Source organism: Clytia hemisphaerica, unplaced genomic scaffold (genome assembly GCF_902728285.1).
Source record: "Clytia hemisphaerica strain Z4C2 unplaced genomic scaffold, Clytia hemisphaerica genome assembly, whole genome shotgun sequence".
Taxonomy (NCBI): Eukaryota; Metazoa; Cnidaria; class Hydrozoa; order Leptothecata; family Clytiidae; genus Clytia; species Clytia hemisphaerica.
This window is the reverse complement of record NW_027103770.1, coordinates 26,665-98,753: the sequence shown is the minus strand read 5'-3', so window position 1 is coordinate 98,753 and position 72,089 is coordinate 26,665. Positions and strand designations below refer to the sequence as shown.

The 72,089-nt window shown below is 34.7% G+C and overlaps 2 protein-coding genes and 3 long non-coding RNA genes across 5 annotated transcripts; 3 read left to right on the top strand and 2 right to left on the bottom strand.

Annotated features, from left to right (window-relative positions):
* The first annotated feature begins 20,825 nt into the window (after positions 1-20,825).
* LOC136805855 (uncharacterized) lies at positions 20,826-27,585 on the top strand. Its single transcript, XR_010846458.1, has 5 exons — positions 20,826-20,972; positions 24,486-24,550; positions 24,899-24,965; positions 25,149-25,217; positions 26,518-27,585. It is a non-coding gene; the product is annotated as an uncharacterized lncRNA (long non-coding RNA).
* Positions 27,586-29,605: 2,020 nt separating this feature from the next.
* Positions 29,606-30,337, bottom strand: LOC136805854 (uncharacterized). Its single transcript, XR_010846457.1, has 2 exons — positions 30,244-30,337; positions 29,606-30,040 (listed from the first exon to the last, which is right to left on the bottom strand). It is a non-coding gene; the product is annotated as an uncharacterized lncRNA (long non-coding RNA).
* A 3,943-nt stretch (positions 30,338-34,280) lies between these two features.
* LOC136805853 (uncharacterized) lies at positions 34,281-35,472 on the top strand. The gene is made up of 3 exons (XR_010846456.1): positions 34,281-34,349; positions 34,778-34,878; positions 35,212-35,472. It is a non-coding gene; the product is annotated as an uncharacterized lncRNA (long non-coding RNA).
* A 2,006-nt stretch (positions 35,473-37,478) lies between these two features.
* Positions 37,479-40,744, bottom strand: LOC136805979 (uncharacterized). Its single transcript, XM_067062564.1, has 6 exons — positions 40,564-40,744; positions 39,769-40,201; positions 38,642-38,810; positions 38,304-38,506; positions 37,955-38,036; positions 37,479-37,577 (listed from the first exon to the last, which is right to left on the bottom strand). The coding sequence occupies exons 2-6, from the start codon at positions 39,825-39,827 to the stop codon at positions 37,479-37,481; spliced, it is 612 nt and encodes a 203-aa protein (XP_066918665.1). The 5' UTR covers positions 39,828-40,201; positions 40,564-40,744.
* Positions 40,745-50,454: 9,710 nt separating this feature from the next.
* LOC136805852 (uncharacterized) lies at positions 50,455-51,950 on the top strand. Its single transcript, XM_067062414.1, has 2 exons — positions 50,455-50,821; positions 50,996-51,950. The coding sequence occupies exons 1-2, from the start codon at positions 50,581-50,583 to the stop codon at positions 51,805-51,807; spliced, it is 1,053 nt and encodes a 350-aa protein (XP_066918515.1). The 5' UTR covers positions 50,455-50,580; the 3' UTR covers positions 51,808-51,950.
* The last annotated feature ends 20,139 nt before the right edge of the window (positions 51,951-72,089 follow it).

The window sequence follows — 72,089 nt, the reverse complement described above, 5'->3', positions numbered from 1 at the left end:
TAATTTCTGCTGCAAGGGAGGACTGTTGAAACAACATTGTTTTTGGTGTTGAAATAAAATTCCGGAGGTATTAGGGCTATCTTGAGACGATCCATTCTTTTGTTATTTTATATAAGAACATCGAAGGCTGAAAGCGTTTGAAAAAATAAGAACATCCAGCCTCAACCAAAATTTACCTGTTCTAATAAAGAAAAACGTCACATAGCCCAAATAAACATCTGTAGTATTTCATCAAATATAAAATTTCGCCAACAATCCCGAATCTGAAATTAATTAGAACTAATTGATGCATGAAATAAAAAAACCCACAGGACGTAACTGTTATATTTTTGAATTTTTCATCGTAGCAGTTTTTCACATGAAGTTTAATGTCTCTGCTTTTAATTTTTCATATAACTGAATTATGAAATTGTCCGATCCACTCACTGTCACTGTAGCAGTGGAAAAAGTAAAACAAAAATCCCTTTCGAAAGCAAGTTTTTAAATCAATGATGAATATTAAATAAAATGTAGTCCCCGGTGAAAACAAATTGACCATGTTAATGATAAAATACCCAGCAGACACAATACTTTATTGTAACGTTTGTTCCGTGTCTTCTGGAAAAGATCACGTAATGGATATATCATAAAGAGTTTCATTTTCATTCAACGTTTTTCAACGACCAAATGACGTTCCGAAGTTGAAATAGCGTTATTTGGACGTCAAAACAACGTTCCGTGTCTGCTGGGTACAAACGAATAAAGTTCAGGTGGAAAACTTTTTAGTAACATTTTACTATTAAACAAAATTGAAATTGTCGTTATTTTTCGACAAGTGCTTAAAATTTAGGTATTCCGAAAAAGAAATAGAGGATTTTTGTATTTGGCCCAAGGATGCCTTTTATGATTCTGAGAAAACCTTCAAATTTTCGATTAGTTTACAAAAAAGGCGAGATTAATTTGGTTTTGAAGTTTCGAACTTTTTCGCTGAAAACAATAGAAATTCAATGTAAAGACTGACTCGTTTTTGATTTCATTAGTGTCGTCTGAAGGGGAAACTCAACAGAGCTGTATATATTAGGAATTCAAAAAACCTTCGTCCATATTTCAAAGAAGTGTGATAATTTCTATAGGCAACAGAGCCAGTTATTTCAAATTAGTTCTGAATATGTTGACCTTTTTTTAATAATTTCCTAGGCTGCCTGCATCCCCTCTGATTACTTTTGATATAGGGGATTCGAATCGGACTCGGATATCACTTCAAAGAATTTTGCAGAACACCCATATATTTTACAATTTTATATTAAAAACTATTTTAGGGGATGTGTGCAGCCTACTAATTTCCTCACTGACCAATAAAAATCCAAGCATGGTTAGATAACGCAGGATTTTAAAACATACTTTTTTGTTAACTGTTTTGTTCCCTCAAAAAAAGTGGTGGAACAAAAAAATAGAAAAAATAAGATATTCTGGACATATATACATTCCGGGTGATCCAGAAAAAAATATAGGGGTTTATTTGAGTTGTATAGTAATACTGATTTGCCAAAAAAAAAATCGATCATAAAGAGGATGCTCTATACCTTAAATTTTGAGCCACTGCTTTTATCTTTTTGATTCGTTAGTTGCAGTGGAAATATCAAGGTTTGCGGTTAAAACTAACATAAAAAAAAACTAAAAAAAGGGTATCGAATTTGATGATTTTTAATCAAGAAAACAAATATTGTATGACTTTTATTGTTCAATTAGTGCGTATTTTCATTAGCGTTTTTTATTCATAAAATAATAAAAAATAAAGATTCATAACCAAAAGAATACGCAAATTGAGAAATTTTTGAAAAGTTTTAGAAAAAGTTTTTAAAAAAATTCTTGATTTGATACACCATTTTTAGGTGTTTTCAGACTCTTTTTACACACCTGTCTCTGTGATTCGATGGGAATATTTTTGTCAGGGGGATAAATAAAGAGACATAAAATCCAACAGTTATCTCAAAAGGTTTTCACTGAGTATAGGAAATTCTATTGTTCTTTGTTCGAAATATTAGTGGGGATGAGACATTTAAGTAGTTCAAAGCTTATAGTGGCGATATAAAGATTTTCAGGTTTTTCAATAGGGACTGGCCTTTTTCCAGTGGGGACGAACTTCTATGATTTTTTACACCGGGGACGATTTATTAGGACTGTATTTCCAGAGGGTAGGGGGTCCAAATGGGCCTGTAAAACGGAGGTGTCTTTTTATTGTGCGTTTTGACTTCAAAATAGATTTTCTCAAGAAATACTGAACCAAATCTTTATGTTGCAAATTTAAGTTACACTTTACTACTAGTATGGAGAAAAAAATTAATCTAGAACCCATTACATCACAAGAAAAATCGTTCTGGGTCACCCGGTGTATATGAATTGAACCTGAAAGTAAAAATTTTGGAATACAGAGTATTTTAACTCAAGAGGGTTTAAAAATTATCATTTTTTGACATTCATATCTATTCTATGGTATTTTGAGTTTTTTGCCGTCAAACTGTACTTCTTTAAACCTTTTCAGTGGTATTAAATGATTGATCAATCTTCAATGATCAAAACTAGGTTTGGAAATGGAGATAATCAAATGTCTAGTTATAACAGTATGGTTCTAATCTCTCATTGAGTGGTCACTCTGGAGTCAAAAACGCAAAAAATTTAAATCCGAAATATAATTGCATTTTTACTATACTTAATTCAAAATGTCAAGCTATTTCGAATTATGAAAAAAAACTAAATGAATTGAGACGGAATCTTCCTATTATTTTGCCGAAAAGAGTAAGAAAGCAAAATATTATAAAGACACTTTAAAAGTTATTAAAACTATTTGTGAAGGCGGTTTTTACAATATATGATTTTACGCATTTTTACATAACTTTCTTCAAAAATTAAATAGATATCGAAAGTTCCAAGTGTTTCTCGAATTTCAAAAGTTTGAAAAAGTGAACTATTTTTATCGTCATAAATAATAAACAAAAAAGGTATTGGGATGCTTTGTGGATTCTTTTTCTAGACATTGTAAATTTATGTACAAGTAAAAGTCCTTTTAGGGTTAGATGAAATAAAATAAACTAACCGGAAAACATGATAAAGATAAAAAAATCAAACAGCTATATCATGGGTTAAAAATCCAAGGCTATTAAAGCATGCATTTTGATACGAAATGTTGATTTGTCCAAATAGACCTTGACACTTTGTAAATGCTACGTCTATAGAACGATAGTTCTTTAGTGATGTTTCAGGTAACAATATAAAGTTCCCCTTTACCACAGGTTTAATTAACACTTCGTAAGAAGCTGAGTTTGCATTTCTTTTGCAGTCTGTTGTAAACCTTAAACTTTTGAGCTTTGGATCGAATGTATCATAGCTCCAACCACGCACAACATAAACGTCATTTCGAACCTTTATTAAATCATCATCATTAATTTCTTGCTCTTTAGGAATGAATCCAAAATCGAAAAGGCTCTTTCACCGATATTTTCCCAATACCTTCTTCACTGTTGAGAATGTTGTATGGTAGTTTAAGACCAAAATTTTCCATTAATGAAAATGAATCAACCCAGTCTGGAACTTGATAGTTTTCATCAAGGCCACAACACGGAACAAAGCATCTCATCATTGATTCCTTCTGAGTTATGGGAATCACCAGCCTTCCCTGACATAACGGCAATGTTGCAGAAGCACCTTTTACTTGAACATCAATATTGATTTCCTCTGCAACTTGCATCCATGGACAAATCAGACAATCATTGCATTTCAATGGCTTTACAATAATTGAATTATCTTGAATAATTTCAGAGAATCGCTCTAAAGTTTTGACATTGAATCTCTTGTTTCTCTGTCCGATTTTTGGTTCGAATACAATTTCGTCGGACATGAACCTTCTTCCGTAAAGTGAGGCAAAAGTTTTTCGATGGACATCTGTGATTGATACCGTTTTATAATGTGGGTTGGCAAGATTTGACTACAGTACATTGCTGTCCTTGATTTTCTTCTTTAGCCGTAAATCGACATTCTTATTTATTTTGTTGAAAAAACTGTCACTCATCTTATCACTGGAATTTGTAATTATGAATTAAGTGAAAAAAATCGCACCTCTCTCTTAAATAAACATTCTGTCAAAAAAAAAAACGGTGATATTTTACAGAACGCTTTGGAAGTAATTAAGAAAGAGAAAAAAATTGTCAAAAAGAGTGTCTTGAACTTCCGAGATTAGATCGCCGTGAGGCAATTTTCAGCATGACCTCTGATGTGAATACTCGTAATGTTATTTGCTATTCTGAACATGGTCTAGGGCATCCCGATTACCACTATGTGGAATTTGAGCAAGGGGCGGATCAGGTGATGGTTTGGATGGGCTTAACAGGAAATGGATTAGTGTATACATATTTTGTTCAGGGGAGGTTGGATACAAGGGAATATATGAGAATCGTGCGTTATAATGTCATTCAACAAGACTTCGTGAGGCTTGGGATCAATAAGGCAGCGTCTTGGTGGATTCAAGATGGAGCGACTCCCACACAAGCAACACTTCACTTCGCTATCTTCGTGGTCAGTTTCCCAGAAAGGTGGTCAGCAATAGAGGAGATGTTGAGGACCCCCCAAGATCGCCTGATCTCACTGTATGTGATTTGTGGGGTTACATGAAACAGCAGATCTGGGAGCAACCTCAGACCCTTAATCGATTGAAAGCTTCAATTAGAAATGTTGCAGCTAACCTCGACCTCGATAAGTGCTTTGGGAAAAAATGGAAATACATTTCATGATGAATAAAAAACTGTTTAATCCCCTCTTTTTTCGTCTTTTTTCGTCTTTTTTTGACTTTTTTGAAAAGTGATGTTTTTAGCATTTAGGCCATAACTTTTGATCAAGTTGACCTAATTTAAAAAATGATCCCTCAAAATTTAAGTTTATCCTTCCTCTTTCCAATGCAAAAAGATTCATTCGCAAATTTTATGAAGAAATTTATCCCGAAGAAATAGGCAATGCAACCATACGCTTTTTTGAACTACTTCATTCATCATCAGATTCTTTGTCAACAATCAGAAAAAATAAGTACAAACAGATTGTATTATCAAACCGGGCAAATATTGACACATGGAGTTTACCACCTTCACCAAGAGCGGCCTACTATCATGGGTTACGAGTTTATCACCAATTAAAAGTGGGGGTGGCAGATTGTTGGTGAATCATCCTCACCGATCATGACTGATGGAGAAGCTGGGCCTGCAGATCTTTTGAAAGTCATCTGTTGTGGTTGCAAGGGTAGATGTGAAACGGACAGATGCACTTGTCGCAATGCTGGTTTGAAAAATAGCGAACCTACTTTCAGTGAACCTGAAAATGAAACTACCATGATCTATGATGAATTTGAAGATAGAAACTTTATGGATGTTTTTAGTTAAACCATTTTTTGATTACATTTAGAGAGAGATCAAACTCAGCTTATATTCATAATAATTGCTGTGGTGAAAATCCCCTTACAAAATTAATACCTCACCCCCAACGAAGCCACGAGGAAATCTCTAGAAATATAAAATATGCTTTAAAAACCTTTTATGTAAATGCTTTTCCAAGGTGGCTTTTATCTGTTCGAATTCGAGAATTTAAAAAGTATAATTTCTAAAGAATTTTCCCAAACAATGATTCTTTTAGATATTACAGTTCAGATTGCTTCTTTTCACCAATAGTCAGGTAGAATTGCATAACTACCCACACAAAAATGTAGTAGAGATTAAATTTTGCACAGAGGTCCAGGAACATGTCAGGAACCACCAAAAAAAATCCCCACCCCCACGAAGATGGGAACACCCTCAAATTCATAATGGCGGGAATGGTACTTTTTTCTATAATTAATCAAGGGGGGAACCTTTATAACTGATTTTTAATGGTTTCCAAATGTCAAAAATAACTATTCCGCTAAATAACTATTTTTTTAATTTATGTAACCCTTTTACTTTTAACCATAAAACATTAGTAATATTGCAAACTTTAATAATGCCAGATTTTATCCAAAAAAATTAAAAATGTCTTTTGGGTGAAAAATCATTTTTGGTCATTTTTTGTCAATTTTGATCACGTCATCATCAATTTCAACTCTTTAAGGTTTTCTATATAGAAACCCTACAATCTTGTTCGAAAACCGTAATGAAAAAAAAACATTTTTTGTTGAAAAATTGTCATTTTTGGTCATTTTGGTGACGTCATCGTCAATCTTGACATTTTTTGAATTTCTTTTTTGAAAGTCTTTAGCATCATATTTGGAAGCTTTCTACAAAATTTGAAGGCTGTACCTTGTTTTAATCCCGACTTATGGAAGATTTTTGAAAATCGTTAAAAACTCATTGTCGGTATTTTTGATTTTTACCACATGTCACTCTTTTGACCATAACTTTTTTCCTCAAAAAGTACTGTCGTATCTATAGAGGACCCTGGATTAGATTTCACATGCCTTGTTCTGTGAAAATCACATTGGTATCAATCAAATTGGTAATATGAAAGGTACTAAATATAAGAATTGTTTACATTTAGGTTTTCAAAGACAATACACCATCCGCAAACTAACTGTAAGGTACGCAGACAACGTAAAACCTGATCGCTGTGTAATGGCAGACGTAGTTTTGGAATTTTATGACCATTTGAAACAAAAAATTGGCGATGTACCAGCAGAAAACTAAGCTAAACTTAAATTTCGATGAAACGAATTTCCTGCACAAATTACTAAAACAACTTTGTTTCTGTGTCAACGTATTTCCTCTTTTGGTCTGTTTATCCCTTGCAATCAAACTATTTGTACCAGTCCTGGCGGGGGAGGCACTTTGACAAAATTGGGTATGGGGTAAGCCGCTGGTCAGGGTGCCGAATCTCATTATTTTCCAGATGTGTATCTGACAGAGTCAACGTCTGACTATTTTCAGGGTGGAAATTAGATTTTTTTTTCATTTTTCCGTCTACTTTTAGCAGTTTTTGCTATTTTCCAGGAAGAAAATGGTAAAATGTTTCAATATTTCATACTGAACAGGGTCCATATCTGGCAGGGTCCACTTTTCAAAATCAAGTGACACGTTCCCGTAGGCCGTCAAGGTCAGTGCCTCCTTCCCCTGGGTACCAGTACCTTCAATAACTTTTTGGCTTTATCATTGTAAATTCTATTATTTACAATTCAGGTTATAGCACCCAAAGGCTTGAGACAGGTGGAACGGATGCAACCAATATCAAAACGAAGCGTCAGTATAATGTTCTGCGGTAACGCTGCTGGAAAGTTTGGAATGCAAAAACCCCTGTCTCAGTGACCTGGGTAGATTTTTTGGTATTATTTCAGAACCTAATTACCAAAGCTCTCCAAGAGATACCCAAACCATCGGTTATATTTGCCGTGAAGAGGAGATCAAACTCATTCCTTTGGTCCCAAATGCCACCCATCTAGTACAACCATTGGACGTTACAGTATTTAAGCCGTTAAAGCAAACGTGGTACAAGGTATTACCAGTTAGTGTTGCTATTAATTATCCTTGAATAAAGGCTCTCTTTAAGGTAGTTTGCAGACTTGCACATTCGACATCTTTTTCTAATAAATTTTGGTGCGGGTCTCTTGTTTGGAGGATTATCTAATAAAACTCAACGAAGGGCTTCGATATCAATCAAATTAGAGATTGCCTTATATGTTTTAATATTGTGGTTTTCTTATTTTAAGCGGTAGTCTAATGGCGCAGGGAGTCGCAGCACAAAAAATATACCGAAAACCCAATATCTAAAGTTGTTCAATCGCATTATGGACGTGGTAAATAAGGATTATGGGAAAGCCCTTGTAAACGGTAATTATATCATTATATACCAGATCTTTGGTTTTTTAAGTTGCTCCACTATGGTAGGTATTATCGATAGCGTTTTTCATGTGTTTCAGGCTTTAGAACGTGTGGACTGTATCCATGAGGCTGAGGTCCTGTCGAAGCTACCCAAGGAAGAACGCAACAATCGCGATCCTGGTGGCCAAAACGTACAATCGTACTTAAATGAAGCGTGTTTGGCAAATTTGAATAAAGGGCACCCCAAACCACAAGAACAAGGTTAGTTATTATGAGATTTTAATGGTTTTATCAGGTACTTTTGATATATAACGAAAGGTGAAAATAAAGACAAGATTGACAAGCATAAGATTGATACATCTTCTCTTTTTTTACATTTAATTGGTAAAAGTAAAAGAGCCATGGGGAAAGTAGCTCGCTAAAGAGGCTGGTGTCGATGTAGTCCAATTAAATTCCGATTCAACCAGAACCTGCTTCGTGGTTATGGGGTACCACCAGCACGCCGACTTCTTCAACCAGTGCAGCCGATCTACTAATATCGGAAATGTATGGTCCTGGGGTAGGCTGTTCATCGCAGCCCCAAGCAGCCTTCTATTCAGATTCATCTAACGAAACAGATGCGTTTGATTCTGGGGATTCAGATATCAGCTCGGTGGAGGTGACGCCGAAGAAGAATACGCGGACGAGGAGGAGGAACGATGGAATTGCTATACACTACTAGGTCTAAAAACATTGATTAGGCCCATGTTCAATGTATTTCATCGACTGTCAGCAAGTTTTATTGACTGTCAATTGTAAATTATTGACAAAAAATTGTTTACATTGACCATCAATATTTCCTTTCTTACAGTCATTGATTTTTATTGACTGTCAATTATTTTGTTGCCAGCTGTCAATGTAAGTAATGAACGGTCAATACAAAAAATTGACTGTAAATAATGACAGTCAATATATTCTTTTAGTTTTTAAGAAAATTGATTGACAGTCAACGTTAAGTACTTTTTGTCAATAATTTGATTTTGACAGTCAATAAAACTTGCTGACAGTCAATGAAAAGCATCGAACATTGGCCTAATCAATGTTTTTTGACCTAGTAGTGATACCTGCAAGCAAGATCATGTTTATGATCACAATAGGTAAATACTGTTTACGTTGTAATCATGTGGAATTCCTCAACAAAAAAGGGCGGGCATTATATTTTCTTAGTGGGTAATATTACATATGAATAAGGAATAAATAATCTTGAACAGGGCGGATACATAAAAAAAGGACGGGACTAAGTTATAAACTAATGTGCATATGAAGCAATGGCACTTTACACTAAATCTACCTTAAGGGAACTAATTTTTGCGGGAACTAAATTTTGCAGATTTAGGCCCAAACCTTAAAATTAAGTTCCCGCAAAATTTTTCAAATTTTTCACAGTACGGCTCTAATTTTCTTTCAAGTGAGAAATCCGCTAAATTAAGTTCCAGCAAATATAAATTATTAAATCTTGAACTGCGAACCGCAAAAGTTAGTTCCTGCAAAAAATAGTTCCTTTAAGGTATCATGCATGATTCATACAATGACACCTCTTTCTCACAGCCCCGGTGAAACTTTCTCCCACACTGGGGATGGATATGAAGTGCAATTTTTGACATTGAATTTTGAATTGGGATGAGATCGTTCATTTCCTGGTAGGGCTAAATTTTTGTATTTTCCCACTGAGAACAAAATTTTGGCCAAATTTTCCAGTGGGGCTGGGGTCCCAGCGGGTCTGTGACACAAAAGAATAGTCCAAATATTTTGAGTGTGTCAATTCCGTCATGGTTTCGTAAAAAAAAACGAACACGTCACCAAACTTCGTCCACAAAGACAAAAGAACCAAGGCGCGAATATATTTTCCCGAAAAAAAAATTGCCGCTACAAAGTCTTCACCGATAAGGGAACCAACAACAAGTTACCGAGGGAGTGGAAACGAGTTTAAATTATAAAAAGCCCTGGATCTGAGTTTACACCTTTAAACAGTTTCCAGGATGTAGATTCGTTCTTATAACACACCCTTGTTCTTTGATGTTTCATCTCCAAACCTAAACCAGACCTAAACAAGTGATACTTTTATGGACCTACCTGGTTATGCATTTAACACATATATAATTGATATCTACATAAGCGTGACCATTAAACAATCATTCAAAACACAAATAGTAACGATCTATTAAAATTAGTCGTCTGTTTCTTATAAAAACACGTTTAGAAACCGAATTTCATGCTCTTGAAATATTCTTTCATATTCAGACTTCAGAGCCAAAAAACATCTCTCTCTTTAGCTGAAATTACCAAAATTTTTTTCCAAGAATCAAGTCCGTCACATTCAGGGTTTTATTATGCATCTTGTTTCAAAAACATAAAAATGAAAGAGCCAATCTCGAGAAAAAGCGAAACCTAAGTAATTGATAATGTGCCTTATGAAAAAAATATCGAATTGTCCATTATTTATAAAAACACGCCAAGCAACCAAAATTCCATGTCGAAACACAACATGTCTTTAAAAGTAAACCCTCTGAGCAAAATCTCATAAAGAAATTGACGTTTTGACTAGAAATTGATGTAGCTTATTAAAGTGATTTATAGATAAACAGCGTTTTTTGACAATAAATTTTTTTGCAAAAATGCTAAGCCATCTTTTACCTACGATGTACCCTTTTCATGCAAAAAATCAGAGAAAATTCGACCTACTTTCACAAAGTCCAAAAAACCCGTTTTTAGCGTTATTTGGCCCAAATTAGCCCCAAAATTATATATAAATTATTATATATAGCTATGCATCTTTGTGCAAAAAATCAGTGAAAGTGATAAACATAAGTTAGTATTGTTAAAATTCTGATCGCTCGCGCCAACTCATTAAACCGGTTTATACCTGTCAATCTTCTTTTCGTAACATTTAGCGTTACCGACCTATAATCATAAGACCGTGGGGAAATTTCATATATTTTTACTGTTGAGTAGTTTTGAGCCTGGCCGAAGTCATTTTTCGTAACTTTTTGGTCTTAAGTGGTAGATATGCGAGGACATCATTCTGAGCGTAAATTTCACTCCTTCTGTAAAAACATTGACTCATGCCTAGTTTTACAACTGCATCTTATTTCTTTCGAGCGTTAGCTTAAAAAGAGTGCTCGAAGTCATATGGTTTACGTACTTTAGTCACGCTAATTTCTTCATGGTAACTCTCCAATCCACGTCTTGTCAACCACAACAATATTAATCAAAGTTGTCAACAGCCCATAACCCTAACTCGACTAACCAACCTCCTCTTCTTCCTACCTTCGTCAATCTACGTTTGTCAACAACAACACTAACATCACAATCGTCATCATCTATTGTTATGTATCATCTGCCCTGGTACGCGCAATACAATCAACATCGAAAAAAGAGAAAATGATACATGCAGCAGTAAAACAGAAGACACAATCCCACTTTTAATTTAAGTGATTCTGATTGTGGATTGGCGATTATCTAATGGTTTTGGTTGACTTTGTCCTTCCTATATACATGAGTGTCATGTTTACCTCCAACTGGCAAACATCCAATAATCTCACTGGGCTTTGGGCTCATCTTCAGTTTGTTCAAGCTTGCCTCATGAAGAACAACTTAAACTACAAATAATTTGGCAAATTACGAATGTCTGAATCACTGGTATCTTCTGAGTCATTAAAATCCTCAATCAAAACCATGGCCATGTTTTTATCACGATAACGCCACATCATGCCTTACTATCAACGAGAAAGAATGTCAATATGATCAGTGAGGACTAGTGAGTGATTGAATGCTATAAAAAATACACTACTGTAGATTTATTTTGGGAAAAACATTTTTCAATGAAATTCGAAACATCCTTTTCTGATTGGTTTCTTGGATAATTAAAGCTGAATGCAAAAAAAAAATACTTTCCTCACAGGTTTTTCTAAGAAATGAGAATTTGAAATATACTTTTATTCTTTGATCCAACTTTGAGTGCCAGTTGGAAATCTTTTATTCACGTTTTAGACTTTTTTTTAATCATAATATTAGTAAAAAAGTTTCTTATGTAGTAGCTTTGAAATATACCCATTGATAAAATGTTATGACGATTTAAATGCTTGCTTAGTAAAATTTCATTTTAACCTCTAATTATGCTTAGTCGTGTGTTTATGAAAGCTTTTTTCAAAACATTGTCATATTTAACTCATTTACATTTATCTTTTTACCTTTTTCATACTTCCACGCTGAGAAAAGGGTGTAAAAACACAATTTATCATATATTAATCACATAATATTTTTTTCTACTGTCCGATTAAATTTTCAAATTTCGAAGCAACAAGGAATGCTTTTTATGCGAATTCGAGCCTAAATATGCTTTTAAACGTTAAAGAGTGATTCGAGATAGGACTTTTTTAAGTATTTTGATTTAATAATGGGGAAGGTAAATTGAAAAGCTACCTAGATAGACATTTTTATATAGATATCTTTCATTTTTGTTTAAATTTTCATTTTTAAGGCATAGTATATTTCATAGGCAGAATCAGCCACCGACCTAAAATTTGCAAATATCTGCTCTGATTTGCCAGCTGGAATGATTTCCCCAAAATTAAGAACAGTTCCTCGTTTTCCAGATTTTACGCGAGTTAACTGTTCTTATTATCTACCAGGGCTGACAAATCTTTTAAGAACAGATCAATTAATTTCCAGCTAACAGTTTATATGTCTGTGCGAACAGATGGAGAATTTTCAGCTGCCACTCCAGGCAACCACATTCAGAAGGAAAAGAACGGATCTCAAAAACTGTTTTACTTTTTTAAAATTCCCTCAAAACAAATAGGAAATTCTTATGCACCTTATTTCTGGATATCTAAGTATTTTTCATAAGAACAGATCATATTTTTCCAGCTGATCCCAATCTTCAGTAGAACAGACCACTTCTTTCAAGCAGACTTTTTTCTTTAGTTCGCTAAGAGACCCCCATATCCAGCTGAAATGTGCTTTCAGAACAGATATTTTGAAGTCTGCCTTTGGCGGATGCTTTCGCATAGGCACTTAAATATTCTAATATTTCTTTAATATTTCTTTCTCTTAGTAAGAAGGGCACATTTCAGCTATTTTGATATTTTTTCACGGCATGTATACAGCGAAAAATATTCGACAATGTTTTCGAGATTTGCTATATTTTTATAAGGAATAGTACATTTTTTCTGTACTTAAATTTACTTTGGCAGAGAAAAGGGGGTGCCAACTCAGTGTAAAAAACCCGTCTGTCAAAAATATAGGCTATCGCCCACTTCAGTACAACAAAACATGCCAATTTTCATGATCTGATATATTTTGAATTTGTTCTTCAATATTCATTCTTTTTTCAGTGGTATATAAAAACGGTTTACAAAAATGGAAAAAAGGAGAAAACATTAGAAGAGGTGTTTTTAAATATAATGAAGGAGACAGGAACTACGGTAAACGTACAAAAATCGTCTATGTAAAGCTTTACTGGTAAATATTTAATTCTAACCATCACTTCTGGCTTTAAGTATCGGTAGATTTTTTTTGTTCTGTAAAATAAAATGTTTGTTTTTCAAACAGTTACTGCATTGGATTATATTTTAATGGACGCTTCTTTGCTGTCTATGATATCGATCTCTTTATTTGGCAAATTAACTTTTTCCCAGGCTTTCACCGTAAAATCGCACGTGTGGAACATGCTTGTGAACACAAAAGAAAATAACAAAATAAGACCAAATCTTTAGTTTGATATAACATTTTAAGTGTTTTTTTTCGTATCCCGATAGGTACTCTAAAATATTTCGAGCTTGAAATTTTTGTAATTGATCAATATTGATTTGATTCAATTATGAAAGGAAGCCATAGGGGGAAAGGTGTTTGCAAGGAATGTGGTTATGAGTATGCCAATAGAGCAAAGCCTAAAAATTGTGTAAATTGTGGCAAAGACATTGGTGGGAGTCATCATCCTAGTGGTGTCAGTGTTTATGAAAGTGGTCAACACATACTATTGTCACATCGATCAACTTCATTTTATGTTGAAGAGAGAGAGAGTGAACCATCCTATCAAAGGAACTGGCCTAAAATATAAATATCCTAGGAAATCACTACGCTGAAAAATAATGAAAAGATTAGAAAAATGTTAAATAACTAAACAATACTACACATTAACTTTGTTAATCAATTTTCTCCATACATTTCGATCATATACAAAGTTATTCCAATCAAGACCAATATCAAACTATTTCAAAGCTATAGGCCTTTAATGACGTACCCAAGAACAAAGTAATTTTCTTGGTAATCTATCAAATGACATGCTAGCTATATGACCAAGCCACGACAACTGACGATTAAAAACATAATGCTCAATCGGTTGAAGATTCAATTTTTCTAACAAAGATTTGGTTGATTTTCTATTATAAAGAGTTGACACAATATCTTTGTTTCAAACTCAGAGTTTCATGGTGCACAGGCACCAATCTTCAGTGAAATGAGATAACGTTAGAAAATAAAATACAATATGTCGTCTTGATTTTCTATATAAATAGACATGATTACGGTTAATTCGACACATTGCACGTACACATGAGTAATGGAAGTTACGAATTTGTAGAAATAGGGATTCTGTTAAGCACCAGGTTTCCGCTCCATAGAGGAGGATGGATAAGACTAAGGATTGGTACGAAGTTCCTTTGGCCTCAATTGTGATTCCACGAGAAGAGAAGAGCGATTTTCTCATAGCACCAAACGCATTACTGGCTTTTATGATACGATTGGCCACGTCAATGGAGTCTTTGCAGGCGCGGGAAATTATACAGCCAAGGATAACAAAATTTGTCGACTATAGGGAAAAATTTCGAATTCCCAAGAAGTATTGGTAAAGGTTGGCACCATCAAAAGACAAAGGGTCGTTATACATTTTAGGGGGCTTCGATACGAATAAAACCTCCGTTTTAGATGCTTTATCAGGTGATAGCAGGTCACCTGTGTGAATTTCCATCCCAAATTTATCAAAGTCAGTCATCAAGAGTGGCGAGTAAGTTACAACATCTGATCTGGTTTCAAAAACAACAGCAGTATCGTCTGCGTATTCCGAGTCATCGACCGAGAATTCTGATCCTTTTGTGTTATAACGTCTTCATGTAAGAACGAAATCTTTGAAATTAGCGTGTAAGAGTTTAAGAATAACAATCGTTTTGTCAGGAACACCGAATCTTTGTAAGACTTGCCACAATAAAGAGCGAGGAACTCTATCAAATGCCTTGACTAGATCTAAGAAGAGCACCCATGATTCGAGATTTTGCTCTCTGCGTTTTTTCAGAGCCATTTTTACTGAGAAAACAGCGTTCATACAACCTCTCCCTGTGCGGAAGCCACATTGCGTCTCATGATCAATGCTTTCGACCAGAGGTTGTAGTCTACTATGTAAGATTATAGCAAGTGTTTTATAAGCAGTTTCAAGTAACATTATTCCTGTAGTTTCCAGGTCGCGAGAGATCACCTTTTTTGGGCAATATAACAAGTTTACCAAAGTCCCATGTAGATGGGTATGATTCGTTTGACCATATATCTACCACTATACTGACAAAGTAATCAAACCAGTGAGCATTATCAACAAGGGATTTCAACATTGTAGCAGTAATACCTGAAGAACCAGGTGCTTTATCTTTTAAACGGAGAAAAGCTTTCTTTATTTCTACGGCATCAGGTATTGTAGATAACAAGTTCATTGTAGGAGACTGTGGGATAGATTGAAGAACGGAGGGATCAAACAGCTCCTCACGGTTATAAAGTTTTTCAAAGTGAGCGCGAAAAACTTCTGCGTTTTCTTCTGGCGTGGTACATTTACTACCATCAACTTTCTGCATCATCACTTGTTTCTTTGGTGGTGGTTTATCAAGTCCCTTTTTAAGAAGTGATATGGCGTCCCAGAACAACTTAGTGCCTTGGTTAAGTGGGTTGGTCCAGAATTGATGTTTGTACATAGTTTTGTGATCTGTGTACTTTTAGCTCGATTTAATACTACTTTCAGTTCATTGCATGCACATTTTGCAGCATTTGTTGTACTGAGAGTAGCACGTTTGATTTTATTGAAGATAGTCGTATTTTTATGTTGGCAGGAAAAGTTTTCTAATTTCCCTGACGATGCATAGACTCCTCCGAGCGTTGTCAAAAAAGTCTTGGAATGGCAAAGCCGCTTTTCGTTTTCTTTCAACATAAAATCTCTATTGCAGATGCTGCATCCTCGACATTACCCAAACTTTCCTTTTCGTTTTGAGTGAACCAGTCTGGGCATGGACGAGTTAGTTTGGGTAATGTCGAGGATGCAGCATCTGCAATAGAGATTTTATGTTGAAAGAAAACGAAAAGCGGCATTGCCATTCCAAGACTTTTTTGACAACGCTCGGAGGAGTCTATGCATCGTCAGGGAAATTAGAAGACTTTTCTTGCCAGCATAAGTCGTCAGCTATGAATACTAAAAATTCGTTATTCATTGTATGGTTTACTGAGCAAGGTATTAGAGAATTAGCAATCTAGATAGAGAATTGAAGAAGTCTGGCCCTTATGGATTTTCAAACTCAATCTCATTCTTTTTCCTTCAAATTGGTCACTGATTTATCCTTTTTATAAGAATATTTCTCAACGTTAAAAAAATAACAGCCAATAAAGTGGTACGTAGGGAAGTTATTTAGTTTTATTTTACAGCAAAGGCGTGACTGAGGAAAGCTTCACTTTTGAGAAACTTATAAAAAGACATATCTGAAAAAGCTAATTAAAATTCATAAACAACGCTTGTTAAGCTAAAAGTAAAAATCATATAGTATTTTACTTATTTTAGCTTCTTGAATATTTACTATTTTGCGATTATTCTTTTATTTCTTTAAACATTTAGGTCGACCCCTTTATTTTTTATTAAAATTAAGTTTCTATTAGGGGTGATCCCTCTACCTAGCCTAGTTAACTAAGCCCGTATTCACAAGGCTAGGACACACGGCTTATGGCAATATAGCGTTTTTCGGCGCTTTAAAGATTTTTTATATTTACGGATTTTAAGTTTGCCTTGGAATACTGGCTTAGGGAAAGGGCGCGTTCATAATATGAACGCAGGATTCGGTGAGCTTCTGATTGGTCAGAGTGGGTCACGTGGTAAAAAATCGGGAGTTTTCGTGAGCGATAGAAGTTTATAATTATTTTATCAGAAAACGAGTAGAAGAGGATGGGACTCATTGAATGCAAGATCTTCCTTCGATTATATTATGATGTGAGACTATTACCATGAGAGAGCCGAGAGATATATTTGGAATACTGTATCAGAAAAAGTTTTCAAGACCTGATCCCGACCTGATTAGTGCTTCTCTTGTTTTTGGGAAGAATTGAACTGATGAAGAAAAAAGACAGCAAAAGTTGCTTGTTTCCAGAATGGCAAATAATAAAGTAAAGATTTGTGATTGAACATTGACTATCGTGTATGTGGCAATATATAAGAGAGAGTACTTGTACAGATCCTATGCTCGTAGTTCTGTATTCTGATTGGATTGCATGACATGATATTTTATTATACTGTAATGGATAGATGATAGACAGTTCTTGGTTTTTGACTGGTTGTGGTTTCTTGTTGTTTATGAATTTTAGACTTTATGCTCGATTTTACAGACAATGACATCTTTCATTTTCGAAGAACATAAAATTGTCGGTGCTTATTTTCAGTGACAGCTATACGAATTCAAGACTCAAGAAACTGCTTTTTTGGGGGGATTGATTACATTGTTTTGTTTACAGTATTTTAGCCTGCTAGTCTAAAGTAATTTTTATTTATTTTGTTGAAGGTTATTTTCATGATGAGCTTTGTAAAAATCATACAAAATACTTTTATGTCAAATCACAAAATTATCACTCAAGAAACGAATTTGTCTCTTGTTGACTTTTCCATAAAACACAAACATAACTTTTTGAAAAAAATGAACAAATTTTTCCTTCACTCTCCATCGGCACACTTTACAATAGAATTTCATTTTATATTTTACAAAAGGAGCGCATAAACTGTAAGACGGAGAGTTTGTTTATCTAATCTTACAAGAAGAGCCAATCAGAAGATAGAAAAAAAGACAAAATAAAAAAATTCTAAATAATGTTTTGATATTGTGTTCTGTGTGTGGTGTGATTCATATTTTTGATATGAAACGAATTAAGTCAACGACGAATAATTATGCAAATTATGTGAGTTCCCTCGCCGCGAAATTTGAATTGTCGTTGTTGTCAGTTGATAAGCTACCGAGTTTACTGCCCCTAAGCTAGTTATTCAGTCACAACTTAACCATCAGATTTATCCAAGTGACTGAATCAAACTAGCTTAGATTTCTAGGCTACCCTCTACCTCACCTGGTAGTAAATATATTATTCAATTCAATTCAAATTCAATTCAAACCAAATGAAAAATCATATCAACAACTCAACGTGACAAGAACAAAAGCAGCAGACCGAAAACAGGACAGTAACAAAGAAACTCAAGAAAAATGAAAAACTAAAAAAAAAACACAGCAAATACCAAATCGACAAACGGAAGGTGATAAAAATTGACCGTCAGTCGAAGATGGTTTTTTTTCCTATCTACGATTTTGTGTTTCCGGGGGTTTTGTTGTTTAGAATTGATTAACTAACAGTTAGGTAGGGTCAGGGTTGCTAGTAATGGCTTGTCACTGTGCCGGGTGCATACTCGGCGCCTTTGGCCCCGCAGGGTTGCTAGTAACGGCTCGAATTTCAGTCAGGTTAAAAAGGGGGTCTTTTTTGTCATTCTATAAGTATTTACAAATTTTGTATTCTGCTGTGCGAGTGTTGCTCAATGGATAGCGCGCTGGGTTTCTAATCATAAACTCTTTCATTTGGTGGTTCGAATCCCGGCCGGGTCGATATTTGGAGAAAGTTTGAAATATCAAATTCATAGAAAAGTTAGTAGAAATCAGAAAACAAGTCTCAGAAAGTCAGAAAATAGAAAAGGAGATAGAGAGATAGGAAGTAGAAAAACAGAGGGATGATGTTCGGTTGACGGTCAATTTCTATCACCTCCTCGACAAACAGACAGAAACACAAATTAGCATAGAGAAAACCGTTAAGTGAACCTAAAGAAAGTTGAGAAATTAATGGATTGCAGATGGATGAGAACCAAAGTCTGACAACAGGTGTGGCCATGAGTAAGCATCTCCTGCTACTTGAGTCACCCGTCATCTAACCAAAAGAGAAGAAAGTGTTGATCAAGCACAATCTAGAAGAGATTAAGAAAGAAATACGCAGAATTGAAAAGTTTGCCTAGAGCCCGGTTCGGCGTGCCGTATCCGAGTCGCCGTACGACTGAAAGAGAAGAAGGATATGACGAATTTGAACATAAAACACAAATTATATCACTATGAATGAACTTCTTATACCTAAATTTACTAGTGTGAGTCGCTTATTCACACATCCTGCAACCAAGTGGAGCGCTACCAACCACTAAACTTTCTAGTCAGGTCAAACGAAACATTCACAATTACCTTATCGGCCAAAACTTAGTCGGCCCTAAGTGACTAAATTTTGGCTTGGTGACTAAAATTTGGGCCGACTAAAAATTTTGGCCAAATTGAAAGTTTATAATTAAGTTTTCCTTAACTCACTTTTCGTATCGTATCCAATAGATTGTACAAACGTCTTGATTTATTTGATATTTAAAAAAAAAACATTTTCTCTAGCCATCATGTATCCAAAGTCGTAAGCATAAAAACAAAATGAATTGTGCTGTACACCTTTTCTTTTATATCCTTACACGATAGGAATAAAAAAAACAAATACATAAAGGTATGCCCAATATGTGGCAAAGAAATAAAGTCTGATTTGGTCTGACACCTTGAATCAAAAACCCTTCCAGATCATAATTTAGACCATATTAGCGCTCGGGATCTATCGTACAAGCAACGCAAGCCATATAGCAAAAAAGTCACAGAATCAAAACCGAAGACAAATGTGCGAAGAATTTGTTTAATTTCTGGTTGTGCCAGAGAAATGAATAACCCGAGTTAACACCTGTCAGGCTATCACAAGATTACAGATCTAGAACAGTCACTATTTACGCCCAAAAAGGGTGAATTTTCAACATGTTCACCTTGACTTTGAACCTTGAAAACCATCGTCGGCCAAATTAAATTCCCTCTCAAAAAGCTTTTTGAGACACCGTCCAAATTAAATTCCCGTCAAAATTTCTTCCAATAAGGTACTTGGTACTTTCACTAAAAAATGCTGATTTTACATATAATTTTTATAGAAATAACATTGTTAAATTCGGCAGGGATTTAATTTGGCAAATAGATGATTTTCAAAGTTTAATCCCTGCCAAAATCAATCCACCTAACGCATATGAGAGCATAAGGTTCTGAGAGTAGGGGGGTCATATACGAGTACTAAAAGGATTTTCGCTTTGTTTTTGAATAAGTCAATCTCGCATTGAGATTTTTAGCATCTGAACTGTATAATATTTGAACGACTTCGTCTTACCAGTCAACTGTGATCCTGGAAAATATACAAAATAACATTTAACCATTTTTGTCTCCAATGAATCTTTACTCCTAGTATAATAAACCCGAAGACTTTCTAAGCCATAATGCTTTTATTTTTGGTTAGAAAAAAACGGTTAAACTCTTGCAGAGAAATTATAGGGGGTGTACGGGGGTCGCAGACACCGAAATACCGACGCGTATTTCTTGGATTACCGTCAACACCGACAGCAAAAATTTGGTAAAATCCTTATTTTTGTCACCGCATGGCATGTTTGACACCGGAATACCTTCACTTTTTTCTTCAAACACCGAAACTCAACGGAAAAAAGGATAGAGAAAAAGGTTTCGAAATATTTCATATTTGAGCGCGTTTGAACTTTTCGCTGGCTTCACTTACAACAATAAATATGCGTATTTCTACCGTGAAAGCTTTTACAAGTGTGACCACGAATTTTTGTTTTGATTCGGCTTTTTTCACGTTTGGACGCTTTTGGGTCAGTAATTTCCTTTTCAATATGGCGATGAGCGTGCATTGAACTGGTGGTACTCAACTCAAGGCTTTTGAATGGACCTGCTGCCAATTTATTGGTCATGAATGTGTTTCACTCACTATGCATATTCTGAAGAAGTATTGAAAAAGGTAACTTAATAATTATTTTTAACTTTTAGAGGTTTTCCCACGTTCAAACTTGAGAATTATGCACTGTGACTGTTGATTTGAGACCCCCTTGTCCATGTGTAATGGCTTTCACTACTGTATTGAGCTGAAGGCAAGTTCTTATGTAGACTAGAGGTATGTCTGCTCCCAGGAGAGCCCTCTTCTTTTTTATCTGAAAAAACAGCTGCATGTTCACTCAATCCATACTCTATCCCATCATTGTTAACCGGTTACTTTTTCGAAGCGGGCTACATGGCTTTTTGCGCAATGCAATTGGTTCTTTTCGCATGACGACGGGCCTACATTGTCCAGAGTTGCCCGTCGTTAGGAAAATTCCATGTGACGTCACTTTTTCAAAGGAAAATGAACAATGCGTTGACATCATTTCTCTCATTTTTTATTTCTGACGTCAGAAATTATAGCAATTTTTTATCTCTTCTCGCAAGCTCGGTCGTTACTTGACCTTGGGCAATATTTCTCAGTACAGCCCTCACTAACCGGTCATTATTGTATTAATGGCGGATATACATAATATTCGATTACGTTCGAGTAAGGTTAGATTGGTTCGATTGATTGTCAATTACATTGGATTAATCTTCGATATCGTTCGATTACGATTATGTACTATGAGTTTGATTGCGATTAAATTAAATTGGATCACTCTGTTAGAGCTTCTTAGCATGGGCGGGCGAGTGCTTAAGTACCATACTAAAGCGAATAAAATCTAATACAATTGAATCAATCGAACGTAATCGAATACAATCGAACGTAATTGAAGCAATCGAACAGCAAATCCTGGGTAATATTCGATTGCGATTCGATTGCGTTCGACAATCGAATTGCAATTATTCGATTGCGTTCAATTGCGTTCGATTGATTCGGCGTACGATTCGTTCGATTGACACCGTCTGGATATAACACTGTTTACCATGGATGACTAATCAAACCGATTAACCAATCGATCGATTTGGATAATTAATATGTAATTGATAACTGTTACCAGTGGTAATGGATGACCAATCGATTGATCTCGGATAATCGATAGGTTGTCGCAGTATCGTACCTATTTATTCTGAAATCTTGAGTACCGTAAGTTGGTCTAATGTCGACATCCCTCTTCTAATTTCGACATCCTTCTTTAGAGATAGGAATGATAGGAAGGTTGTAATCACTAATGGACTCCTCAACTGATTGCTCAGCAAAGAAAATTAGTTTCAATCCGCGATTCTGACCTCACTATTATTCCTATCTTTAAAGAAGGATGTCGAGATTAGAGGAGGGATGTAGACATAAGACCAACTTACGGTATCTATCATGATCTTTGATTGTTTTTTTTCATTCAGGCAATCAAGCCTGCCTTGGAATTCTGATTAGCGATTGTCTATCGATTATTGGAATTAATCAATATACAATCGATTGGTCAACATGAATTGGAAAAAGTTATAGATTGTATCGATTGGGAGAGTCTGGTTTAACACACACTCTCCCATTCAATACACTGATAACTCTTTCCATTTGATAATCATGTTTTTTTAAAGGAGGCTCGATTGCTTATCGATTGATCGAATGATCATAAATTGGCTCTAACAAGATTAAAAAAAAACAATGATCAATCAATATATACAGTACTCAAGATTTTAGTCTCGATCAACTATCAATTATTGGGATTGGTTATCAACTAAATTGAATAGGACCAGGCGTTACTACTCATTGTTAACCGTTTACTTTTTCGAAGCGGGCTACACTGCTTTTTGCGCAATGCAATTGGTTCTTTTCGCATGACGACGGGCCTTCACTGTCCAGAGTTGCTCGTCGTTAGGAAAATTCATTGTGACGTCACTTTTTCAAAGGAAAATTAACAATGCGTTGACATCATTTCTCTCATTTTTTATTTCTGACGTCAGAAATCATAAAAAATTTTCATCTCTTTTTGCTTGTTTTTCGCTTTATTTCGCTATTTTTCCTGGATAAAGCGCTAAAAATCAATTGAAGCTGAAGGAAACGGTTAACAAATACAATAATGACCGGTTTTTTTTTCGGGCTGTATTGAAAATATTGTCCTCGGTCAACGCAACAACCTTGCACAGGGGGGAGTCAGTAGTAAAATCTCTATACGGTAAAATAGTTTACGGTCTGGACATCTAGGCTAGGTTTAAGCTAGAAAGTCTCAGCATAACTTCTTCACATTCTAGAGACCTTTTCCTAATCAGGGTGTCATGCTTGAATAATTAAAAACTCCATTCCAACTCCAGCACAGACTGGCACAGATTATATTTTTTATTGTTGTTGTTTCCTTCGCATTGCATCCATTGAAATTGGGAGTATCATGATTTATGTACGCTGGAGTTATTTTTAATATTCAACATAGCACTGTGATTAGGAAAATATCTTTTCTAGCCGGTTCAGGCCGGTTAGTATAATTTACTTATAGGACGAAAACAAATTTTCATTGAAAGTTTCAAACCAAGAAAGTGAAATTTATGCAAAATTAAAATTTGTGATTTCTGCCTATACTTTGTCTGAAATTCAGTGATCCCCAGCATGTTTCTCTTGTGTAGAAAGCTATTAATCAGGCTCATTATTATAGCATGGGCTTATAATGGAAATTCCATGATATAAGCCCATTATAGTATTATTTCTGAAATTAAGTGGACGGTCCTATTGTAAATTTTCAAAAAAATACCTATCAATGACAAGTTTTATAAGTGAAGTATATATCTGGAAGTCTATCTTCTGCAAAATTTTAATTCTGTAATGAAAATAATTCTGTAATGAAAATAATTTTTAGAAAGTGATAAAATAAATATAGAAATTTTTGTGAATGTGTCAGTAATATAAATACTAATAATAACAATCATACAAATGTTACACACTGAATTTATTTGAATAATATTTACAATTTAAATGAAGAGACAATGTAGTAAAAATTCTTTTAAAAATTATATCTTAATTAATGTTACGCTATTCATTTTGCTTATGGAATGAGTGTAAACCTGGACAGGATTCCATAACATTTTTATAATCTCACAAATTTACTCTCGTTAATCCTAAAAAAGCATTTCTGCTTTCAAAAGTTTAAACTTAGCTATTTTAACTTCTATTTTGTGTCTGGTGATCTAAGTTAGAATGATATCAAATTTTGATTTCAAGCACTTGATGATCGACATTGCATTTTTCTCCCTCACATATTCTTCTTTATCATCTTCGGTATAACGCCATGTGTACTCGTTGTCTGTTTTTAATGCTTTCTTTTCTAACAATTTTAGAGCCTCAGTAGCCTTTTCCCACCTCACAACAAGTTTCACTCCTATCTTAGTAAGGATTTGATCAAGTTCGCCTCCTGGTCTGTTCTTCATTTTCTCATAGCTATCAGTCAAGCTTTCTTCTCCTAGCACTTGATTTAGCAGCTCTTTGGTAGAGAAGGATTTTTTACGTAAGAGTGCATGTTTCTCTTCACCTAAGGAAGAATAAAATGATTTTTTTTTCATTTTACAGGACAACCAAGTCAGACATTGTTTACGAGTAATGGATTTTAAAGCAGTTTAAGCAAGAATATGACGGTAAGCAAGTTTATCTTTATATTAACACTTACTTTGGGTCTCATCACTTGGGCAGCGAATTGGGTTTTTTTGATTGATTGATTGATCTAAATGACACAGTACAATGATTATGCATAGTGTTATGGGTTTTTTATTAATTCTAGATAGCATATTAATTGAAAATAAATGCTTGAATCATTGTTACACTAAGTTATGCGGATTTAGTTGAATAAATGAATTGCGTGTTGCATTGAAACTTACTCGATAAATTTTGATTAGGTCCTCTGGTTAAAACAACTTGACTTGCTGATAAACCTGAAAAAATTGTTTTAAAATTTTTTTAACACGTTGTCATCTAATTCCTCTCAGGTTGAAGTTGTGATCAGCTTTTGTGATGCTACAAATACAAGAACTAGTGTACCAAAATGTGAAATAGGTAAAACAAATATTCTTAGTGTTCTACATCAAGCTAGAGAAATCTGGTGAAACTTACTAGAGTTATCATGGCTTGGTCCTGGTGTTGAGTGGTCTTGTATCATTGATACGTCTGAAACTGAAGATTTTTATTGCTGGTAAAATTTACAAGAAAAATTCATTCTGTTAAATTTCTTTTTTTAAGGTTAAAAATGTCATAAGTCGCAATGTTATGAATGAAGAAAATTGGTGTGACAGTGTACATGGGACATTGGTAAGAAATAATTTTACTGCTAGAAAATATAAAACTTGTGAAACTTACATGAACGTTCATGACTTGGTCCAGGGGTTGCCTGGGTATGATACATGGGAACATCTGAAATTTGAAGATCTATGGGTGTGTCTAAAACAAAGATACAGATTGTTTAATACATTGCTGAAGAGCCAGCAATCGGTAGCATGCAGAGAAATATGTTTAACCCTTAAAATCTAATTTATAATGGAGAATTTACCATCAACTTTAGCAGCTTCAGCCACATTTTTTCCAGTATAGTTTGACTTGATGTACTTGGGAAATGCTAAAAAAAAGAAAATATTGTACAATATAAAATCAAGGAAACTGTTAAATCTTCATTTTAAGATTGATGATGCAAAAGGATTAGTACTGTCTATACCAAAGTAATTATTTGCCTCGGTCTGTTATTTTTGAAACAAAATTAACTCACAAGATTTTTGCTGGCCCATAGAGTTGCATGGAGTTGAAGATGCAAACGTTGTCTTGGTTTTACCTAAACAGAAATATTTTTAAAATTCTTGAATCCTGTCCAGGTTTACACTGGAGAAGATAAAGTATTTGACCTAGTTGAATTTTTTTAATCTAAAGTGCATTTATAAAAGACCACATTATGTGGCGCTCTGTACCTGATTCAGGCGGGCTCTTCAGCTGCATGTTTGCGATCATAGTTGAGGGGGTAACGTTGAGATCTACCTTCTTTTGCTTTGTCGAATTTGCTATAAAGAAATTGGAAGTCTTTCTAACTTTAAAAATTCTGAGAGTAAAGTGCTGATAGGTTTCTATTAAAATTATCATTCAATTGAAGCAGGCATTTGGAATGTTAGTAAAACAAAGTATAAACTTCTGCTGGAACCTTAGTCGAAGAAACTTATATAATTTCTTACCTTTTTCAGCTTGTTTTTTGAAATGATTTAGGGTTACAAGGAAGTTTGTCTTCTTTCCGTCATCATCAATGATCTCATAGGCAGGAATTTGAGAAGGAGAGCTTTTGAGGAGATCTGACCACACTTCTTTAACACGGACCAACTCCTGCTTAATTGTTGTATCTCGAAAATGACTGATAGGGAGATTGAGCTTTTTCAGGTCGCTAAACTTGATGCCATCGGTCATTTCTGTCCAAATGCCTTTGACAACTAAAAAATCAGCTATCCTCTCTAAATGAGCTTGCCATATCCTAGGGAACTTTGTGATGAATCGGAAAGGGATTATAGTTTCGGTCTTGGGTGGAAGCTTCTTGCCAGACTTAGAGATTGATGACTCTCTTTTTTTTCTTTTACAGCCATCCTTGTCGGACTTGATTTCTTCACGTACTTGGCAGCGAATAAAGCAGTTGTCCAAGACATTTTCCGGATGATGATTGGAAGTACACTTCGTGCATGTTTTGAGGAAATTAAAGAACCTTTCCTCATCTTCGGCATTTGATGAGGGCATTGGAATTATGCGGAATTGCTCTGGAGCATGGCAAACAAGTGCGTGAAAATACTGGCCGAACAATTTTCGCTTCGTCAACTTCTCAGTCGTTTCGAAAGCCACGATCATTTTCATGGCATGAACAAATGTCACGTTGTACAGCCGCAAAATCAATTCAGCGGACCTCTCGTTCGAGTAGAGGATTTCCTGTATCTCGCATAGAGAAATCAGAATCTGGACTATCTTGTCATCAATTCGTCCATCAACGGCCGTCGTTAATTGGAGCAATGCATTTCGGTAATCTTTCCCTCTTTTGACTTGCCTTGAAGAAAAAGCAGCTTTCAAAGTTCTCTCAAATACGCCCCGTTCTTTTTTCGGAAGGTGTCTTGGGATTTCCTCGAAAAGATTATTGATATGGTGACCTATTGCGTGCAATGGTTCGACTGGAAGCACCTCGTAATCGCACATTCCAACTTCAGCAAAGCGATATTTGCCAGTATTGTGCAACAGAGCTGGCATTCTGTGTGTTCCCTTCATTTCGTTATCGATCTCTTTCCTCAAATCTTCAACACGACTTTCGACAGGAACAACAATATCGCGTAAATGGAGTTCAAGTAGGGCTTCGTGACTTTTCAGGCAGGAACTGTAGTGCAGAGCACCTTCGCTTTGAAGTTTCCGACCGACCTCAGTCATGTTTAACTTCTCACACTTGTCATCGAGCGACATCTTGGTGGCATTGAATGCGTATTGAAGGTCGTGGCAGCGGAAAGAATTGCACTCGCAACCCCAACAAAAGTAATTTCCTCCTTTTTTGTGACCACTCTCCAACTGACAGGCTGGAGCATCTCCTGAATTGTAGCAAAATATTCAATAATTTTGTTATAAATTTTTACATTGATAGTTAATAGTTGAATATAACAATTTTTGTGTCGATTTACTTTGCTATAGTTTACTTTCCTCCAAAATTCTCCAGTGACTTAATGTCTACAAATTGAGTCTAAAATCGTGTGTGCTTGTAAAAAATTTTTCTTTTTCTGGCTTGAAAAAATATCTTTTCAAAACAAAATTTAACGGATAGCGAAATTGAAATGCCGAGTGTGACCCCTGTAATACAGTAGAATTAGGTCAAAAGGTGAAACTTTCAAAAAAAGAATCGATAAACGGGGGGAGGGGTTGGAATATAAATGTCCTGTACATTGAGTTTCAAGCCTTCTCAGGCAAGAGAAATTGAAGCTACTTATTTCCCATCCAAAACGCGCATAGAACGCGCCGTAATCAAGACGACGGATTGTATCTAGCAGTTCCTTTGTTTTGGGGGATTACACTTTTTGAAATCTAGCGATAGATTTTAGTTTCAATCCGGCGTTTGTGTAAAAACTACGCGCGGAGTTCTGGATGGGAAATAAGTGGCTTCATTTCTCATCAAGATCAAGGAGTTTCGCATGGTCCTGGGTGGAAAATTTTCGAAAAATTAATTAGCGGGTCCCCCGAATATTAGGTACCTGAGAGTAAACAATGGCTCTACTGTTTGAGAACAATAGAATGCTAAGCGTAATGCGAGCCTGATATAGACACTTGCTTATAAAAAACCATGTATTCCCGGAAACGAATAAAATTGAAATAGATGAAAAACCTTTGAAAAATCGCATTCTATCGTTGATCTCCGCGCCGTTGTACTTGATGGGTTTTTTGTTCATCTCCTCGATGTCGGCAAAACGTATTGAACTATACATTAGCTGCTGGTCGTTTGACGGACACCTTGCCAGTATATACATCTCCGGCCTTTCAACAAGATCTGGGATGTCAAAGAGTGTCCCTTAAAAATGAAAAATATTCCATTGCGAACTTACTGTTAATCGACTATTCCCTGCGCACGTGTTATACCTTATCGGGGAAAAAAATGTCGGAGGAAAGTGACGAAAATTTTGAAGGGGTGACGAAAATTTTCCCGGACGAATTTTTCCCCGATATTTTATCACCCGACCAAAACTTTTAGCCGATTTTTTAAACCCCAACCAAATTAAAATTGCTTTAAACGTCGAATTACAAGATCTTTTTCGAGCTAGTAAAGGAAACTATTTCATTTGGACAATTTAGTCGGGGGAAATTGACGAATTTGAAATTTTGGTCGGGGGAAAGTGACGAAAATGCCTCTAGGTGACGAAATTTTTCCCCGACAAAAAAAAACTCCGACATTTTTTTTCCCGATAATGGAAAACATTATTTAATCAAAACTTAATTAATCTCTGATACTGTTTAACCTAAGGACAGTTCCACAAGTTATTCAAAACGCGTAGATAAGATTACATCGTTTTCCTATTGGCTTGCTTAGGAAGCAAGTCTGAAAATCTGAAATTCTGATTTCGTGTCTAGTGTCTAGAACATTTTGCGAGTTAATATTTTGAATCAAGTGATTTTATATGGAATATGGAGATGCGATGGCCAAATAATCTACGGCGTCAGCGCTACAAACAAGGGGTTTTCGGTTCGAATTCCCACTCCTTCTTAAATTCCGTTTGGCTCAGAGATATGTAGCCGACCGAATGGTCACACACCCTGTGAAATCAATCGAAAAACATGCCTAAAAGTCCTAGATTGCCTAATTGGACACAAAAGTCTTGCACATAAAAAAAGGAGTCTATATAAAGACCTCAGGTATTGTTTTAAAGTAAGAGTGATGTCATTTGCTGTAATGTTGGCCTTGTTCGTCGTTAAAATTTGGGTTCAATCAACTTTTATTTTTTGACGATATTCCAAATAAAGAAAAGCTCAAAATTTCAAAGTGATTGACTTGTTTTTATAAAATCGTACGGTAGTTTTTCTGACGAAGTTTTCCCCGATAAAGTATTCGGTTCATGAAATTTTTTATATGTTAATTCAAAATGAGTTTCGTCTTCCTAATTGATGGCGATCGGTGAAAATAGAGTGGGAGAACAAAAACAAAATACAACTGATAATTTCAAAATCATTTCATCTTTTCTTTTCTTTTATCAGAAACCTACAATATCTGCGAAAGATTAGTAAACAATCTCGCAATTTAAATAATAAAATAAAACAATTGAACCTACCTGTCAACGCGGCAAATTCTTCGCTCGTGTAAAATATCGCTTCATCGTAGACGCAATTCAACAAAACAAGGAAATGAGAAGCATTAGAAATGCAAGAAGTGTCGTGCCAGCAAGCCAAGTTTCTTGTCCGTTGTAGCTTTTTCAATTTGTTAGCCATTTCCCGTATATCGTGCGTTTCGTCAAGCTTCATATTTAAGCGCGCGTACTCCAATTTCATATCATCTAAACCGGCGTTTTCGTAGAATTCGTCTGATTTTGGTCTGATGAATCTCGAGTGTTTATCCAACATTTTCTGGCGTATAACTTCGATAGCGAATTTCCTTCCTATAAAAAACAACACATTTCAGCTCGTAAATATGGCATCTACATCACAGGCGGAAAATTTGACAAGTGTTTGCCACAATACAATCCATCGCTAGAAATAAAGACGTCATATCTACGGCTATGGATTTTCTCTCCTCCTTCTACCAACTCCTCTAAGTGGGTTTTAAATCAAACTGTGGTCAAAAATGAAGATATCTCCTTACCATAAACTTCGAATGTTTCAACTTCCACGTTATCATTCTCATCAAACGTAAGTCGTTCGTAAGTTTGTGGTACGATTTGCTCGCCGGTTTGATATTCTCCCTGGTTAGTTAGAGAAAAAATAAAAAAAGTAATAACAAAATACACCAAAATTAGTAGAGCTTCATAATAATAAAGGCCCGAATGACCAAATGACCCATTAAATCTGTCTTAAAGGCTCTGACCATAGTGAATTTTTCATAATTGCCGTGTTTAAAATGTGTTTTCTGACTGATGTAACCAACAAAACTATGGCATGTTATACATTTTCTGTTAGGCAAACTATTCCTGAATCTGAAAATTCAAAAATTGCATTGAAAAAATTTGACGAAGAAGAAAATGAAGACTTTTGCGATGAAGAGTATTTCAACTTTGAAGAGCTTAGTTTCGGCGAAGAAAAAACATTTAAAAAATTTTTTCGCAGTAGATGGTGTATCTTTTACTGAACAATAAAAATTTTTGCGGAAAATTTTTGTAAATGCTTCTTTGTCTCGAAATCTTCAAAATAGTGATTTTTCATCAATTTTTCATCTGGATTTTGCTTAAAAAACAGTGATAACTTTTGACACATCGTTTTAGAAAAATTTTCCGCAAAATTTAAAATATTTTAATTCTTTGCGGACAGTGTAAAGAAATTTTGAAACAAAAAAGTTAATTACCCATTAAAACTAAGCACTTTTTGTAAAAGAGGGGATGCAACATATTATTAACATCTTTTCAAAGTTCATAACGTCATTTTTGCAATTAAATTCTTAATTACTCTTAAGGGATTCGATTAAAAAGCAATTTATAAAGGCAATTCTTTGTTAAAAGTGTTAAGGAACCTGAAATATAACTTCTATGTTCAAATACCAAAATCAATTTTTGGACTATGGTCAGAGCCCTTAAAGAAAATTTAAAAAAATACGCAACTTTCTGAATTTGTTTTTATTTCCTACTTTAATTTTTAGGCCCTAATAATTGTGCTATTTTTTCCACCCCCACTGAATTTGCTGACTTAAAAACAATAGAGTTCTAATCCCCAGCCATTAAAGAACATCAGAATATCTATCCCCATTGAGTTTTGGTCCGTTATTCTTATACCCACTGGCTGAAAAAATACAACCGGGTCTGTGAGAAAGGGGTGTGCTTACTTTTAGGTTCCACTGGGCGAAATCTTGTCTTTCCATTTTCGAAAGATGTTGAGAAGATCAACTTTCAACAAATTTCCAAAATTTTCGAAAGATGAAGTTTCAAATTTGTTGAAAGATATTGGAAGCTCATCTTTCGATGTCTTTCGACTTTTAGGAAGATGAACTTCTCTATTTTTCCAAGATTTGGAAAGACGAACTTACAAGTTTGTTGAATTTTGTTGAAAATTCATCTTCCAACAACTTTCTATTTTTCGAAAGACGAACTTCTCTGTATTTCAAAAGTTTTGAAATATGAACTTTCAATTTTTCAAAAAGATGTTGAAAAGTCGTTTATCGACGTCTTTCAACTTTTCGAAAGATGAACTTCTCTGTCTTTCAAAAGTTTCGAAATAGAAACTTTCAATTTTTCAAAAAGATGTCGAAAAGTCGTTTATCGACGTCTTTCAACTTTTCGAAAGATGAACTTCTCTGTCTTTCAAAAGTTTCGAAATAGAAACTTTCAATTTTTCAAAAAGATGTCTAAAACTCGTATATCGACGTCTTCCAACTTTTCGAAAGGCGAACTTTTACACTTTTACGTTTAATGTTTAATGTTTAATATTTTTTAAATACACGCTTTTTTATAGGAACAATTTTAAAAGAACACGAGTTTGCTGATTTTAATGGGTTTTAATTTTAATAGATTTTAAGCCATTTTAATTTCTTAAGGAAAAAAACTAATCGTAAGAACATTTAAGCCTAAAAACCTCGAAAAATTAAGAACAGTCCAGGCCGTCCAGACAGCCCAGCCTGAGCCAAAATTTTCTGGTTCTTCTTATAAAAAAAGAAAAAATTTCGACGCTCATCGTATTTCGACGTCTTTCAACTTCTTGAAAGATGAACTTCTCTTGGTTTTTCCATGTTGCTGAAAGAAGGACGCGCCAAAACGTTTACGAACCAAGGTCCGCACTGATGAATACCGGGGATCAAAAAGACTATCTGAAGCATAATTTTTGACGTTTAAAACACAAGAAGATACTAAAATATCTAAATTTCTTGTAAAATGAAATAGTTCTAAGTGTATTACATACACAGTTTACGGTTAAATACTGTAAATATAATATCCACATCATTGGAAGTACTTTTGCAAACCCCCGGAAAAAAACTTAGATTATTTTCGAATGTTATGATTGATGATTGCCGGCAAATTTCTTTTTGAAACTGGAAGTTGTGGAGTGGAAGGCAATGAGGAAGACAGCAAACCAAAGCAAGCCAAAATGCATTGCAAATGGAAACTTTATTCTAAAGATATGAAATGGGAATCAAAAGATGCTTAGGTGAGCTCCTTTTTATATATTTCTAATCATCAACCACACTTCAATCATACTTTTTGTGTCCAGTCTTGACACAAAAAGTATGATTGAAGTGTGGTATGTGTCTGTATGACTATACATACACATGGCTACACCACAGCTTTTCAAAGCTATGGGCAGTTCCAGTTATAGTCTGTTAACCTCCAGTGGACAATGTGGATTTTCCACAACAATTTACTTTTGAAAAACTTCAGGGTATTAGCCTCCCAGGGGGAGGCACTTAGGCAAAATTGGGTATGTTTCGCTGCTGGTGACAGGGTCCCATTTTTAGGCTCCATAGCCATCAGACGGCTGACCAATTAAATCAGAAAAATTTCAAAACAAATGAACTACGCAGCTCTGCTAGTAGTAGTACTCTACCATTTTTGTTTTGATTTAATGTTGTATTTTAATGACCAACCAGCCAGGTCAATCATTCGAGAGCTATGCATGTTAGCCTCCACTGATGCAAGTTGCCCAATCTCGGAAGGTGATAGAAATTGACCGTCAATCGAACATCACTCTTCTGTTTTTCTACTTCCTATCTCTCTATCTCCTTTTCTATTTTCTGACTTTCTGAGACTTGTTTTCTGATTTCTACTAACTTTTCTATGAATTTGATATTTCAAACTTTCTCCAAATATCGACCCGACCGGGATTCGAACCCACCAAATGAAAGAGTCTCTGATCAGAAACCCAGCGCGCTATCCGTTGAGCCACACTCGCACAGCAAAACACACAATTTGTAAATACTTATAGAATGACTAAAAAGACGGGGGTAATGTTATTATAATATGGGTAAAATTGCCCCTTTTTTAACCTGACTGAAATTCGAGCCGTTACTAGCAACCCTGCGGGGCCCAAGGCGCCGAGTATGCACCCGGCACAGTGACAAGCCGTTACTAGCAACCCTGACCCTACCTAACTGTTAGTTAATCAATTCGAAACAACAAAACCCCCGGAAACACAAAATCGTAGATATGAAAAAAAACCATGTTCGACTGACGGTCAATTTTTATCATCTTCCCCCAATCTCACGGTATATGAAAGGTTCCCAAAAATTTAGATTTTTGATTATTTTGGACAATCTTTAGGGTGGAAATCCGAAAATCTTTTAATTTTTCATCTACTTTTATTAATTTTTGCCACTTTTCAGGGTGAAAATGGGAAAAATTTTCAATTTTTCATTCTGACAGAGAGTCCCAATTTTGCCAAAAATTCATATTTCACAGGGTCCACTTTTCAAACTCCAACGGCACATCCCTGCTGGCTTGAAGCAGACCGCAAACCAATTTTAAGATTTTTGTAAGGAAATCAAATTCACATAACACACCACCAGGTACCAACTGGGATGATGTCTTGTACTAACTGCTTGATCCCCCTGGACCAAAGCTGGTCACTTTTGTTTTAACTAGTTGTCTTTCCATTTTCAGGAGATAAAATAACAGTTGGTTGGTTGGAATGCAAGCTGTCAGATCATTTTATTTTGGAAAATTCTTATTCTGACTTCCCTGTTAGAATTAATGAAGATTTTGTCATGGTTGAAGTAAAAAATGATGTTAAATTAAACTCAACGTGGAATATCAAATGATAACATAGCTGAAGGTAGGCCTTTTAGACATAGTTTTTTAGTCTAAAAACAAAGAAATGTTGACGTTTTTGTTTTTGCTATGGAACTGAAAAAGATGACATGATTAAATACACATTTTTTAATAAGCAACTCCAATTTTCTGGTCAGGCCTAGGGTTACTTAGCATTCTGGTCCATTTTCTGAAAAAATTGCTTTGAATACCCATAATATTTTACCATATTTATGTGTATTGGGTCAAAGGGCTATAGTTTGCCATGGTTAGATCATCTAAAACAGCTGTCACTTTTCGAGATAGTGGAAAATCATTGACAAATTTGAGGCCTCAAGCCTTAGCAGCCTGATTGCTTATAAAAAATGTGTAGAACAGAGAAATTACTTTTTAAACTCTGAGGTGGCAAGCTTTACAGTGTGTCAAATTTTCATAAAACTTTCATGTTTATAGGATACATTGAATGTGTGTCGACATTGAGCCATTGAAGTTTTGGGGATTTCATTGAAAATAGATTCATTTTATCCATTGAACAAGGAACAAAATACAACACGGTAAGTATTTTTTGTAATATAATCCAGTAATACAAGACTATTGATGATACTATTCCATTGTACATCAAAAGAAGCTAAAATTTTGTTACAGTACACAAAGTCTTGACCTAAGTTCAAAATATTTTTGAAAATAGGTTTTTGTAACCTTTTTTGGAACTCTTTAGAAATAGAAAAACAATCTGAATAATTTGTCTTACTAAAGGGTCTTTCTACTATAGTCTACTGAAAGCTGTAAATAACTTATCAACAATTTTACAAACCTCTTTTAGTTATAATACACCATTTTGTATGCCTGGATTTCAATACTGATTCAATTTCTATTTGTTTTATTAGGGTCATGACGTAAGGACAGTTACTGGCTGATTTTGAAATGCACTTGAAAAACGATGCTGCAAAACAAAAATGTATGTTGCTGCCATGCAATCAAGATATTTATATGCTTCATGTGGTAGTTCGTTTCAACTTCGAAAATAATAACTTGGTAATATTTTCATTGCAATAATTGGTTGCTGAATGATAGAAGGTATTCTTGTACTCTTTAATGCTTAATTGTAAGAGTCAATCTGTACCATCTTCAAGGGATTAACAATACTGTACCATTGTATATCACAATAACCTCAGTCTAATAAGTGAACAACTAAACTGAGGACTGGAGTGAGATTGTGGGTCATATTTTTGGAAAATATCACTGTAATATAATTTTATAAGACCCCCTCCCATTTTATGAATTTTTTCTGAAAAGGGCTTAAAAACCTTCATTTTCGACTACTCTAGGTCCCAAGTATATTATAAATTATGATAAAATATTGCAAAATCTAATAAAAGTGGGGGTCTGAATAACAAGGTGGAGTTTAAAAATTTTCGGTCTTGTTCAGATTTATGCTTCTTTTACTGTGTAGATTTTTCGTTGGATAATGTGTTTAAGGTTTGAAAGTATTCTTCAAAAGCATTCAAAATATCCCAGAATATGTTAAATTGAGAAAATGGAGAGACTTTTGGTTTACCCCTGAAATTAATTTTGTCAAAATGTTGGAGTCCACAATTTTTTTTTTTAAATTACAAAGTAGGTGGGACGTTTTTTCAGACTAGGGCATTTTTGTAAAATCATCTTAATATCAGTTTTTAATAATGACTTGTACTTTATGGTTTTTCTACCCTCCCCTATAATTGAGCACAAAAGAGTTTATTTGGCATAGCTTTCATTATTCATAGTGTCATCTTTTTAGAGTGATTTGCATAATTTTTTAATTTATTATACAGTATTTTTATATTTTTCATATTTTGTACTTCATTAGTTTTTATATTTATAATACCGGCTAATACCCTCAGGCGCTTTAATCTTCCCTAAAACCCCACCGCCCATAATTTTGTTCCACCATCCGCCCATTCAAGAAACTTTTTGACTTTTTTCTAGGAGCTTTGACTTACCACTCGGATTCGAGAGTCTTGTTTTAATTATCAAAAATATATTAGAAATAGTTTTGAAACACCCGGTATATAAGTTGAACCTTTTTGACGACGATGTGAGGAATCAATTCCAGTTTCCCAAACATTGAAAGTTTGCTCTCTCTCTCTCTCTCTCAAACTCGCAAAGGGATCACACAATTTTTTATACTTATGTATAAGGGTATTTTAAATAGTGCAATTTACACATGTTTTTTTTTTGTGATTTAGGAGATTAAATTATTTAAAACTTTGTTAACTGAGGCTCAGCATATGCTTTATAGGCAATGTTTAATTTTTCCAAGAGATCAGTCTGGATATGCTTGTTAGCAGTATGCTTATAAAAATGTCTATAATTTAGTAGAATTGATCTCCATTGTAGAAAGCATTCCCAAAGTATTTAACGAGGATTTCGCACTTACGGGAATATAAATTTCAATGTATCCTTTAATGTCCTTTGAAGCCCTATGGCCAATCTATTCCTTGATAGGGACTAAGATTCTAAAAACTTATAATTTAGATTAGTTATTATATTATTGAAAATGAAATTAAATTATAGAAATTACACGCATTTTTATAAGAACCAGTAAATTCTGGCTCAGGCTGGGCTGTTCTTAATTTTTGCAATTTTCCAGGCTTAAATGTTCTTGTGATGTTCTTAGCCGCTTAGTTTCTTTACTTAGAAATCTGTTAAAATCTGTTAGAATTAGTGTTTTAATAATTTCTGAAAGCTGAGGCTCAGATTGTTCTTAATTGTTTTTAGGTTTTGGCCAAATTTCAGCCTCGTGTTCTAATAAAATTTCCTTATACGAAACGTGTAATTTGTCATTCAGAATTATTTTATTTAGACTACTTAATTTTTTAGCAAAAAGTCATCACTACCGTACTTTTTTGTTTCATATTTTCTGTTTTCTATGCTTTGTAAATATATGAATTGTTCGTTTTAATGTCACAGAAAAAATTTATCCGCACATAAACACAAATTATTTAAAAGATCTCTCATTTACTTTTGAAGACGTGTTAATGAAAGATTTCGAAAAAAGCAAAAATCATCTTCCAAAGTATTTAGAAAGTTTCGGAATATGAAATTTCAACATATTAGGAAGTTAAGGAATGTAATTTTTCAAGCCTGTTTGAAAGTTTGAGAATGTGGTCTTTCAACTTTTTTGGAAAGTTGGGAAGACGATCTGGTCGAAAGATGTTGGAAGGTAAGGTGCACAACTTCCCAATCCTTGTTGAAAGACCAACTTTAAAACCTGTCGAAAGATGTCAGAATATGAAATTTCAACATATTAGGAAGTTGGGAATTTCATTTTCCCAGCCTGTTTGAAAGTTTGAGAAGGTCGTCTTTCAACTTTTTTGGAAAGATGGGAAGATGATCTGGTCGAAAGATGTTGAAAGGTAAGGTGCACATCTTTCCAATATTTGTTGAAAGACCAACTTTCAACTCTGTCGAAAGGTGTGGAAATGTGACCTTCCTACATCTTTCCGACGATTTGAAAGACATTATTTCGCCCAGTGTTCCTTCTAATAAAATCTTTCAAATTAACTATAAATTAAGGCAGAAAGTTTTTCTCACAGGTCGAACCCATCCATCTGTCTAATTTCGAAGATATCAGAAAACAACTCTTACATTGTTTACTGCGTCTTTGAGGCGAGTCTTGATTTTTGAACTGCTCTCGTCCGTCGGTACCGGGATATTGGTGTCGAGAATCCTGCAAAATCCACAGATTAAAGTTGATTCGAAGTTGATAAAAAATAAAGTTTTTATAAGCATAAAAACTTACATAAAAAACTCTTAGTATGGAATCCTCGACGATACTCAACTCGTAAAATTTGAAAAAAAGTGGGATTATACCTCGAAATCTAATAAGTATTCCCTTAATTCAATGATTAAGAGTTCATATTTATAGCACTTTGAGTTTTTTTTCATTTTTCAATTCTCATTTTTGAAAGAACCTGTAATGTTTATAAAAACGTACTTTCTTTTGGCCCTACGACGACGCGTCCCACTTGTTGCTCCAAGCTTCATCTTGTCACCGTCCACACCATTCGCGAGAAGAATTTCTTTCGTGACTTGACTGATATGTCCGGGTACATTTTTTGTCTCGGAGTGCATTAGATGATACTTCAAACCTAATCTTGTTAAATTGATTTCTTCTCCTGCTTCTACCAACTCTTTGCCCTAAAAAGGAAGAAAAAGTTAGAAAGGACATCATTGCAGCAGTCTACGCAAAAAGATGATTCTCCAGAGTGAGTGAAATATTGCTGACATCTGCTGATTTTCTTATCTATGAATGCAATATCATGTAATATATACCTCTTCAATCATACCATCGTCAAATTTGTAGTTCTTGACATTACCAGCATTTGCAACAGAAGGTCTAAGAGCTTTTTCAGGCATACTGATTGAAGTGGCATAGGGTTCAAGAGTTTGCATTCTTCGAGTTTCATCGTGGCAAGTCAATGATGTATTGGTGCCATAAACTCTAGAAAGTTGAACAAAGGAATGAAAAATCCTGGATTTTAAAGACCATGCTCACATTTTGCAAGACTAGTATGCGCTAACACAAATCTATCAATAGTAGTAATAGAAAGAACAATGCTAAGAAAAAATAAAAAAAAGAAGACAAGTATGGAACTAAAACTAGGAAACTATGGAGGGAATCAAGCAGTTATGTATGGAATTTATTATCACAATCTAGTAACTGTCCAATATAATGTCCATTTCAAATTAGTTTGGAACTGTCAAATAAAATATCCAACTACAGAATGGATAATCATGCATAGTGATGATGAATAACTGCTTGAGCCCCCCCCCTACTGTATAATTACCGCTTTATGATTGTCTCATTGTTCTGATTTTCAATACCCTTCACCACTTCCTTAATGACTTCCTTTCTAGCCTATCAAATCAAACATGAAAGACTGTCAACTTGAAAACTTACTTTTGAATTTTGCTTGGCCCTCAAGTCTGCTCAAATATAAAGTTGAGAAGTATAAAAAAATTACTGCAATTATAGGAAAACTAATAATCTTGAGCAAATTTTTCTGATCTATTCAATTCTTAGGATAGCCATGTTCTTAGGATAGTATTTTTCCCCGAAAAATCATCCCTAAGTTCTTATAAACTGGGTTCTAATAAATAAAACAAGTATGCTATGTGTTACACCAAAATAAATCATCTAATTCTAGGTATTTTTTGTTTTTGAACATTTTACTTTGATTGACTTACCATCCGCAATAAGTTTTTTTATATTGAAAATTGTTTATAGCATGACTGAAGCTTCAAACAAGTTACCCACCTGGTTAAAAAAAGAATTCCCTCTATGAAAATTTCAATTCACTCTTTTTTCAATTTGTGTTAGATGCATCCAAAAATGTCGTTAGAAATTTTAATTGAAAATAATTTATTTGTCTGATACCAACTGCTTGAAAACCCCTTACCTCAGCCTTGGTTTTTTGTCCTTTGCATTTTCTATATTGACTGTCAAAAGTTGTGCCATACATAGTTCTGTACTGGGAATTCAATTCGCTGACAAGTGATTTTGTCTCAGACTGCACTTCGGACGATGTTGGTCGAAAAAGGCCTCCTAATTCAGCTCTCTTTTTCCCAGCAAAATCCTTTTCATCAATGGGAAAAAGACCCAGAGCATATCTTAAATCTTCATCTTTTAGACACCCATCTTTGCAATCAAACACAGTATGTTTTGCTTTTTTAGCATTGCTTAGATTTTGCCAAGCTTCAGTTCCAAATTTGTCCAAAACTAACTGTTTCAGTTCAGCATTTTTACCAAGTTGGTGTATTTTTACTTTAATATTGATAAAGTTCCTACGATACGTTTTAACCGTCAAATTGAAATTGAAGAGCTCATTGAATCTAAAAAAAAAAGAAAACATAAATTGATTCTTCATGCTTTGGGATTTTGATTCTTTTTCTTTTTGACACCTTGTAACTTGACTTTTCAAAATCGTTACTTCTTGTTTTCAAAGCTAAATATAGCTATTTCCTTTCCTTTATTGCCAAACCAAACATTTAGTTATACCATTTTCGATTGATTCTTGAAGGAAATTCATTTTGACAGTACTTAATCTTGGAAAATTTGTTGAGTTTTGTCAAAATTGTAAGAGTAACACTAATATTTAAAGAAACCTTAGCCATGGAATTTAACTATTTCTCTTAACAATATAATAAAATAAAAAATTTTCAAGAGTCTCCTTGACAATGTTTTTGATGCTCACCTTTTCACGTGCTCAACATAAACAGTATGTTGATGTTGGTTCGATTTGATACTTTTTTTGCTAAGAAGTTCTTTTGCATCTCTAAGCAACTCATAGACTGCTACCTTAGCAAAACCACACGACAATGGGTCTAAGAGAGACATGATTCATCAGTTTGTCTTTCTTTCCATATTTTATCAGTTATCCTAAATAAAGTAATCAGAGAAAGATTGGTTTGTGGAAAATTTTCTTCTTAGTAAAGAACAAAGATTCTTCGTAAAAACAAACACTCTTAGTCAAAAAATAAAGCTTTTAAGTTAAAACAAATAGTCTTAATAAATGGTTGATTTTTGGAACTTTTCTTAAAGTTATGTCAAATGGTTTTAATACACTTTCTATTCATGATAGGGGTCATCCACATAGTGCGTACCACTAAGGGGGGAGGGGAGCCTTATCAAAAGCGTATGCTTGCGTACAGGGGGAGGGGTAATTGATTTTCCTCATTTTTGTGCGTACGTACTATGTGGACGGCCCAAAGTATACCACCTTAAAATTTCTTTCCAAAAATTATATCGGTACCAAAAGTTCAATACATAAAATTGATTATTGTACTGTAACTATTAAAATTGTCAGCTAGACAACATCAATTATCAACTATTGATTAGCTATCAATTTAATTTAATAAAAATCAGTTTTATCCATTGGTTGCCTGGAAAGTTGAACCCACTTCCCTAAACCCTCCTTAGCAAAACATGTTTGTTTACCTCTCACACGCAGACAATCCTAATACACAACATTGAACACAACTGTTACCTAGGGACAAGATAATTTTTTTTATTTGTGCTTGCGGCTGACGGAAAGACGTGTAAAAGATCTCTGTATTTATGCTGGATGGAGAAATTTGGGCTAAATTATAGAATTCCCACTTATGAATACCACATTAAAGAAGGTTACCTTCTTAACCAAACGTTTCAAAACAAACAAAACATTCCTGCCGCCATTTTGAAATTTCTCTTAACTTTTTGAACCTTCGTAACCTAAACGTCACACTGAGCGGGAGCGAGCAGAAAAAAACTCTTGCAGTTGGCGTTTCGAAAATTGTGACATCACTTATTTAAAAGAAACCCTTGAAATGCTTCAACAAAATTGAACGTGATAAACTGTGACCACACGTTCTCTTGGCTTGCCTAAATCAGGCGGTGTCAACCGAACCCTATCGAACCGATTTTCGTTATCGAACCATCAAACTTTATCAAACAAAATCGAACGATAGCTGTTCGATTACCGAACCTGATCGAGTTTTCTTTGTTCAATGAAGTTCGATTGATGTTCGATGAGTTTGATTTAAGTTCGATGTGGTTCGATGGTTGTGTCGGATAGATTCTACTTTTCTTTACCTTTCAGAAAATTACGAGGTTGTTTAATCAAAACACAGGCACCAAATGCTTCTTTCTGTAAAGAAAGTAATAACGATTAAAATCTTTTTTTTTACAAATTAAACGACCAAAGAGCTTGTAAAAGCTCCAGCTTGTCCCATCCGATGGGATAGATATAGGATGGCCCGCGAGAATGGGCCGTGGGCGGCCGCCAATACGCCCTCGGAATATGAATAAAAAATTGGGCGTCAAGGTATAAATCGATTTAATCGAACCAATCAAACTTCATCGATCTTAATCGAACTGATTGAACCTCAATCGTATTCATCGAACTGCGATCAAACTATAATCGTATAATCGAACAGTCATCGAACTTTACGAAAGTTTTCCCGGTTCAAATAGGTGTTCGATTGGGTTCGGTTATCGAACAGCTATCGTTCGATAGGGTTCGATTAAGTTCGATTAGTTCGATAATCAAACAGTTCGATTGACACCGCCTCGCCTAAACAACCGTTGTTTTGTGTAAGTTTCCCATTTCTGCACTAAGATTCTAACTGATCGATCGATTAATATTGATTAACTATTGATTTAAATCAATGATCAATTTTATCGATTACGACCATCTGGCATCTGGAATCAGTGGTTGTGTTCAAACAAAAATAATCAGGTTCAAAGCACAATTGTGTTTAGGCAAGATGAATTATATACAAACCGGATGAATTATTTTGTGTCTAGACAACAACTGTCTTGTATAAGACAAATTAGATGATATATTATCTTAAAAATTATGCTGGTGTAGGTAGCAAGTATCTAGTTTTTTACTAAGGTTTCCCATGGACCAGCCCATGGATTGATCACCTAGCTAAAAACAACTATTGCTGCTATCAACAAAACACTTAAAGATAAACTTTAGCAGATTTATTCATTAATCTTGTGTGGTTATTTAATTAAAAAAATCCAAACTTTGACTTTATAAAATGACACCATAATTATAATACGAAAAAAACCAACAGCACAACTTCATTCAGCCACCAACTGCTTCGAAAAATTTTCATATCTTCAGTATAGCAACTGCCAAAGTACGTCTCTTTTTTGCATCACAAATAATGATGACGCTCCAAAACTAGATCAAGGCACGGGATTTCCGCTTTGGCGGAGCTTACATGACGTTCTTATACCGTCGGAGCGAGAGTGTTGAGAAAACTTTAGTGCCATACTGACAATTTTTTTATTCCCCGCCTATTTTTCCCGCCGAAACGCAAAACGTAAAATAATTCATTATTCCGGTCTGTAGAATTAACTTTTACTTTTATTTAGCCTTTTGATACCAAGGGGGTAAAAAATTGAAATTGTATGATTGACTTAAAAAACCCTATATTAAAAATATACCATTAGAAAGCCAAATAAATTCTGCATAACTCTAAGCTTTGGCAGCAAGAATACATATATTACAAAGCCGTCCTTATTCTCTTGAAAGTTAGACGACTAGAAATATTAGCAACTTTTTGGCTTCTGAAAATAATGTTATGCTTGTTGCCAAGGCCTAATTTTACTCAGAGGACCAGTCCCGAATGAGTGGACCCAAAGTGGGGCCGTAGGTATCGGCGAAAACAATGCGATCGTTGAAAAAGCCGTCAGTTCGGCCGATCTTAAAAATTTACTATTTCTGATATTCAGGCACAAAATATGAATAAAATCCTAATGTTTATGTTTTTATTACATCATATATTATTATTTTTGATGCTCCTAAAAACTGGAAAAGTCCATTGACATCTCGAAATGGTACTTTAGGCTGAGATTGTATATTTTTCACAATGCCGACCGAATTCGGAAGACCCGGTCCTTTTTTCCGTTGAGTGGCTTTTACAAACAAATCACCTCCTTCAAGTCCTTGGATTGTCCTTACTGAAACTATCTTCCTACTTTGAAACATTCTAACTGCCTTCATCTGCTGCCCTTGACTTCCTTTTGATTTTTGCGAAGCATAAGATTTGAATTGTTCACTGGTGATGTTTGGATATGAATCATGATTACTGGACCACTTTTCAGTAGAAGGAGGAATTTCCAAAGGGTTCAAACTGGACGAAAACTTGTAATGTCTCTTAGCTTTATTCTTCAGCTTTTTTACAAGTTTTGGGTAGCGAATAAAACGTTTGATTCGATTGATCAGCTCATCTTTGGAACATGTTGAAGAAAGACCAATGTCTTTTAACCACTCTAATGCTTCTTCTTTGGTAAATTTAGATACATTTTCAACTAACTTCTTCGCGCTCATTCTACCTTCCTATATTTTTTATTTACTTTCGCTTTTGTATTTGGCTGTCGCTACCGATTTGTTTACATTTTAGCTACCATTTTGAATTTTTTCCCCCCAAGAATTTCCAAGAATCTCTGACCGCGCCACGGGAAACTGGGTAATATTCGCAAAAACCACCCTGAGCAAGAACCACCCCGCCAGATAAACCGCCTTCGTTGATGCGAACCGCCCCGGCGAATTCTATGTTCGACGACGACCTCTATGTCCCTATGTCCGGCCAAGACCTCTATGTCCGGCCAAGACCTCTATGTCCGGCCAAGACCTCTATGTTCAACGACGACCTCTATGTCCGGCCAAGACCTCTATGTTCGACGACGACCTCTATGTCCGGCCAAGACCTCTATGTTCGACGACGACCTCTATGTCCGGCCAAGACCTCTAAGTTCGACGACAACCTCTATGTCCGGCCAAGACCTCTATGTCCGGCCAAGACCTCTATGTTATCGAAGAAGACGACGTTCTGCCGTGACTTTGCTATACACAAATACGATAAGGTGTTATTTTGAAGACTGTGTTGTCAAATTTCCAGACCAGAACTTATAAAACTAGGTCAGCGTGTTTCAAACACACTGTTGGCGATCGCTTATTTCCGACAAAATCATCGGAGAAAGAACCTTCTGTAGTGTTCACTAAGAAATCAATTTTCACTTTGTCCATTTGTTCGTTTAGTCGTAGAAGGCAAGGTTTATTACTTTACACCCTGCGATGCGGAACTGTCTCTGATAAATTATGTCAAGAATAGAGCAGCTAGACGATATTATAAAGTCGAGTAAAATGGTCGAGTGAACCTTACCTCTTTAAAACCTACTTTATCGTTTTTTTGTTACTAAGGCCATGCAATTTCAATTCAGGACACTTATTTCACTATCAAAATCGTTGTAGTAAAAAACAAAATGTTTACGCATGCGTTTTAAAACAGCTGTGAAATTATTGTCTCGCTTAACGAAGTAAATCAATTTAACAGCTCTAAGCATAATGTGGCATAATGAACATGGATAAATGAGACGAATATTGAAATGATAGGGGAATGACGTCATAAACAATACAAAAGTGATGAATACAATAGACTACTTAAGGCTGTTATACATTTTATTTGATCTGCAACTTTTGCCATTATTAGTCAGTACATAACACATGATCAAAGCAAAAGTAAAGCGTAGACCCTAGAGAAAAAAGTTACACTTCGAGGAAGGGGATGGGATATAGCCTGAAAAAAATTTAAAATCTCTCCTATTCAGACAAAATGTAAGGAAACTAATGAGTTTATAAAGGTAAGCGAGTCAAACATTTACTTTCGATTTCAAAAACGAGATTTGACTTGTATATCTACACTGTTAAAATCGCCCTCAGGCGATCGATAAAGACCGAAAAAAATTGGGCTGAGACCTCTATGAACGACGACGACTTCTATGTCCGGCGACGACCTCTATGTCCGACCACGGCCTCTATGCGTGGCGACGACGACCTCTATGTTCGACGACGGCTTATCATTTCGGATTATTGAACCCGATCCCCCTGATATAACCGAGCTATACTCTATTAGTAGGGAAACTGACAAATTAGCCTATGGTTCAGGTGAGACCAAATGGACCAAAAGGAAACAAAAGATTTTTTGTCAGGCTATCTATTATCAACTGTTGATTTATAATCTCAGATTTTAGATGGACCAAGATTAAAATATATTTCCCTTACCTCTCTTTGGTCTGTTTCCAGATCTCTCCAGCTTTTCCTCAGTTTTTTTGATCCTGTTCCAAAGTTCTCTTTCAGCTCTTTCTATAAAATAAGAAGAGTGTAAAAAGTAATATACTATAGTAGTATATCAAGGGTACTGATACTGAAATATACAAGTCTTTCAGCTAAAGGGCAAAAAAACAACTGAGCGAACTGAAAAAAAAGCAACTGAACCAGAAATTATGTGTTACCTTATTCTCGTGCAAGTAAATGTGCCAACCATTTAACTTGGATTTTGACTCGCTGAGATTTCCATTCTCGATTTTCTCAACCACATCAGTCACGCTAGATGTCACATTTGCTTAAAAATAAACGAAACGAAAAATGAAATATCTTGTGAATATCTTATCAATTTTATTCTTAAAATCCTTCTCGACCAATAAAAGTTGAGATTTTAAGCATTCAATATCAATACTTTTGGGTGTTGTGTGATCGGGATGCCAAAGCCAGTGTAAACAATGTAATAAAATAAAGAACATCCTAAGCCTTAACTCAAATTTCATATTTCTTACAAAAAAGCTCATCTTCTTCTTTTGAATCACTTTGAAATGCACTTGTCTTGATATCTTCACCGTAATCAACATCCATTGGTTCAGCAGTGGGTTGCTCGAAAGATTTTGTAGGTTTCTGAGAAAAAAGTGTACTGGTTTAGAAATCAGCACGCAGTCTTTTTTTATAAGAATCACAAATTTTAAGTATTTTTTAAGAATAATGCTGTAACGCCATAATGAAATAATTGGTTTATGTTTCCTCCATCTCTTTCTCACGTTTTAGACAAAAAAGGGAAAATATATTTCGACCATTAATTCGACCGAAAATTGACTTGCTTGAAGGAGGCTCTTTTCGATTTATGTAATTCTTATAAGAAAGTTGTGTAAGTGTTTTTAGCAAAGCTTACCTTTAAAAGGATCTCTTGAATCAAGAGTGATACGTATATACATGAAAGTAAATATGATAAATTATCTTACTCTTTCACCACTTAACCAAATGTCTTGAGCGTTGATTTCTCTTTGCATGTACCATCTGATCATTATGCAGCGTGAAAAATCATTGAATTGGTTGATACTTGTCAACCATGATAGTGAAGGAGGAAGTGTGCTTTGTTCTAAACCTTTTTCACTTAGAATGACAGCAGAAAACAAAGCAGCTACACCACATATTGTCCCATCTGGTCCTTGATACGGTAGTGGCAAACACCCGTCACTGCATCTGTGGACCTTTGACGGAGGTGTTGGGGTTTTATGAGAATTTGTTACCACATATGGTTGATCTTTGTTCACATTAAATGTCGTGTTTAGAATATCCGCAAAAAACTTAATCCTATTCAAGAAATCTGTAGGAAGACTCCAAGCAGAGGAGTCACAATATAGAATTTCTTTTGATGCAATGTTGATGCAAAAGCAAACCCAATGACAACCGAAGACATTTTTGGTCGAAATGAAAGTCTTTTTACCAACATTAGCAAGAACTGAAATAGTTGAAGCCCCTGACCATCTCTCCACCCGTTCTGCCAATGTACCTGCCGAAAACTCATCTTCCAACTGCCTAAAACATACCGTAGGTTCGTGGTTGTCATTATTTCGCATATCCGAAAATTACTTCATAACTGAAATATCTATCCATCTTCTACCCACCAAATATGCAAGACACCCGGTCACCAACTTCTTATTCTCTTCTCTCGCATAAACATGATCACGGCCGTTGAAAAGAATATCTTTGAAACCGTTCAAAGAATCTTCAAATCCAATCCTCTTTAAATTCGGGGGTGATTTCACACCCTTTTCAAGCTTGCCAAACCACTTTTTCTCCTCCAAAACAGCCTCTTTCACTCCCTTCATTTCATGTACCACCTGCAGAGCGTAAAGATCATTCAAATCGAAAAAACACTTTTCATCGAAAATGACAAATTTACTTTTCTTTGATTTTATAGTGTCAATCATTGTTTTAATGTCGTTCAAGGATGGTAACAAGTTCATTTTTAGTCCGTTCTCTAAACTTTCGATTTTCGAGTGCCTGCTTACAAACTCTGTAGTTTTTCCTCGTCTCACGGTCTTAGGTATTTCATAGTCAAGGAGTTCTATCCTTTTAATCGAATAACGACGTTCTGTGTCTTTGGCGAGTTCCTTAAATTTTAAATTTAATGAAGTGCATTTAGAACTGAAATTTTTCTCAAGTAATCATAGGGCCAATTATGAGTAACGAAAGAAAGTATATAAGAAATAAAACATCTAACATTTTATCTAATAATGTTACGACTGATTAATCATGATGAATTGTACGAAGACATACCTTAATGTAGTTGATTTTATACCATCTCGTCAGACAAAAACCCAAGTTATGTAACAACTAGCAATTGTTATAACAAAGGATTTTTATCACTTTTTAAAGGATTACTAACAATGGCGCTATTCTTTTTTCGGTTTCTAGGGATTTTTCTATAGAGAACGATTCCCAAATTGATACATTTAATGTCGCGCTGCGATGTACAGTGAAGGAACACCAATTAAGTCTCTTTTTTGTTCCTTATGGAACAATCTAAGAAACTCTACTCTTGAGAATTCCATTTTATTCCCTTTTGTTCTCTTTGCAGAGAATAAATTGTTTTGTTTGAATAGAACAAATCGGGTCACAACAATGACCCTATTTTGTTCTTTTCTTGTGGACTCAAAGATGTTCCATTATATGAAAGAACAATTTTAATAAACTGCAGGGGATTATTTGTTCTTTGATATAATGGAACAAATTTAATATACCGCGGGGAATTATTTATTCCTTCATTTAACGGAACAATTTCGATATACTGCGGGAAATTATTTGTTCCTTTATATGAAGGAACAATTTAAATATACCGCGTAGAATAATTTGTTCCATTCATTGGAGGAATATTCTATTCCCTTTTGATATGGGAACAATATAGATGCTCATTTAATTATTCAAACAAACGAAAAAAATCTTATCACTAAGAACAGTAAAATCAGTTTTCAAGGGAACAATTAATCTTTGTCATAATAGTGCTGATTATTGTTCACTTTCTCATAATTGATAAGAAGAATCTGTACCTGTCAAATGGCCAAAGAAGGTCATCACATTTATGATATATTATAATATGGTAGTATAGTATAGATACCTTATTAACCATATTATGATATATTCATGATAATATGATAGATATAAATATAATATTATGATTATATTATCATATTATCATATTATTCAAAACTATCATAAATATTATACTATATTTTGATTTTAATAGGTTATGATAAAACAATCATAATATTTTGACCATATTATTATTATAAGTTTCTGATAACATATAAAACAATGAATACATTATCATCTTATTTAAATCCTATCATAAATATCATATATAATATAAAATAATATGATATGATTGCATGTTATAATAAAATAAGTAAATCATTATAATATTTAAATCATATTATTTGTAGTAAATGATATGATGATATTATAAGACATTAAATATATTATCATTACCTTCAGATCGTAAATATTTTCATATTATATATTTGAGTAAATTTGAACGATGAACATCTCAAAAAAGAATAACAAATGAACAATTCCCATGGGAATATTTAGTCAACTGATAATTACATCTCAAGAAAAAGAACATAATATGAACAATACACACGAGCCATGGACAATTGATGATAAGATTTGACTCGTTCATCAAAATACGAAACCCCCTTGCAAGTAACAATCCAATCACCTATCAATTTTCCCTAAGAAAACAAAGAAATATATGACATTTATGACAATAGAACCCCCTGTTGAGGATATGTTTACTGTTTTCAAACAGTATAAATGACACAGTTTAAACACTCACTGATCATAAGGAAGGCCAACATGGCCCGCCGGAGGGTGCTCTTCGTCGACTGGCATTCTGTCAATGGATCAGCCAATGGAAAACGAAAGTTATCGTTCAATGAAAATGATAAAGGTAAATTTACATGTCCAGCTAAATTGTGCTTACATTCGGACTTTGAAAGCAAAAGAGGTTTAAGAAAACACATAGATAACAAGCACCCTTGGTATTACTATTTTGATGACCAGCCAGAAATTAAAAGGGAAGAAGTCGAACTTAACCAGCCTATTATACAAAAGAAAGCCTCTACAAGTTCCAAACCTTACTATTCAATCGATGAAGGGATCGGAAAATCGTTTTATAGGTGGTTGACCACTACCTGCGGTGGAGGTAAAAATGACAGAGAAGCTAAACAAGTCGCTAAACGAGCTTTGAAGTTTTTGATGAGCAGTACTGGGGATAACGAATCTCAAACACCCTTAACTTATGAACTGATTGATTGTTGTTTAGGGTCTACAACAATAATATTGACATTTTTGACTGTTTTAGACGAACAATGGAAACTATCTTCTTCAGGGGCACTTAATTATGTTAAAGCTATTTCTGATTTAATGGATTATAGAAAATCATTTGGAATCAATGATAATAAATTGAGGTGTTTTACAATCACAGAAGTTTATTTGAGGAGAGCAAAGGAAAATCTGAGAAAGAAGAAACGCCTTGACGGCACGAGAAACTTTGACCTAGAAACTCTCATTGGTCGAGACAGCTGGGCCACTTTAGAAGAAATGGAGGGAGTCATTCCTTATCATATCTTCAAATTCAAAGAAATCGTTAACAAGTGCAAAGTACAACAACCATTACCCAATAAACAAGAGCTTACATTCTGTACTCGTTTCATCACAACCTTTTTATTTTTACGTGTGAAGTGCAGTAGACCAATGACATTTCAATACTTGACTCTAACAATGATCGAAAAAGCAAAGCAGGCTGATGGTTTCATTGACCAGAGGGAGTTCAAAACGACAGGTAAATATCTTTTTGATACTCTCATCTTAACTGAAGAAGTATTTACTGTCTTGGACACATACACAGACTTTGTTAGACCTCTTATGAAACCAAGTTGTGACTATCTGTTAGTATCGACAACAGGGAATCAATATCAATCTTTGACAACTGCAATGACTTTAATTGTACATCAAGCCATAGGAAAGTATATCCATCCAACAAGATATCGACAAATAGTTGAAACAGCAAGTGCGGATAGATTATCTCGATCCGAACAGGAGATAATATCAGAGGATCAAAAACATAGCTCTGATGTTGCAAAGGTTCACTACAAAAAGAAACAATCGAGAATAGTCGCCACACAAGGTCGTCAATGCATGGAGAAAATGCTTGGTACTACACGAAAGGATCACCAAGAAGCATGTTCAGGCGTGCTCAGAGATTTAGCTGCCCTGTCAAGAAATACAATTGAATCACGACCAAGTCAAGACGCAGTTGCTAGTTCATCTTCTTCTTCAACCTCAACAAACAATCTGATTCCAATGATAGTAGATTCAGACGATGACGCATTCGAACCAAGTAATATCGAGGCTCAATGCACTGAAGTGAACAACATCATGCAACGTGTACAATCAATGTGTTCGACTTCACCTATCTCAAATCAAAATCTAAACGAGTCAAGAGACGTACAAATGGAAGTCGTAAGGTCAACTGTATCCTCTACACCAAAACGTCCTCAAAACGCTAAGAGTTACGACAAAAGAAGAATAACTGAAAGTGTAGAGGTGAAAAAGGAAATTGCCATTAAAGAGACAAGAAAATCTAGAAATATCAAATTTTCACAAGAGGAAGATGGGGAGCTTTTAAAAGGGATACAAAAACATGGTGAGAAGAATTGGGCAGCCATTATAAAAGACAAAACATTTGAATTTCACCCCTCAAGGACAAGAGACTCGTTGAGGGTACGAGCAGATTCAGCAAAATTTAAAAAGCTTTTGAAAATGTAAATTGACTATGAATTTTAAAGTGTTATTTAAACGGTTAATTAAATATTTGAAAATTGAATATTGGAAATTTGTATAGGCCAGTGTCATTTAAGATAATTATATTGTTCTGCTATGCAATTCTCTACTTGTATAGTAGTAATACATTCCCATTCATTTCAAATTTTGAAATTTTGAATTTATTTCCTCAAAAGGACTACTCTAACTGCAGACCACTGGTAGCAAATAGAAAGTCTGTCGATTTTAGTCTACAATTTACATGATAGCCAAGTAGCCAAATGATTTTTGGAAGAATAAGAAAGTTATTTCTATGAATGACGTAACTGAAAATAGAAAAGGACATAATAAAATTGTAATTTTTTGACATGCGCACTCAATAAGAAGTAAAACTTTGTCATTTTTAATTCTTTTTGATCGATAAACTATTTCGAATGTAGACCACTAGTAGAAAATAAATAGCCTGCCAATTTTCCTTTTAACTTGCTTTGATAACCCAGTAGCCAATAAATTTATGGTAGTTCCAGCCATTTTGAATGATATTGTTGACAATTCAATAGGGTATTGGACAGAGATAGGAATTTCCAAATAACGAAATAAAGCTTCACATGACTATTTTTGTCCGATTTTCTATCAAATTGTCAGTGACGTCATTAAAAAACATAGTACTACTTTAAATCAACTGGCCATTTGGCTACAAAAGCAATTCCATTGCCTATTCAAATAAGAAAGATTTTGAGTTTCTAAGTTGTTGCATTCAAGAATAAAAGACAAAGGTTTTTGAGCTTTCAGTAGGATATTTCACTTATATTTCAGTACTATTTGCACGACATATAGATAACGATATAAAGAAAATTATTCTGAATAAAAATTAAAATCATTCTAAAATTGCCAAGAGCTTTAAATGTTTATTTCTGTTTTGCTTCTTCGTTTTTCTTTACTTCCTTCAATTCCTCTTTTGCTTCTTCCTTTTTCTTTACCTCCTTCAATTCCTCTTTTGCTTCATGTTCTTCCGTGACAAGCCACTGTGGCAAAATTCGCTGGTACCGCACTTTGTATAGCCGTTTCCTCTTTAGGCAAGGCATGCCATCAATTTTGTATACGGTTGTCTCGTATTCTGTTTCGACTCCGCTGGAATCAGCGGAGTCAAGATATATAACATCGTCAATCTTGCGTTTTGGCATGTTCTGTGCTTACTGAACACCAGATTAAAAGAAAGGTGACAGACTAACTGTAAGACACTATTTAAGTAACAACAAAATGAAAATGAGGTAAATTCATCACAACGAGGCAGACTTTTTTAAGTAACGCATGCGCACACATTTACACTGGACACTTTGTAATTTTTCATTGTTTTTTACAAATATGGCTACTTTGAGAGTAGCCCTTGGGGAGCCCTTTGGTAGCCGTCCCATTTTAGCTTGAAGTTACTTGGTAGCCCGTAGCCCATTCAAATATGGTAAAATATCTTTTTTAGATTGACGTCATGTTAAAAATAGGAGAATGAAATAGAGTATCTAAGATCGAGACATGCGCACTTCATGAGAATGTGGACTTTGTTGATTTTAAGCGAATTCTTTCTAAGATGGGCTACATTGATTGTAGCCCGCTGGTAGCCAACTGGTAGCCCATCAATTTTAGCTTGAAGTTGTTTGGTAGCCCGTAGCCCGGTGAAATATGGTAAAATATCTTTCTTAGAGTGACGTCATGTTAAAAATAGGAGAATGGAATAGAGTATCTAAGATCGAGACATGCGCACTTCATGAAAATGTGGACTTTGTTAATTTTCATCGAATTCTTTCTAAGATGGGCTACATTGATTGTAGCCCGCTGGTAGCCAACTGGTAGCCCATCAATTTTAGCTTGAAGTTGTTTGGTAGCCCGTAGCCCGGTGAAATATGGTAAAATGTCTTTTTTAGAGTGACGTCACATTGAAAATAGGAGAATGGAAACGAGTATCTAAGATCGAGACATGCGCACTTCATGAAAATGTGGACTTTGTTAATTTTCATCGAATTCTTTCTAAGATGGGCTACATTGATTGTAGCCCGCTGGTAGCCAACTGGTAGCCCATCAATTTTAGCTTGAAGTTGTTTGGTAGCCCGTAGCCCGGTGAAATATGGTAAAATATCTTTCTTAGAGTGACGTCATGTTAAAAATAGAGAATGGAATAGAGTATCTAAGATCGAGACATGCGCACTTCATGAAAATGTGGACTTTGTTAATTTTCATCGAATTCTTTCTAAGATGGGCTACATTGATTGTAGCCCGCTGGTAGCCAACTGGTAGCCCATCAATTTTAGCTTGAAGTTGTTTGGTAGCCCGTAGCCCGGTGAAATATGGTAAAATGTCTTACTTAGAGTGACGTCACATTGAAAATAGGAGAATGGAAACGAGTATCTAAGATCGAGACATGCGCACTTCATGAAAATGTGGACTTTGTTAATTTTCATCGAATTCTTTCTAAGATGGGCTACATTGATTGTAGCCCGCTGGTAGCCAACTGGTAGCCCATCAATTTTAGCTTGAAGTTGTTTGGTAGCCCGTAGCCCGGTGAAATATGGTAAAATGTCTTACTTAGAGTGACGTCACATTTAAAATAGGAGAATGGAATACAGTATCTAAGATCGAGACATGCGCACTTCATGAAAATGTGGACTTTGTTAATTTTCATCGAATTCTTTCTAAGATGGGCTACATTGATTGTAGCCCGCTGGTAGCCAACTGGTAGCCCATCAATTTTAGCTTGAAGTTGTTTGGTAGCCCGTAGCCCGGTGAAATATGGTAAAATGTCTTACTTAGAGTGACGTCACATTGAAAATAGGAGAATGGAATACAGTATCTAAGAATTATGATTGTCAAAGTAGCCCATTTAAGAATTTTCTACTAAAAAAACGACAAAGTCCAAATTCCAATTAAGTGCGCATGTCTCGTTCTCTATTATTCGTTCCCATTCTCCTATTATTGATATGACGTCATTGGGAAATCATAATTTAGGCATATTTGAACGGGCTACAGGCTACCAAGCAATCTTAAGCTAAAAATGGTGGGCTACCAGCTGGCTACGAGTGGGCTACTGTCAAAGTAGCCCATTTAAGAATTTTCTACTAAAAAAACGACAAAGTCCAAATTTCACTTAAGTGCGCATGTCTCGTTCTCTATTATTCGTTCCCATTCTCCTATTATTGATATGACGTCATTGGGAAATCATAATTTAGGCATATTTGAACGGGCTACAGGCTACCAAGCAATCTTAAGCTAAAAATGGTGGGCTACCAGCTGGCTACGAGTGGGCTACTGTCAAAGTAGCCCATTTAAGAATTTTGTACTAAAAAACGACAAAGTCCAAATTTCACTTAAGTGCGCATGTCTCGTTCTCTATTATTCGTTCCCATTCTCCTATTATTGATATGACGTCATTGGGGAATCATAATTTAGGCATATTTGAACGGGCTACAGGCTACCAAGCAATCTTAAGCTAAAAATGGTTGGCTACCAGCTGGCTACGAGTGGGCTACTGTCAAAGTAGCCCATTTAAGAATTTTCTACTAAAAAAACGACAAAGTCCAAATTTCACTTAAGTGCGCATGTCTCGTTCTCTATTATTCGTTCCCATTCTCCTATTATTGATATGACGTCATTGGGAAATCATAATTTAGGCATATTTGAACGGGCTACAGGCTACCAAGCAATCTTAAGCTAAAAATGGTGGGCTACCAGCTGGCTACGAGTGGGCTACTGTCAAAGTAGCCCATTTAAGAATTTTCTACTAAAAAAACGACAAAGTCCAAATTTCATTAAGTGCGCATGTCTCGTTCTCTATTATTCGTTCCCATTCTCCTATTATTGATATGACGTCATTGGGAAATCATAATTTAGGCATATTTGAACGGGCTACAGGCTACCAAGCAATCTTAAGCTAAAAATGGTTGGCTACCAGCTGGCTACGAGTGGGCTACTGTCAAAGTAGCCCATTTAAGAATTTTCTACTAAAAAAACGACAAAGTCCAAATTTCACTTAAGTGCGCATGTCTTGTTCTCTATTATTCGTTCCCATTCTCCTATTATTGACATGACGTCATTGGGAAATCATAATTTAGGCATATTTGAACGGGCTACAGGCTACCAAGCAATCTTAAGCTAAAAATGGTGGGCTACCAGCTGGCTACGAGTGGGCTACTGTCAAAGTAGCCCATTTAAGAATTTTCTACTAAAAAAACGACAAAGTCCAAATTTCACTTAAGTGCGCATGTCTCGTTCTCTATTATTCGTTCCCATTCTCCTATTATTGACATGACGTCATTGGGAAATCATAATTTAGGCATATTTGAACGGGCTACAGGCTACCAAGCAATCTTAAGCTAAAAATGGTTGGCTACCAGCTGGCTACGAGTGGGCTACTGTCAAAGTAGCCCATTTAAGAATTTTCTACTAAAAAAACGACAAAGTCCAAATTTCACTTAAGTGCGCATGTCTCGTTCTCTATTATTCGTTCCCATTCTCCTATTATTGACATGACGTCATTGGGAAATCATAATTTAGGCATATTTGAACGGGCTACAGGCTACCAAGCAATCTTAAGCTAAAAATGGTGGGCTACCAGCTGGCTACGAGTGGGCTACTGTCAAAGTAGCCCATTTAAGAACTTGGACTATGAAAGCAATTGAAAGCTTAACTTGACAGGCTATTTATTTGCTACCAGTTGTCTACACATTGAAGGTAGTTCATCAAAGAAGTATACATTACATTTTCAGATTTATTAAATAGATATGATGGAATATTTTGAAATATTTTTACTATACCTTTTCTAAATCTCATAGGATATTCAAGCAAAACAAAGTTTGGATTTTTTTACAAGATGATAAATGAATGCCATAGTGCAAAGAATCTCAAACCAACGCCCACCATTTAAAAGTATGCATATCAGAAATTGAAAACTCTGTCCCATTATCCTTATTTATTGATTTTTATTGAATCATTAAATTGTACAACATCATAAACCAATCGATCAATATTGATCAATGTCATAAATCAATAAAGCTATCAATATGATGTATACGCTTTTTTTATAAGAAAATACTTTATAAGAATATGATCAAATTGGCCAAAATATTAAGAATATAGTAAGAATATCACCATCATGGAACTTAGCAACTGAATCTATAAATGCCTTACAGTTGTAAATTACCAATGATACCCCAGTAAAGCTCAAAACTCTCATGAAAAGAATCAAGAATTACTATCAGTGTCAGATAAACAAATAATGCCTGTCAGTTCTGCGTTTGGTTTAAACAACTCAACCATAGACGTCATCTTTGCTGGAAGCACTTCTTCTACAACTTCCTCCTCAGCCTCTGTATCAGTCTCTTTTATTATGAAAACTTCTGAATTATACTGGTCGAATCTCGAATGTCTTGAAAACAGCTTTGAAGATCCATCTTTTGAAAGTTCCAAAGGCTTGTATTTATGATGTACTCCTTCTTTTGGTGATGTTTTGCATTTTTTATTATGGCTTGCTTTCTCTGTCAGAAAAAGTTTTCTTCCTTGGCGCTTTTGAAATATTCTACTTGCTTCGACATTCTTGAGAGACATTGCGCTCGCGAACTACTTCACTAAACGCGAAGTGAACACTCCTCGTTCATATGCCTTAAGGGAAGAAATTTTCGCGAGAAGAAATTTTCGCGGAATTTAATTTCGCGAATCAGAGTTTCAAAATGGCAAATTTCGCGGAATTTAATTTCGCGAATGAGCCGATTTCAAAAGTTTCACGGAATTTAATTTCGCGATTAAGAAGAAGTTATCAACTTAAATTAACTTTTAACCACCACGGAGTTATTTATATTTGTTTATATTTGATAAGAAATACACGTTATAATGCTTAAAAATCAATTGTGTCCATATTTTTTGGTAATACCTGGTCAAAAACAACAAAATAAAAGAAGAAGAAAAAAAATCGAATTTCGCGGAATTTAATTTCGCGATTTAACAATTTTGGTGTGTTTCGCGGAACTTAATTTCGCGAATTACACCCAAATTCGCGAAATTAAATTCCGCGAAAATTTCTTTCGTGAAAATTTCTTCTCGCGAAAATTTCTTCCCTTAAGGTAAGCATTGAATGGCACTCTTTCGTGCCAAATTGTAGGGGGAGGGAGCTCAAATTGCAATTTTTCTGATTTTTTACCTAGGTATCACTTTATCTCATCAAACCCCCAAATTTCTTAACTTTTTTGCCCAAAAATTGCCAAAAAGTCTCAAAAACTTTATTATTTTACTAGGGAAGATGAAAACCAATCTCCCCACTAATAACAGCCCCTCCACAATAAGGCACAAAAGAGAAGAGTGCAATAATCGTGCAACAAAGTAAGTGCACCCTCGATCTAATCGGATCAATATGATGTACCAAAATAAATTTCCAATAAAATGTTTTATACAAAAAAGGGTACTCACCATTGTTAAAAGTTTGGAGCACATGTTTTCAGCTCTAGCAATACAACAAGAAAGACTTGATGTAGAACAAAAGGATGCCTTACTTTTGTAGGTATACGGCCGCTTCAAACAAAGACTTTAATAGTTTGATAGCCAAGACGGTGTGAATAATTTTATTTTTGAACATTTCAGGAATTCGTCCGCTGGCTCAGATTTAGATTCTCAAATTTCAAAGTTTTGCAGGTCTTCGGCCGCTGAAAACTGATTGCACATTAAATTTGTAGGTCTTCGGCCGTTAGCGTAGGTCTTCGGCCGCTGGAAAACCGCGCATTAAAGTTTTAAAGGTATTCGGCCGCTAGCGTAGGTCTTCGTTCGTTGACGGAAAAAAAATCCGCACCAGCGACCAGCGACGTCCGAGACGGCTCTGCAATTAGATTTTTTTTCTCGCTTCGCTCGCGTTATATTTGCCGTAGTTCTTGATGTTCAGGAAAAATAAGCGACCACGACCGGTCTAACGATCGGCCACGAGTGTCTAGAAGCGGCCACGACCGTTACAGATCACATTTCTAGAGAGTCTGGAGGCCGATCTAAAACAAAAATTTGACCGCTACTAGACCGCTCATAATACCGGACCAAGACCGGTCTGATTTTCAGGTACTTTAAATCGCTTGGGAAGTCACATAATAGACATGACACGCGATTCGTCGAAAAAAGGTAGCCCGGGGGGGGGGTACTTAAGCAAGAGAAGGGTATGGGTATGTGCCGGCCTTAAGGGTGCCTTTTTGAAACATGGCAGTTTGAAAAATCGGAAAATCAAACTTCAGTCCCACTAAGAGTCGGAAAAATAGAAAAATTTCAACTTTTTGCCCCCAGAAAGATAGAAATTTGGTCAAATTAGTTCCTAAATATGAATTAAAATTCACACAATTTCCCTTGTTTCTTCTCCTCTTTATTCTGCTAAGGTTCCGAGGGGCAGGGCCAAAAGTCAGCTCGCAACCATAGTCCGGAAGGCAGCTAGGACACGCATACAAAAAAGCGTGATAGATAGCGCAATTTTATATTGTTTTTTATAAAATAACTTCGTCATAACTTTAATAATTTTTCAAATTCAACAATGACTTAGATTTACAGCAAAATAATTATCGACATAGATGTATAAAGGTCCCTTTTTACGAAGAAAGAATCCTAGTTTTTACCGCCTTTTAAATGTATTTTTAATGTTGCTGTTGTTCTAACAAACTTGTTATGTGATTCTTGTGTTCTATTTTATATTTGTTCTTTTCTTTAACAGATTCTGTTTAAAAGATTTCTTTTGTTTTGAAAAGAATTCGAATGTCTCAAATCGAATAAGGTCGTTAATTACATTCGAAAACATAAAACAAAAGAAAAGAAAGAAAAAACAAGAAAAAGTCTAATCAAAACAAAGTCTTTATAAAACGGCGCGAATATCGTTAAACAAATTTGTGAATCAAGAACTAAAAGTTATCTTTTGGAAGAACAAAAACATTGCGTGCGAAAACGAAAGTATAACAGACAAACATACAAAACGACATACAGAATACTGCTATTAATATATCGATACTGTCAACGGCTCTAACTTGGGATGAGTGGTCATATCATGGGATGGTTGACTCTCTTACTGTTAAACCTCTCTTGGCAACAAGTTTATTTTCTTTGACATTTGAGACAGCAGTGATCGAAATAGTGGTCGGTTATCGGTTAAAACCGACCAAAATATAAATCTCCGACCCGAAGATTTATGGATTTAGAGAAAATGACCCACCAATACTTTACATTTTGGTTGATGGTGATCCAGTTGACTTGAGTATCCATTGATTTCTATTAAGAATTTCCACTATTCTTGCATTCGAACAGACTAACTTACACATTTTCATGGTTTCTTGAAAATAATACGGAATTACTTAGTGTTTGTTCTCGTCAAAATAAACTTTTTCAAAATTTTCAACCCCTCAGGGCGATTCACTAAAATTACCGACCTTATTTTGACCATTGGGCAATGTTATTAAATAACTTTGGAGGTTCGGTAAAATGATGGCCGAATTGTTGTCAAATGTTTTATCAGACTTTCCCAAGTCAGAGCCGTTGACGGTAACAAATATTTTATGCCATACCCCCGCTCTCGATAGGATTGATCATCGGAACGTCTCGATGACGGATCGATATGTGATTGATGGATTACTTATCAATCCGGATAACAGATCGATCGAAGATTGATACTCAAGATTTTTTGGACCAAGATCGTTTATCGATCCATAATCGATAAATAGACGTACTCGATATCCGATCGAAAATAGATTGATTGGTAATCGATGACGAAAGATCGATCGACAATCAATCAAAATATGGATCGATAAGGGATCGACAAAGGATCAATACTCAACATTTTTTATGGCTTAATCCTCTATCGATCTCCTATCCGGATATCGATAAGTAATCCATCACTCCGTTGTCGAGCCGTTCCGAGCGAGGGGGCTGGTTTATGTGGTATACTTCGAGCGAAAAAATTAAACAATTTAATTAGACAACTGAGGATTTTTTTCCACGAAGGGCCACAAACAGAACAGAATAGTAACTTAACAAGATGATTGAGCTATGCCGGGCCTTTTCTTTGATTATACCGTGAGATTGGGTAACTTCGAAGATTTTAACAGATTGCAATTTGTGGGTTATATGCAAATTGGCCATGGGTTCGCTCTGTCTGAATGCCCCGAAACCATTAGGTAGATTGGAGAAAGTAACCCCATGTTGGAGAAAGTAACCCCAAATGGTGGTAGCAATGCTAATTTAAAATAAAATTTAAAATTCTGTTTACTTTTTCAAAATTCAAAAATCAGGCGAAAAAGACAAACCAAACACAAAGCATCAAGATTAATAATAATGTTACCATCCACCTGGACTTGACAATGTATCTGTTCTCGTCTTTCTTGGCATTTTTATGTCTTCTACTCAGAACCATACAAGTCTTGATGCAATATGTAAAATAATTTTAAAAAATCTGATAAATTTCATGTCTTTTGGTGCACGTTGGGAAACTGGGGGAAAAGGTAAACAAAAGCTATGGTCGCATCAACCATAGTAAATCATAGTCGGCCTTTTATTCGACTGCCGTAAGAATCTAACTAAATTATCGAAAATCAAATTTTTTGAGCGTTATACTAGGTATAACGAACGTTATACTAAGAATAACGAACGTTATACTAAGAATAACGAACGTTATACTACAATCATGGTCGAAATATAATGAGAATTCCGGTTATTTTAATGTTTTTCAAGATTTAAAGTTCTGGCGAGAAAGTCGATTTTGGGCTATCTCCTTAACTTGATCGAATATTTCAATTTGGGATGGGTTGGCAGACTTCCAGGCTATATTCTGAGCCTTATTGGACTATTTTTGAACTTTTGGATCCTGAGATCCAAGTCTTAAGTCTAGTGTTAAAACTCAGAGTTAAAACTCTACCCTTCAAACCTACTTTAGAGCACTTACAAATCGATTGTGGTTTCAAAACTTCCCGGTGGATTTCCCTTTTTTCTCAAATATTACGACCATGATTGTAGGTTTAACCTTCGTTATATCTAGTATAACGTTTGTTATACCTAGTATAGCAAAAATATGTGACAAATGTATTCCATATATAACGCATTTTACCAATAATAACGAAATTACAAATATCATAATCTTACACGGAACCGATAATCAAGCAAATTTAAAAGTTTCGCCATGGAAAATATAAACCAAAATGGCAGAAACAGATGCACGAGACAAGGGAAATGTTTCTTGCACGATGAGCCCATACATGGGTGATTAATGGGTAAAGTGGAGGAAGATAGGATAGAAATGGAATATGGATAATTGCACCTTGGAAAGAATCCATTTATTATGATTTTATTTTTATTTTTCAGTATTTCATGTTCTAGCTTTTGTCCACAGTATAAAGCCAAAAGTAGTAAAGTTAGTCTCTATTATTAGCTTAGGAAAGCATCCAGCGGCGAGGACCTTTTTTCAAACATCTGTTTCCCAAGCATAGGCTTATTATTGGAAAATTCGATCTGTTTGCCAGAATTTTCAAAAATCTTATTTCTGGAAATAAAGATCTGTTTCTCCTCAAAAACTAAAGTTTTAATCTTAAACTGTCCTCCCTAGAAAATTTGATATGTTTCTACAATTTAATTTTCTGAATTACAGTAGAAGTTTGATCTGTTTTTCCAAGGTATCTCTTAGAATCCTTTATCTGTTTTCCTGCACTTGTTTGTGATTGATATCTGTTTTCCCTTAGAAAATTTGTTTTTATTATATATCTGTTTCTCAATTTATTATGTCATCTACTAGAAATTTTGATCTGTTTCCCGATGTATGATGCTGTCATCAGCTCGAGCAGGGAAACAAATAATTGTAAAAGAAAATCATCCTTCCTAGAAATTCTGTTCTGTTTCCCAATTTTTCGAGTTTGTAGTAAAAGCTATCTATTTCCAACTTGCCGGCTGCTTCTTCTTCAGTACAGTAAAGTATCAAACTTATCAAAATTAATAGTGATAATACGATTGAATGAATTCACAAAAATTAATCTCTTGATTGCTCCACTGACAACTGAGCTTTCTACAAGTTTTTTTTTTTTTATATCAGCTCATATGTTTACGTAGAAAAACTTTACAGGTCTTAGGCTGAGATCACAAATAACTTGTGTTTGCCTTGTCCGACTGACTCACTTTTGATCTGAAAAATCCGATTGTTTTTTAGTCGGAAAGTCGGGAATTTGTCGGATTTTTAGGTGATATTTTCCAAAGAACATTTGCAGATTTAGCGCTAGTTAGTTTTTTAATCATCAAGCGTTTAAAGCGCTATGCTACATAACTGATTTTGCCGCTTTGCATGTAACAATAAACATACTGCAGACCGCGCGCTAGATGATTCTTGCCGCCTGAACAAGGCTATGGCCAGAGTGTATTTTTCCGACATTTTTATTGCCGACCGACCGACCCATATTTTCGAGCGACGGGTACAAAATGAATATAACATAATGCATAATGCATAATAGTATTGTGTAATTTACAGAACGATTTGTTCCAAAATTCTCTTTTGTAGAGGCTAAAACCGCGAAATCCTGTTTATAGAAGAGTTTCTTAAGTAAACATTCCAATCAGAGGGATTTCCCCAGACATGATATTTACTTTTCGAATCCGAACGAAAAAGAAAACATTCGAATCATAACAACAAAGGGTTTTCCTAAGCATAAATAATGAGAAGATGCAACAGATCAGAAAGGTTTTTCCCCTTCTTCTTTCTCAAAAAAGGTAAACACATCAATATTCGACTGTAAAAAGATTTGAAGTCTATTTTCTCTGATCTAGCTTTCGCATGAAGCTCTTTAATTTATATTGGCTGGATATTGGCTTCCGTCCGCTTCACATGGTTAATGCTTTGTAAGAGGGAAAACCCGTTGAAACTTATTAGCAATTGTTCGAAAAGATATCTAAGAAAACCCAGAATAAAGATCTTGCTATGAAATTTACGTTTTGGATTAGAAAAGTAATATACGGAGGAGATATTTTCGTGTTTTTTCTACACTATACTACGTTCTATAAAATACAACTATGAAAATCAAAATGGCGACAAGCATTTTCACTCGATCATGGATTTTCTTCATCATCCTAAATTCAAATTTACAGCTTTTTAACCTTTATTTTCTGATAGAAAATGGTACATTTGTTTTGTTAAAAGTATTATTTTTCAAATTCTCCTTATGCTGGGAGCAAACCATCAAACATGGTTCTTCAAACATTTGAACTTTCTTGTTGAATCGTTTGCGTGGTATTTTCCAACATTGTCTCAAACATTTATTTTGTTGCATTATAACAGCTTCTATCTTTTGTTTACTTTCAAATCATGCGTTCAAAATCATATTCAATGTTCGATTAGCAATGCAATGTCTTCCTTCTAGGGAAACCCCGAGTTGAATATTTGAAAAAATTATGAACTTGTTCAAACATTGTTTCAAACATATTTTTTGATCTATTTGTTGAAAAGATACGATTTTTGACTCCTCAAACCGTCAAACATCGATTTCAAACATGAAAGGTCACGATGTTTGAAGAACAATGTTTGACGATTTGCTCCCAGCTTTATTATGGCCTCTAAAATTGACATTAAAAACTTTGTAGGGTCTTGCTGTTTATTGTGTTTTCTTTTTATCCTTTTTTCACCTCGATGTAGTAACACCATCAGAAAGCAAATATGAATAGAAAAGAAAGAACTCAACAAAGTGCATTATCTGGTATGGAAGCATTCAATGTTATTATCAGGCGGATTCCCGGGATTAGAAGAACCTTTGATCTCAGACCAGAGGTTGACACATTGAGACAGTTACATTCAGAATAGAATACAATTTTACTGAATGTTCAAAGACTTCAATCCCACATTGGAGAGGAGCTTTTTACCCGAACATCAGAGAATATTTTTGCTTTGATTACTGACATTGGTCAGGAAATATCAGTACAAATGAAGTTGTCCTTGAGACCACTGCAGATATTCATGACAATGATGATGACAGTTGAAATGAACCGGTAAGTGAAATACCATCAGCATCAGCCAGTGGAACAAAACAGAGATTCAATATTGATGGGGGAAATTAGAGTCTTTAATTGCATTAGGCTTCCCTTTTAGAAGGATTGCTGAAGATGGGTAACTAGGAAGGGTCTTGCACCCTAATACGATACATAATTTTCTGAAGACAGGAATGCCAACAATTAGAGAACGTTACACAACAAAAAGTGATGAAGAGCTAAAAGAAATTATCAAAAGCATACACAAGAGGTATCCTAACTCAGGCATCAGAAAGATGATTGCACATTTGAAGCAACAAAACCCTCCAATCCTGTTACAAAGAACACGATGTGAAAAGTTATTATAAGTTAAGATAAGATGGGCACAAACAATTAAAAGAAGGCAATATAAAGTTGAATCAACGATGTAAAAATAATAGATAACCAACTTGCCTTGATTCTAAAAAAACATCGGTGTTACGGTTGTAAAAATATTAATGACATTTTGCATCGTAAGAAGGGCAATTAAATAAAAACTTGCTTCATTTGCAACCTTCTATTGGACAGAATCGATCACGTGATGTATATTTTTCAAAAATTTGGGTTAGAAAAAGTGTATTTTCCTATAGGCAGCCTCACAGAAGGAATTTTTTAATTAGATATTATTGTTCTATAAACATTCATCTGTTTATTTTGTATCATGCAACCTTTCGCATATCGCAGTTCAAATCACACATATATTTTTCAGATAACAGCATTTTATGAGCGTTTATTTATCCAGATGAAGATTAAGTGGTATCAAGTCGATCCGTAGTCAATTTGTCTAAAGATTGGAACCTTTATCTTTTGAAAAATATTCCAAAATTTGCAGTAAATAACAATTGAAATTTTCTATCGATTCAGTGGATGTCAAAAAGTGTGTCAAAATCTAGCTAAAAGCATAACACGCACTGCACACAGAGCTTTTTAATAGAGTGCTCATTTCAATAGGAAAACAACTTGGGAGAAGTGCCTTCTAGAGGTAGTTGGTTATCTATTATTTTTACATCGTTGGTTGAATCTTCTAATAGTTTGTGATATATAGCTTTAGTGAGGTAATTTTTTCAAATATTTGATTTTACTATTCCCTTTATTTCCCCATACCATCCTCTTTGAGGAGTTTGCGTGATGATGTGGTTGGTCTTTTTAGCGTGATCACGTGATTGTAAATATTTTATGGCGTGATAGCGTGATAGGGTTTAAGGATTCGTGATTTTGGAAAAAATATACTTTTATTTAGTACACACAAACCACAGACAGACAGTTTTTGGAAATTTTTTATTAGCAATTTGAAAATGCCAAAAAAGTTCAAAAGTTTTCAGAACTAATATCATTTAAGTATTGTATAACTCTTTCAATATTATTAATTTTCTAGATGGGGAATGGTTGTTATTGGTCAAATTGATGGATTTTCAAGAGTGATTTCACAACTCAATTTAAGTACCGACAATAAAGCATTCTCTGCCCTTTTTACTTTTATTGAAAGTGTCAAAGAATTTGGAATTCCAAGCAGAACACACATGGATAAAGGGTCTGAATTCAACCCCGTTGAATTCATGATGAACCAATTTAATGGCTTAAACAGGGGAAGTGTGATAAGAGGAAGATCTGTACACAACCAGAGTATTGAGAGGCTATGGCGCGATGTGTTTACAAAGGTCTTACAGAAATACTATCTGATATTTAATCACATGGAGCAGCATCACAATTTGGATATTTTGAATCCTGTACATATGTACAGTCTGCAATATGTTTTTACACAGCTCATTCAAAGTGATCTGAAGGTGTGGCATATATCTCATAATAATCACCCGGTCCGTACTGAAAAAAATCAAACACCCTTACAGTTATTGTATTCTGAAAGTTTGAAAAGACAAAATAATAATTCAACTGCAATGAATAATTTATTTAGGAGAGACACTGGAGAGACTGATATCTTGATTGAAGAGATATTGGAAGGTTTCAACTTAGTTGAGCCAGATGACATCTCTGTAGTTGTTCCCAGATATATGGCTCCTCTGTAGAAGTATTTGATTAGGGCTTATTTTGTAAATCTTTTGTCTTCCACTGGCTCCTTTAATAAATATGCATATGCAATATCTCCAAAAGTCATCTGGTTGGTCTGTTTTCCTCACCTGATCACAACATTATATATTTGAAAGTTACTTTCCAATTAGTTCAACTGTGAATAATTTTCATAGGAAAAGTTATGTCCCATGTATTTTGCCACCTTTTCTATACAATTTTTTTAAATATCTTTTCAGAGTAAAAAGAGAGTTATGGATTAAGTTGAATATGTCATGGAAAAAGCTTTCTTTAAAGCTGATAAAAACAAATTCTTTAGAACTGTCAGAAGCTAAACATTTATGTTCATGACAGCCTCTTGTTTCATTATCATTATTTATTATCTTCCCTTATTAAGAGGAATCAATTTCGGAAGCTTAATGTTTTGCATTTTATTTTCAGAAAGATTTTGCTCTGAGAAATTAACCAATCACTAACCAAGATGAGAAAAGGTACCTTGACTCAATAGTTGATGAACTTAAGGAGAAATATGACTTGAACGTAAGATATCATTGATAATCTACATGACCCTTTAAACACCTCATTAGCTCAAGATATAAACTTAATGAAACGATTTAGTAATTTTTCTTACTACCTATAATGGTTAACAGTCAAAAACCCAGCTAAACCAGGCTAAATATGATAAGATAAACATTTTTAACTTTTATAATATCGTCATGCAAGTTGTTTTTTTATTTTCGAATTTAAATTTAAATCGTGGTAAGAAAGTGGGTTTTATTATGCATCAATTCATTCTTTTTATTCTTTTAACAGAGTGATTCTGACCAGGAGACCTATTAAACATTATCTCCAAATGAAGAGGTAAATTTAAGTTTTACAACCTCGGAAAATTAGCACTAATTTCTCAAGTAGTATTTTTTTATTAGTATTTTTAGCCAAATTGATTTGTAAAAGGAATGGTGTTCAAATTTTCACTTTGATTTTATTTATTTATTTTTATTAACAGACAGATTTTGATCAACCGTGTCAACTGCCGACTACTCATGAGTATAGTAACTCTAAAGTGTGCAAATAATTTGTTTTTTTCAATGCAACTGTTTCTGAATTTATCTGGTAACTCTGCCAATCTGCTAGTTTTACCTAGGGAATTGGTCTGGACATGTAACCATCAAAATTTATAAAACGAAGTAAATTTTTTTGCTCTGAGTTCTGAGTCTTGTGATTCGCATCGTAGATTTGGAAAAGGGAGAGACATTGACGTTTTGTCATACAGAAAGTTGATTTTTTTTCCCAGTTCAATCAATTTAAACGAAGAGATTTCTTTCAGGTTGTACTAAACAAGATTGGATCAAACAGAATTCGATTTGGAAATTTTAAAGAAAGATATCACGAAATACACCTCGTAAGTATTTTTTAATGTCAGCTTAATTGATAAATAACTCTTGTTTTATTCAACACCTTGATGATATTATTATGAGATAAGCCAGAATCATGCATAGTGCTATCAAAACTAAAAAAGGTATCTTGAAGAGATTAAATCTAAAGGGAGAATCAGCACATTCTTAACAAAATTTAGGAAAACTTGAGGAAAATAACTGTTTGGTCCCAATCTGCTGTGTTGTGAACGCTTTGATTCAGTTATTTCGATAGATTTAACAATTTCCACTTTTTTTACAGGTTAGAAAAATCAGTTGCTTGAAGGAGATGGTTGGATTACTGAGAAAAACAGTGGCAAAAAGGGATCGCGAATTGGATACAGGAAACTCGGGTGAATTAGGGCGTGTCTAGATTTTTAAAAATCACAAACCCCGAATCCGCGACCAATAGCACCCATTCTCAGGGATTCACTTATGGATTTTTAGATGACCTATACCTTAAAGTTTCAGGATCCGGTGTTACGTAATTAAATATTAACCTAAAAATTAACTATTAAAGAAAGTGTGAATTGTGACGTCATCAAATTATGGTGTTTTGAAAAGAGATGGTGCTTGATGAAAAGAAACGAAGAAACGAACTTGCGGAACGAGAAGAGAGAAGATGGAATTTTTATTTTTTAATCAACAGGTACAGGCAAGGCTCAACAGAGTTGTTGCTTCATTGCAAGAGGATCTAAACTGAAGAAATGAACTGTATACATGGTGGGAAAGCCATTCCTTTTGGTTTAGAATTAGATTGAATCTTGGTAGTATGTTGAAGTGAGCATCACTGGACTTTTTGTATATTTTGAATTGATGGAAACAAAAATATTTTGCGCTTTTGGATATGGCTAACCTGGAAGAATTTATTCCTCCCCTTGTTCAGTGGAAGGAGAAATGTTTGTTTGTCGTTTTTTATGAAATTTTGGCTTGACCGACCCTCGATGATGTGGGATCTTTGGTTGTTGTTTGTTGTTTATGAATACGCATTGGTGGTCAGAGAAATAGAACATTGACATGTGATTGTATTTGAAAGGATTTTATTGTTGGTAAAAAGCCACAGATTTTTTACATTTTAAGTGAAGAGTTTCCTGTTTGTCAACAACTCGAGTAAGAGGGTAAAAGACTGCCAAGTACTTGTGTTGACTCCAGCAAACTTAAGATAAGAGTTTCCCAACTTTGAAATAAATCACAGCCAGTAAAATTTACAGAATTTACGATGCAATGATACAATATTCCTAATTAATATGGTTATTGAATTTTGAAACTACATAAGTCAACTTATTTCTATCAAATTCTAGTCTTGAAATCCTCTGTATTTCACATCCCTGTCTCAATAAACCGAGTGATGTTTAAAGTTTGTTTGACTTCTTTTGAATTTCTGGGCTCTTTGCAAGGAAGACCTTTTGAAGAGGCTAGAGAGGTATTTTCCCTCCTGGGACGAAATTTTTGCAAAGTTTTCCAGCGGGTCTATGACACATGGGTGTTTATGTTAGGAAAAAAGTTTTCGAATGTTATTTTTATTCGAACGTTCGAAATTTAAAACTTAAAAGATTCGAAAGTTCGATTTTGAACGCAAGGAGTTCGAAACCAGAAGTAAAACGAGTCTAAAACAAAAACTAAGAAATAAAAATACTCAAGGCTCAGGGTGGACAAACGATTAATGAACTTTTCACAACGATTCATGAAAAGAATCATAAAATTTTCCTCAAATCCGTAGAAGTAAACGTCGTAAGTTTGTACACCTGATGTGTTTGAGTGTATCTCTAAAGAGGCTCGGTCTTCCTGAACCTGAGCAGTTGTCGGGATTTCGCGGGGTTTACATTTACGAATTGATTATGAATCTATTTTAACTTGCGAATCGAGTGACTTGCCTGGATCGCTTCGCAATTCTTATACATATACACTAGTTACTTTAGGCTAGGTATGTAAGGCTAGGACACAAATGTTTTAGAAATTCACAACCAAGAAATTCCATTTTCATATTATTTGAAATCTTAGAGGAATGTATAAGAAAAGAAATTGAAAATGAAGATTTTCATCCTATGAAAACTTTTTATCTTAGAATTACCAACTTTAATGAAATGAGTTTGTATAAATTGTATAAAACGGTTATTTACAAAAGGTTTCCTTTGTCAATAAAATATACAGAGTTAAAATTTTTTTTCCTATCTATAAAATGGTCTTAAAAATCAATGTTCCTACAAACTAAAATGGCTAAAAAATGTTTTTTCAAAAGAAAATAAAGTGCTATCAAAAAGGGTTCATATAGTCCTTCAAAGCGAATGCATATTAGTGTTTACCAAATGAGGTTCCTTTTCTAACTATCAAATAATTGATTTTTTTAGTAGAATGTGCAGGATGATAAAAACCTTTTTGTCAATAACAAGTTAAAAATAAGTTCCTACAATGCTTCAAGTTTTGATTTGTCAGGAATATATGGTTAACTTAAGACTCCTATAGTCTTGTTTTGAAAGAATAATTCTTGATGAAATACATGGCTGAATTGTCCAAAAAAAGTCCAAAAATATGGTTTAAAATAACAAGTCTTTAATAGTAGAAACTTTCCCTCTAAAAGACAATAAAACAATACAATATGCCATTATCAAAAACATTAGATGTCCTTGGAGTCATTTTGTAACTTTTGTATAACTCTCCTATTGTCGTAGAAAATGTCAACTTGGTCCATCTCTAATATACAATCCTCTAACTGATCAACATTTAGATTTTCACCAAAAAAGTTGACAACCACATCATTAAAGGCTGTTAAGGTAGTTTGGTTGTGTGCATAATCAAAGGTTATTTCGCAGAAGGTGGCAAGTTTGCACCTTTTTATGGTAGACAGGCAGCTGATGACATCAAAAAAAGTGAATCAGTGAAAATTCGAGGGACAAATATTGAGTACTTATTTAGAAATCTTTATAGTTTAGAGAGTCAGAAAAATTTACTCGGCGTGTTTAAAAATCTTTACCGGACGTGTCCGAGAATAATTTGTTAATTGATGACGTCACAAGCAAAAGTGAAAAATTGATGTTGCAAAATTTCAAAGTTTTACATACCATTCGAAGCGTTTTTTGATGTAGATTTCAAATCACATCAATCTTAATAAGTAAAAATTTGAATATAAAAAGTTATTGAGGTCCCTTGCTCTTCTATGACGTCATTTTTGAAAAAAATGCCTCATTTTATAAGGAATTACGATCTCAATTTTCTCGAGTTAGGCTGAGAAATCGAATATACCCGTTTAATTGTCTTCTATATAGTTTTTGACGAGCTTTCGAATGGTGTAAATTGTTTTTCGATTTGATGACGTTGAAATTTGACATTTTTAGGGGGTGAGAGGGTCATGATTGACCAAAATCTCATGTCAAATTTAAGTCATTACTTTTGAAATCTAAATTTTTACCTATTGAGACTGATGTGATTTAGAATCTAGGTCGAAAAATGCGTCGAATGGTATATATATATCATTATTATATGCTGAAATCAAATTTTCACTTTTGGTGGTGACGTCATCATTTGACAAATTACTACCGGACATGGCCGTTAAATAAATTTTCGGACGCCGAGTAAAATTTTTAGGACCAGTAGATATATGGGAACAAGAAAAATCAACTCGACGTTTGTTCCAAAGTCGTCCAGATTTTAGATGTCATCAGCTGCCTGTCTATGGGCATAGAACGTTCGCACGGCCCACATGAAACTTTAGAAATCTTGCTATTGGAAGGTCTTTCTAGTTTATTCTTGCAGAATATACAGATGAAATACTGCTCAACTTTGGCAGCTAATACAGTTGGGCAGCACATAGATTTGTTTTCATTAATA

Bases quoted from the DNA above. Each gene is read 5' to 3' on its own strand.
- LOC136805979 (XM_067062564.1), bottom strand. From the start codon at position 39,827: ATGGCACAACTTTTGACAGTCAATATAGAAAATGCAAAGGACAAAAAA. The intron at 38,811-39,768 runs GTAAGGGGTTTT...TCAACTTTCTAG, and splicing joins GACAAAAAACCAAGGCTGAG to AGTTTATGGCACCAATACAT. The intron at 38,037-38,303 runs GTACGTTTTTAT...TGGATTTTGCAG, and splicing joins CGTCGTAGGGCCAAAAGAAA to GATTCTCGACACCAATATCC.
- LOC136805852 (XM_067062414.1), top strand. From the start codon at position 50,581: ATGGAGGGAGTCATTCCTTATCATATCTTCAAATTCAAAGAAATCGTT. The intron at 50,822-50,995 runs GTAAATATCTTT...TTGTACATCAAG, and splicing joins GAGGGAGTTCAAAACGACAG to CCATAGGAAAGTATATCCAT.